At 41.2% G+C, this 72,089-nt stretch overlaps 1 protein-coding gene across 4 annotated transcripts; it reads left to right on the top strand.

Annotated features, from left to right (window-relative positions):
* Nucleotides 1-29,873: 29,873 nt before the first annotated feature.
* Nucleotides 29,874-47,812, top strand: NR4A2 (nuclear receptor subfamily 4 group A member 2). Of its 4 annotated transcripts, XM_063791212.1 has the most exons (9): nt 30,101-30,188; nt 32,436-32,523; nt 41,439-41,562; nt 42,044-42,909; nt 43,699-43,828; nt 44,218-44,381; nt 45,312-45,514; nt 45,905-46,083; nt 46,233-47,812. In XM_063791212.1, the coding sequence occupies exons 4-9, from the start codon at nt 42,046-42,048 to the stop codon at nt 46,487-46,489; spliced, it is 1,797 nt and encodes a 598-aa protein (XP_063647282.1). In that variant the 5' UTR covers nt 30,101-30,188; nt 32,436-32,523; nt 41,439-41,562; nt 42,044-42,045; the 3' UTR covers nt 46,490-47,812. The 4 variants fall into 4 exon arrangements, with proteins under 4 accessions (XP_016805323.1, XP_063647282.1, XP_003949952.1 ...); XM_016949834.3 differs by having other exon boundaries at nt 29,874-32,523; XM_003949903.6 differs by lacking the exons at nt 30,101-30,188; nt 32,436-32,523 and adding an exon at nt 36,589-39,749 and having other exon boundaries at nt 42,222-42,909.
* Nucleotides 47,813-72,089: the final 24,277 nt, after the last annotated feature.

Here is a 72,089-nt window from a genome sequence, read left to right as displayed (position 1 = left end):
GAAATACAAACTACCATCAGAGAATACTATAAACATTTCTATGTAAATAAACCAGAAAATCTAGAAGAAATGGATAAATTCCTGGACACATACATCTTCCCAACACTAAACCAGGAAGAAGTTGAATCCCTGAATAGACCAATAACAGGCTCTGAAACTGAGGCAATAAAAGTCCAGGATCAGACAGATTCACAGCCGAATTCTACCAGAGGTACAAGGAGGAGCTGGTACCATTCCTTCTGAAACTATTCCAATCAACAGAAAAAGAGGGAATCCTTCCTAACTCATTTTATGAGGCCAGCATCATCCTGATACCAAAGCATGGCAGAGACACAACAAAAAAGGAGAATTTTAGACCAATATCCCTGATGAACATTGATGCAAAGATCCTCAATAAAATACTGGCAAACCGAATCCAGCAGCACATCCACATCAAAAAGCTTATCCACCATGATCAACTTGGCTTCATCCCTGGGATGCAAGGCTGGTTCAACATACGCAAATCAATAAACGTAATCCAACACATAAACAGAACCAAAGACAAAAGCCACATGATTATCTCAAAAGATGCCAAAAAGGCCTTCAACAAAATTCAACAGCCCTTTTTGCTAAAAACTCTCAATAAACTAGGTATTGATGGGACGTACCTCAAAATAATAAGAGCTATTTGTGACAAACCCACAGCCAATATCATACTGAATGGGCAAAAATTGGGAGCATTCTCTTTGAAAACTGGCACAAGACAGAGATGACCTCTCACCACTCCTATTCAACATAGTGTTGGAAGTTCTGGCCAGGGCAATCAGGCAGGAGAAACAAATAAAGGGTATTCAATTAGGAAAAGAGGAAGTCAAACTGTCCCTGTTTCCAGACGACATTATTTTATATTTAGAAAACCCCAGCATCTCAGCCCAAAATCTCCTTAAGCTGATAAGCAACTTCAGCAAAGTCTCAGGATACAAAATCAATGTGCAAAAAACACAAGCATTCCTACACACCAAGAACAGACAAAGAGAGAGCCAAATCAGGAGTGAACTCCCATTCACAATTGCTTCAAAGAGAATAAAATACCTAGGAATCCAACTTACAAAGGATGTGAAGGACCTCTTCAAGGAGAACTACAAACCACTGCTCAACGAAATAAAAGAGGACACAAAAAAATGGAAGAAGATTCCATGCTCATGGATAGGAAGAACCACTATCGTGAAAATGGCCATACTGCCCAAGGTAATTTGTAGATTCAATGTTATCCCCATCAAGCTACCAATGACTTTCTTTGCAGAATTGGAAAAAACTACTTTAAAGTTCATACAGAACCAAAAAAGAGCCCGCATTGCCAAGACAATCCTAAGCCAAAAGAACAAAGCTGGAGGCATCACGCTACCTGACCTCAAACTATACTACAAGGCTACAGTAACCAAAACAGCATGGTACTGGTACCAAAACAGAGAGATAGACCAATGGAACAGAACAGAGCCCTCAGAAATAATACCACACATCTACAACCATCTGATCTTTGACAAACCTGACAAAAACAAGAAATGGGGAAAGGATTCCCTATTTAATAAATGGTGCTGGGAAAACTGGCTAGCCATATGTAGAAAGCTGAAACTGGATCCCTTCCTTACATCTTATACAAAAATTAATTCAAGATGGATTAAAGACTTAAATGTTAGACCTAAAACCATAAAAACCCTAGAAGAAAACCTAGGAAATATCATTGAGGACATAGGCATGGGCAAGGACTTCATGACTAAAACACCAAAAGCAATGGCAACAAAAGCCAAAATTGACAAATGGGATCTAATTAAACAGAAGAGCTTCTGCACAGCAAAAGAAACTACCATCAGAGTGAACAGGCAACCTACAGAATGGGAGAAAATTTTTACAATTTACCTATCTGACAAAGGGCTAATATCCAGAATCTATAAAGAACTTAAACAAATTTACAAGAAAAAATCAACCCCATCAAAAAGTGGGTGAAGGATATGAACAGACACTTCTCAAAAGAAGACATTTATGCAGCCAAAAGACACATGAAAAAATGCTCATCATCACTGGCCATCAGAGAAATGCAAATCAAAACCACAATGAGATACCATCTCACACCAGTTAGAATGGCGATCATTAAGAAGTCAGGAAACAACAGGTGCTGGAGAGGATGTGGAGAAATAGCAACACTTTTACACTGTTGGTGGGACTGTAAACTAGTTCAACCATTGTGGAAGACAGTGTGGTGATTCCTCAAGGATCTAGAACTAGAAATACCATTTGACCCAGCTATCCCATTATTGGGTATACACCCAAAGGATTATAAATCATGCTGCTGTAAAGACACATGCACACGTATGTTTATTGTGGCACTATTCACAATAGCAAAGACTTGGAACCAACCCTAATGTCCATCAATGATAGACTGGATTAAGAAAATGTGGCACATATACACCATAGAATACTATGCAGCCATAAAAAAAGGATGAGTTCATGTCCTTTGTAGGGATATGGATGAAGCTGGAAACCATCATTCTGAGCAAACTATCGCAAGGACAGAAAACCAAACACCACATGTTCTCACTCATTGGTGGAAATTGAACAATGAGAACACTTGGACACAGGGTGGGGGACATCACACTCCAGGGCCTGTCATGGGGTTGGGGGAGGGAGGAGGGGTAGCATTAGGAGAAACACCTAATGTAAATCACGAGTTAATGGGTGCAGCACACTAACATGGCTCATGTATACATATGTAACAAACCTGCACGTTGTGCACATGTACCCTAGAACTTAAAGTATAATAAATAAATAAATTAATTAAATAAAATATAAACATATGCAATTTTATATGTAACACAATATACATGCACACAATGCAAAGAAGACAAGAATACATTAAATTTTAATAATCATTTACACTCTCTGGTGGGATAAGAGGCTTCTTCCCCTTCTAGTTTTCTTTATTCTTTCCTTTTCTTTTATTATTTATCCATTTATTCAATTTTTTATAGAGACAAAGCCTTGCTATGCTGCCCAAGTCTCAAACTCCTGGCCTCAAGCAGTCTTCCTGCCTTGGCCTCCTAACATGTAGGGACTGCAGGTGTAAGCCACTACACTCAGCCATTCCGCTTCTAATTTTCTATATTTTTCAAACATCAGTAACAAATTTTTAGTACTTCTATGCATTAAGTGCTGGCAGCTTCTTTAAATGTAACCCAGACTACTTTATGACAGGCAGTAAAAATATGCGAAGGGGCTGCTGTATGCAGGTAGTCCATAGTAAGTATATTTGGGAATAAGTCTAGGAAGGGAATTGCGGCAATTCCTACTTTAATTCTTTTAAGCCTTACAGTTTTGATTGTGTTACAGCATCTCCAGCTTCAGGAATGAGTCCTGGTGTGTTAAATTGTTTAGGGTAATCCTATTTCCTTAGCACCTTGATTGGTTGAGAAGTAGACTGATCCAGGGCTGAGCCAATCAGTGCATGACCTCCCTGGCCAAACTCATTGGTCGGGAGTGGTCCAATCTCCTTAGGGCTGGAATTTTGTTCCTGGTTTAGGGAAAAGCATCCTCTCTCACTCTGTGCATCCTGGAGGCTACCTTGAGAAGCTAGACCAGAGGCAAATACAAAACATAGTGGAAGGGATAACAGAAAGAATCATAGAAAAGCAGAGTCCTGTTTGAACGAGACTGGACGCCAATCACAATGTCAAGACGTTTCACTTACCTGAAACAATAAATCATCCTATCATTTGAGTAACAAGAGTCAAACCAAAGTATTTTACCTGATAACATAGAGAACATATTGGGTGTTTCTTATGTACCAGTTGTATTATACATGTTATTTCCTATAATCTACACAAAACAATGCTGTTAAGTTTTACTACTCTTTTTTTTTTTTTTTTTTTTTTTGAGACGGAGTTTCGCTCTTGTTACCCAGGCTGGAGTGCAATGGCGCGATCTCGGCTCACTGCAACCTCTGCCTCCCGGGTTCAAGTGATTCTCCTGCCTCAGCCTCCGGAGTAGCTGGGATTACAGGTGCTCGCCACCACGCCAGGCTACTTTTTATATTTTTAGTAGAGACAGGGTTTCACCGTGTTAGGCCAGGCTAGTCTCCAACTCCTGACCTTAGGCGATCCACCTGCCTTGGCTTCCCAAAGTGCTTGGATTACAGGTGTGAGCCACCGCGCCCAGCCAGGTTTTACTACTCTGATTTTAAAATCAGGAACTAGTGATGGTGATTTTGGTGAACCATCCAAGGTCATAGACCTAGCAATAGTTTTGCTAATTTTTATCTTGCTAAGTAAGAACATTAAAAAAAACCTCATCATGTTTTGTCATAACAATTTCATAAAAGGAAGAATATTATAATAAAAAATTAAGATGACCTTAGTCCGAGAATAAAAGACAGCTCTCAAGAAAGGACTTTTGCCATCATCATGGATATTTTCCTCTGGACAGGAAAAAGTTCATCATGTGTAGGTGCCAGGCCAGCTGCATAAAAAGTCATATTTTGATTCAGCAGGAATTGAGCAAGTTCTGGAAATGTGTTTTTTGAAACGAACTGCAGGTAATTCTGACAGGAAGCCAGGATGGGGAACTACTATTCTGGGAGACATAAAGTGTGCTTCCACTGGAACAGGTCCCTTTGCCTGCTTTCTCCAGAAGTTTCTTTCCTGTTCTCCAATCTGCTTCTATTTGCATTTCAGGCTGTATTCCTCACCTTGGCAGATCCATGAATCCTGTCTCTTCCGGTCTGCAGTTCTGTTAACTAAACATTACTTTTCTTTCTCTTGTTGCCTCAGTGATTACATTCAAGTTTGACTATTGTTTTCTTACTCAGAACTACCCAGGGAAGAAAAGACTTCTCTCTGAGCCATTAACCATAAACTCAAAGAGGAAACAGTGGCATGACTATTTCCAAAGACCTCAACCTGAGACTTCCCTGGAAGGTGGGGAGTAATTCAACCTGATAAATAATTTACGATTGTAACCTTTGTCAATAATTTTATTTGAATATATTATATTCCTTGGGAGAATATTAGATTGCATTTTGGGAATAGATTTAATGATTCCTATGAACTGAAGATAATCATGATAATATGGTCCATGTCACTAAAGAATTGTCTGAGAGTTGATTGACACTTTCTGTGTTCTTTTTTCCTCCTCAGTTTCCAATAGCCAGAGACTTATTATGTTAATTTCCAGAGCCCAGCTGTTGTTCACTTTCCCCTTTTTCTTTTTCTCTCTAGCTCTTTCCCTCTGCCTTCTCTCCTTCCTCCTCTGCACGTTGCTTCTGCTACTGACATTTCTAGCATACATCTCTCATTCAGTTTCCCTTCTCAAGGTGAGGAGATCTAATTTTGTTGGTTTGTCTTTACCCAATATGGTGAGTTCTTACTGGGACAAATTTGGGTTCAGGTACTGGTTTCTTGGCCTGATCAACAATGATTAGGGTAGCAGGACTAGTTTCACTGCAAGCATTCAGCCTCTTTTCTCCAAAGGTTTTAGTGGGCGAAGTGTAGCTGAAAAATCTTCTGGGGCTCTATAACCCATTGAGTACAATCTAGCTTAGCAAAATGCAGAAAACTCCCCAGCCAAGGTTTAGCTAGGGGGAGAGAGAGAGAGAGAGCACGTGCGCGCAAGCACAAAAAGACATTCTAAGTAATGACTGCTCTCTCCTTTTTCTTTAATAAAGAGAAATGTCTGGATATTCTCAGTCATGTATGGCGGGAAAGCCCAGACAGACATTTATTTGCTTCTTTAGCAATTTCAGAATGAATGCCCAAAGGTATGAGAACTTGACTCCCTGCTTCCATGTTGTCTTTATGGCACGAGGTCTGCTGACCTCTGCAGTCATCTCTCACTAATCTACATGTACAGAATGCCCAGCTGTAACGAATTATTTGCCTTTGATTGCTGAATACACTTGCAGAAGCAGCTCTCTCTCTCTGCCTTTTCAACCTTTCTCAACTGTATTACCTGTCAGCTTCTGTTGAATTCAACATAAGCAAGATCTCCTCCATGAAACCCCATGAGTGTGGTTGTTAGCCCGCTGTGGCAGGCTCTATTCCTTGCCATCACAAAAACCATTCCTCTATCCACTCTTTCAAGTGGAGGCCCCATTTGTTCAGAAATCAGGCAAGGATTTTAGTTCTCAGGAAAGGTAGCTTCGGCAGCTGGTCTAGGAACTGTCATGGGACAAATTAAGAGGCAATAAGATGTAAAGGGAAGTTTGTTGGAGGAGTTTGTTGGAGGATAAGTGTTTTTATCTCCTTGATAAGAGAATATCAGCAAAAAGAGAAACTCACCTGTCCACACCACCTCCTGCTTCTAGCACACCTGACCTAGCAAAAGCACACTTGCTAGGACAGGTGTGCTAGGACACTTTTGCACTGCAGCCATCATTCGACTTTGACAGGAAGGTCAATGGAATTGCAAAGATGGCACTCTTTATGTCATTGAGCCACTGAGCCCCAATTTGTTGAAGCACTGCTAATTATTTTGTTGCTTACCACTGAAAGCATTCCTAACTGTTAACCTCCTCTGTGCGCATAAATGCAATCACTGAAGTATCCCTGTCATGTCCTCAGAATCAGTTTTGCCTGAGAGTGAAAACGTCTTCACTCTTAAACAGTACCATATTACTGACAACAGGAAAACATCTATAATTGGTGTATATTTGGACACACAGTCACTATGCCAATAAAAATAAGACAGCTACACTGGCAAAAGGATCTCATCCTATCTTTGAGTTGTAGAGTTTAGTATAAACCCATATTGACCAAGCAAATTGTCTTTGCAGTATGCCTGCATACAGAAATACTAGAAGGAAAACTTCTTTCAGCTGAGTAGAAATAAAAATAATTTCTGATCTAATGATTTTCATAGTCTCCCAATAAGAAGACCAAACCTCACATTATGAGAGCCAAAAATCATCCATCATCAGCTATATATGTTTCTTGGTCTACATTATTTCTGTCCCAGACACTGGAAGTCTGGACTTCTCCCAGAGAAGAGAACTGTCATCCTGTCACATGATTGCAATTGGCAAGTCTTACCAAGAAAGTTTGGCAGATCCTTAGAACAGGACTAACATATGTTTTATATATGTGTGGGTAGGTGTATATATAGCCATCCATCTACATACATATATGTATACTTATTTATTTATAAGCTCTAGTTAAAGTTAGAAAAATTAATTTAGATGCATATGGATAAGTCACACAAATTAGCACTAGTTTAAAAGGAATTAGTATAATCCTAAAAGAAATCATTTTGATTTTGTTAAAGTAAAAATGCCAATGCAAATTTTAAAAGCGGAACATCATGTTAATAACTTTTATCTTTAGATTATTGCTCATTTAGAGCAATGATTCACTCACTCATGCAACAAGTGTTTATTAAACACCAACTACAAAGACTTATAAGACACAAAGTCCTTGCCCTGGTGAATCCTATGGTCTAGTTGTAGACACACACACACACACACACACACACACACACACACACACACACACAGAGTCATTCATTCATTCATTCGTTCACTCAAAGATTATTATTGAGGACTTTCTTCGCCTATCATGTGTGCTGAGATTACAGACATGAAAAGACAGAAGACACTTGCACTCCCAGAGCTTATGTAATATGGGGGGAGGTGGAGAAAAACAGTAAACAAACATTAACATATACACACATAAGAGAGTGATAAATGCAATGAAGAGACTTCAAATTGAATAATATGATAAAAAATAACTGAGCTGCTACTTTTAAATGGGTGGACGAGGAAGACCCCCTGGGAAAACATTTAAGCTGAGACACAGGAGACCACTGGAAAAGGATGGAAGGTGAAGTGAGGGTCTTTTTGCTGCTCTTTTTGCTATTATTATTGTTTTAGTTGTCAGTGTGTTTGTGTGTGTGTAAGAAAGGAATTATTAGAACTGGTATATGACAATGGGAGTGATTGAGGAAAGAAGTGATGATTCAGGGAAGAATGAGCAGAGAATTGAGAAACAAAACCTTTAATAAGGTGAGGGGGGCATGAATTCCAGAGTAAAACCAGAGAGTGTACCAGTGACAGCAGCAGAGACAGTTGCTCTACAATAAATTGAGCAGGCAGAAAATAGGTATAGAGTGAGGAGGATAGATAATATTTGATTGGAAAGGTGAGGGAATTCTTGTCAAACTACTTCTATTTTCTCAATGATTTATGAAGCAATGTTATAAGCTGAGAGTATGAACAGTAAAATGGGTCAGGAGATTTAAGGAGTTAAGACATGAGGTGAAATTATCATTTTGGAAAGTGGGAATGCAAAAGTCCTACAGGTTTAATAATACTGCTCTTGACTACCCATTTGAGATTTATAGCCAGAATTTAAAGTGATGCTAGCAAGCATAAGTTTTTGTCTTCACCAGTGTTCAGTTGTGTTGTTGCATGGGGACCATTGGGTATAAGAGGGTTGCAGCTCGGCTAAGGTGAAGGAGGGTGGCAGAGGCAAGGGAGTGAAGGGTGTTATCAAACAGTGGCTTAATAATGTATTATAGAGTCTAAGGTGAGTGAATAAGGAAGGGAGTACCTGAAGAGGACAGATTGATAGTGATTCAGTCATAAACTCACCAGATTAGAGAGTCTTAATAAAGGCAAGATATTGTTTGTATAGATATTCTTGGTTTAGTGAGCTTTTAGGATAGAAGACAATAGTCAAAGAATGGGATGCTTGTCCTAGAGATACTGGAGATGGTGGACTTATTGATGATTACAAGGTCAGAAGTATGACCTTAGACAGGAGTGGATAGCTGATGGTGGGTGAAGAATTATATCATTCTATTGTAAGGTGGGAGGATCTGGAAACTGGAGTCTAAGGTATTAGATGTAATATTTGAGTGGGCATTGAAGTCAGAAAGAAGGAAGTGAGTGAGAATAACATCATAATAATAATGAAAAAAGCCCCAATGAGCCAGGTGCTAAATTTATCAAAGAATAAAGTTAACTGAATTCTCTAGATGACAGCAACAAGGAAGGGGAATAGGTGCCAAAGTCTGATGGCACAGGGCCAGGTGTGATGGCTCATGTCTGTAATCTCAGCACTTTGGGAGTCCAAGGCAGGAGGACTGCTTGAGGCCAGGAGTTCAAGACCAGCCTGGACAACATAGTGAGATCTCATCTTTACAGAAACCCAAAAAACTCTGATGGCACAACTTTAACAGAGCCTGGGGTTTGGAAGGATGCAGGAAGACAACAGGTCTGAAAATGGCACTGGAGAACAAGAAAAGCACTCACCCCACAGCTTGGTCTGGTTACGTAGGATGCAAAAGAAGAACAGATTCCACCGCATATGACTGCAACAGAATTGATTTCAACAGGGCACAGCCAGGTTTTACCTAGAGCAAGAAAGGAAAGGGAACATTCAAGATGATGTTGAGGATGCAGTCACACTTGTTGATGATGGATTGGCAGCTGTAGATGGCTGAGAGGAAGGGGTTGGGATGGCAGAAGTGAAAGAGTAGGTCAGATGAGTAGATATACATAGTAGTGCAAGAACGAATATCTAGGCTAGGGGTCAGCATATTGTTTAAATAAAGGGACAGATAGTAAATATTTTAAGCTTTGTGGGTCATATGGCCTCCGTTTCAAGTACACAACTCTGCCTTTTACTTTACAAATTTTTATTTATTTATTAAGTTTTTAAAGAGTCAGTAAGCATCTGTAGGTCTTGGACCCCAGCGGGGAGATTGGACAGATGGAGAGTCTAGCATGAGGAGAGTCTAACTGCTTGAGCTAAAGCCAACCCTCTGCGTTTTTAGAGTGAAAGCAGCTGTAGACGATATGTAAAGAAGTGGATATAGTTGTGTTCCAGTAAAACTTTATTTACAAAAATGGGCAGTGGATTCAATTTGGCTGATTTGACTCTGTAATAAACAGCTGGTAATGGAGTTTGGGCTTGTGATGATCAGTGAGGTAAAAAGCAGAAACATGGTTAAAATGGGAGTATTTGATACTCTCCTGGAGAAGGAGGATTGCCCATTTAAGAAAGAAGTTGTGAAGCTACCAAACATCTGCTGCTCCCAGATGTCGTAGCCAGGGATAAAAAAAAAAAAGATCTTGACATGGAACTGCTGTGACTTCTTGACCAGGAGCAGAAATTTTGATGAGAATATCTGCTTTTGAGAGGCCCCAGTGTAACACAAGATGCGGCTCTCATCTAGAGGCTTGGGACCATCTCTTTCCCAGGATGCTCGTATTGTTGACTCCAATCAGTTGACTACAACTAAGAGGGAAAGGGCAAGGTACAAACACTTGGAGTTTCTAAAGAAGGAAGACACAAGCACTGGTAAATATGGAAACAGGGAAGATTTTCTTACTCAGTCCATGTCTATATCCTAAAATGCAGTCGCTAAGGAGGTTAATTTGGCTTTCTCTAATATCTAAAAATGATTATACAGCTTTCAATCAAGCAGACTTTTAGATTTTGTGAGACATCAAACTGTCTCTTTGAGAGACTGGTGTTTTGCACCAGACAAACTTAGAGTCACTAGTCAGTCATTATGACAGAGGCTTGAACTCAACCTGTATTAACAGTTTTAAAAGATCCCTGGATTGAATTTACCTCAAATGCTAAGTAAACTTTGCACTTGAAGATGGCTTCTTGGATGCCCATTTTTAATGATTCTTAAATAACAGGTATTCACGCCCATTTCTGAAAGATTTTTAACTCCGACATCATTAATTATCCCCTACCAAATTGGTCCACACTTCTGGTCCAATTTGATATTTTGTTGATATTAAAACAGCTTAATAGTAAGCTGTTGATATTATAAAAACTGCTGTTTAATGATACTGTTTTGTTGATATTATTAAAACAGCTTCTTCAACTGTTTAAATTATTTCCCGATAATAAGCAAGGTTGTAATTTATAGGAAGACATGAAGTCTTTTAGACCCCTGGGGTACAATTTGGCACAGTTTTCTAGTCATCTGAAGGTATCTAATATTCTTCTTGATAGTAAATTAGGCCCTAGGATACTGGTTTATTGCTTATAACTTGTGAGATTTCTGTTACAGTGATGACAAAAGAAATGGACCCATCTTTCAAGAGAATACTTCATTTGATTTTAACTGAAGAAAAACACAAGAATGGTTTAATACAACTGAAGTACATTAGTGTGCAAATCTTTTTTCTTTGTTGGAGCTATTTCTACTTTATGGGAAGTATATATTCTATTAAACACATTTCATGGTGACTGAATAAAACTCTACATTGATTTAGCAATGATTATATGTCTGTGCTATACACTGTTGGGAAAACAAAGCTGAATAAGGCTTGATGCTTTACATATCCTTGGTTTACTTAGGTTTACATTTCCTTTGTATAGGGTGCAAGTATTCCTATATGTAAATATATGTGACCTATATTTGAGACCAATAAAAAGCAATGTTTCAATTTTACAAATGTTTGAATTACATAATTTCAATTACATAAATAATAATAGCAGTTCGTAATTATTGGACCCTTCATATTACCTAACATTAATGAATTTATTTCTCACAACAACCCAACGAAGTGGGTACCACTGTACTATCTTAGAGGTAAGTAAATCATCACTGACAGCCAGTAGGGGATAGAGTTTAGCTTCAAAACTAGGTCTGTCTGACTACAAAGCCCTTGATCTTAATCTCTATCTCATTATGCTTCAGAAACACATTTTAAGCTGGGTAGAATCAATAAGTAAAAGCCAGTTACTGTAAAATATGGATTTTTGCCATTCTTGACAGACAGAAAGATGTGACATTTTGACTGCTAACAATAGGTCTTCAAGAGTTCTTCTTAAAAATGCAAATCTATATTCCTAAAAGGAAAACATTTTAAAAAGTAAATACTTCTAGGCTCTTAACTTGTGTGCCCTTGCAAAATCTTAAAAGAATGGGATAAAGAACAGGGAAGTTTTGATAAGGTTAAGGAGTAACAGGTATGGAATAAGGGAGAGGCAAACTTGAGCAGGAGGTGGGTAGGGGGTAATACCTTCAAGAAACAGGCAGCACAAAAGAACTGAGTATCTGTGGTGGGAACTCCGAAATGGAGACAAGATGAAAAAAAGCTAAGACAAGATTTTATAGCTATATACTTTTGCATAAGGCCAATATTGCTGCCTCTAAAAAACATCCAATAGTATACCATTAGCAAGTACAATCAAATAAACTTGTATGAATTTAAAAGTGTAGTAGCTTCCCTAAGCAGGGACTGAGATGTAATATCTATTGTCAAAGAGTTTATAATCAAGGAAGCATTTTTTCTCTCCTTCACACCTATTTGTTCCACCATTCTTTATATAATGTTAGATTTTACCCATGATCACCTGTAACATGGCTCTGAATTAGCATTATACCCAGAACAGGGCTGCTAATATAATCAATTACTAATTAGTTCTGTTGCTCCTTTTCATTGCAATCACATTCTTAAGAGTATAATAGTTATCAATATATGACTCATTCATAAAACATAAATGCAATTTTAGTTAAATGCTTAGTTGCCATCATTGTAACGCTAATAATTGTAGGAATGATGAAGATATAATAATAAACCTAAATGGTTTTAGGGTTAGAGATGAGCTTAAAAATGGTATCTTCAAGATCTGCGTTTATCCTACATCAATAATTTTGCATGAAATTTGTTCAATTTACATATCAAAAATAGATTTTTCTGTCAGCAAAGTAAGATCCGTCTTGTATCTGAAAATCAAGCACAGCTTGTACATCATCATTAACCATAAAGACTCTGAAATCAGAACTTAGCTGCCAATTTTGTTGATGATGCATAAGACGAAATCGAGTACAGCTGGCTCTTCTGTCCTGTGCTAGCTCTGCAGTACTGACATTAGTGAAAAATCTGTTTGTTTTTTGTTTCAGGAAATTAAATAGCTATGACTAAAATGAAGCACAGAGAACAGATATATCTGGGTAATAACCAGGTGCCATTTTATTTTTATTTTTTTCTTGCAGGTTCATTTGATTATTGCAACACTAGTTGAGTTTGACCAATTGTAGTGATCTCAAATAATACATTTTTCAAAACGACCTCCTAGAGGAGTCCTTTTTTAATAAATGGGGACCAAACAATCCAAGTCATTTATTTTTTTTAATTAATTTTTTGAGACAGAGTTTTGCTCTATTGCTCATATTGGAGTGCAGTGGTGCTCACTGCACCACTGTGGCTCACTGCAGCCTTGAACTCCTGGGCTCAAGCATTTCTCCCACCTCAACCTCCTGAGTAGCTGGGACTACAGGCAAAAACCACCACACTTGGCTAATTTTTAAATTTTTTTTGTAGAGACAGGGTTTCTGTAGGTTGCCCAAACTAGTCTTGAACTCCTGACCTCAAGCCATCTTCCCACCTTGGCCTCCCAAAGTGTTGGGATTATAGGCGTGAATCACCTTGCATGGCCCCCCTTTATAATTTAAAGTCCATCATAAGTAACTACAATTTTCTCAGTGATTCCTTCTAGTAGAGTATCTATAAGCAAATTTTACATTAAAAAATAGATTTAACTTCTGACATGTCAACTGGCTTTTCAGAATGGTACTTTATATGATTTAAGGCCGAACTTTAAAGTCTTCCTTGTAGAGAAACAAGCCAATTTCTAGATATTGCCTTCAGATGAGGAAATGAGAAAATTTTCAATAAGGCAACATTAAGTTAATGGCATAAAACTAAATTCTAAATCCTTAAATCTACTGGAAGTTTGGTGAATCAAGAAGATCCTTACCTCTTTTCCCACCAAGCATGAACTATGCTATACCAGCTCAGAGTGAGGATTGCACAATATTAACCACCACCACTTCAAGAAATTCTGTTAAAGCAATCTTGAAATTTTTTGTGAAGACACAAAAAGAGGAGAGCAAGAGGAGATAACAGCAACAGAGTTTTGAAAACTGAAAAGGAGATGAATGAAACCTGACTGCCCTTGCAGACCTCAGAGAGTGGAAACCAAGTTGGTAATGGCGAAAGCTGAGAAGCATCTCCATTAATACAAAAGAATCCTCAAAAGTTTCAAGAAATCCTAAGACAAGATAATTCTGGAACTGAAAATGAAGCAAGGATGACCACTGCTAAAACAGGAAGGAGTAGGTGAAAGCTGACTCAGATGTAGTCATCTCCTTATTGTCTTTCCCAGCTCCATGCCAGTAGGAGATTAACTCTCCTAGTTTGGTCATAAGTCTGGTTTTATTTTCTGGAGAAGTGTACAGTACTGCTTCTGGACTGAGGAAGGATACAAATGTCTGAAGACCTGAATATTCTATTGAAAACATTCTGTTATTCCCCTTTCCACACTCGGAACCTAGGACACTCCGTCTCTAGCGCGGGATCTCTACCCTTGAGGGAGGAGATAGGTAGATTTTTCTTTGGTTAAACTGAACAGCCTGTGGAAAGACATCAACATACTGTTAACAAGGATACCCAACAGTCGTCCCAGTTCATCTTGCAGTAAAGCTCAAGGTTACTGAGCCTCATAGGCATGCAGAACTCCCAATCAGATTTTTAGTTTTCATTCTGAAGAGCAGAAAATCAAGAATTACAAGAAATCTCATGAAAACTTCTAACATGGAAAGGGAGACCAAAGTAAACAATCAAATGCAACTTGAGGAAATGGCTACCATGCAAAGAAAATTTTAAAAATGTGTACATACATATTTTAATATACACATATATGTACATACATACCATTCATATCCTTAGAGAACTAAGAAAAGATATTACAGCTTTTTTTTTTTTTTTTTAAATTGATCATTCTTGGGTGTTTCTCACAGAGGGGGATTTGGCAGGGTCATAGGACAATAGTGGAGGGAAGGTCAGCAGATAAACAAGTGAACAAAGGTCTCTGGTTTTCCTAGGCAGAGGACCCTGAGGCCTTCCGCAGTGTTTGTGTCCCTGGGTACTTGAGATTAGGGAGTGGTGATGACTCTTAACGAGCATGCTGCCTTCAAGCATCTGTTTAACAAAGCACATCTTGCACTGCCCTTAATCCATTTAACCCTGAGTGGACACAGCACATGTTTCAGAGAGCACAGGGTTGCGGGGTAAGGTCACAGATCAACAGGATCCCAAGGCAGAAGAATTTTTCTTAGTACAGAACAAAATGAAAAGTCTCCCATGTCTACTTCTTTCCACACAGACACGGCAACCATCCGATTTCTCAATCTTTTCCCCACCTTTCCCCGCTTTCTATTCCACAAAACCACCATTGTCATCATGGCCTGTTCTCCATGAGCTGTTGGGCACACCTCCCAGACGGGGTGGTGGCCGGGCAGAGGGGCTCCTCACTTCCCAGTAGGGGTGGCTGGGCAGAGGCGCCCCTCACCTCCTGGACAGGGCGGCTGGCCAGGCTGGGGGCTGACCCCCCCACCTCCCTCCCGGACGGGGTGGCTGGCCAGGCAGAGGGGCTCCTCACTTCCCAGTAGGGGCGGCCGGGCACAGGCGCCCCTCACCTCCCGGAAGAGGCGGCTGGCCGGGCGGGGGGCTGACCCCCCCACCTCCCTCCCGGATGGGGCGGCTGGCCGGGCGGGGGGCTGACCCCCCCACCTCCCTCCCGGACGGGGCGGCTGGCCGGGCAGAGGGGCTCCTCACTTCCCAGTAGGGGCGGCTGGGCAGAGGCGCCCCTCACCTCCCGGACGGGGCGGCTGGCTGGGCGGGGGGCTGACCCCCCACCTCCCTCCCGGACGGGGCGGCTGGCCTGGCGGGGGCTGACCCCCCACCTCCCTCCCGGACGGGGCGGCTGCCGGGCGGAGATGCTCCTCACTTCCCAGACGGGGTGGCTGCCGGGCAGAGGGGCTCCTCACTTCTCAGACGGGGCGGTTGCCGGGCAGAGGGTCTCCTCCCTTCTCAGATGGGGCGGCTGGGCAGAGACGCTCCTCACCTCCCAGACGGGGTCACGGCCGGGCAGAGGCGCTCCTCACATCCCAGATGGGGCGGCGGGGCAAAGGCGCTCCCCACATCTCAGACGATGGGCGGCCGGGCAGAGACGCTCCTCACTTCCTAGATGGGATGGCGGCTGGGAAGAGGCGCTCCTCACTTCCTAGATGGGATGGCGGCCGGGCAGAGACGCTCCTCACTTTCCAGACTGGGCAGCCAGGCAGAGGGGCTCCTCACATCCCAGACGATGGGCGGCCAGGCAGAGACGCTCCTCACTTCGTAGACGGGGTGGCGGCCGGGCAGAGGCTGCACTCTGGGCACTTTGGGAGGCCAAGGCAGGCTGCTGGGAGGTGGAGGTTGTAGCGAGCCGAGATCACGCCACTGCACTCCAGCCTGGGCACCATTGAGCACTGAGTGAACCAGACACCGTCTGCAATCCCGGCACCTCCGGAGGCCGAGGCTGGCGGATCACTCGCAGTTAGGAGCTGGAGACCAGCCCGGCCAACACAGCGAAACCCCGTCTCCACCAAAAAAATACGAAAACCAGTCAGGCGTGGCGGCGCGTGCCTGCAATTGCAGGCACTCGGCAGGCTGAGGCAGGAGAATCATGCAGGGAGGTTGCAGTGAGCCGAGATGGCAGCTGTGCAGTCCAGCTTCGGCTCGGCATCAGAGGGAGACCGTGGAAGGAGAGGGAGAGGGAGACCATGGGGAGAGGGAGACCGTGGGGAGAGGGAGAGGGAGAGGGAGAGCACTCGATATTACAGCTTTGATAAGAGAAAAAAGTACAAAAATGGAACACAGAACGAGAACTCTCAAAAAATAAAAATATATACAATAGTACAAATAAAACTATGATACATCAATGTTAATTGCAGCATTATTTACAATAGCCAAAACACAGAAGCAACCCAAGTGTCTATCAACAAATGAATAAATAAAAAACGTGATACAGTTGTCCCTTGGTATCCATGGGGGAATTGGTTACCAGGGATCTCTCAAGGATTCCAAAGTCCATGGATTCCCAAGTTCTTCATATAAAATGGTGTAAGTCAAATGCAGTGGTACACACCTGGAGCTACAGCTACTTGGACTGTAGGCCGAGGCTGGAGGATCTCTTGAGCCTAAGAGATAAGGCTATAGTAAACTTTTTTTTTTTTTTTGAGACTGAGTCTCATTCTGTCTCCCAGGCTGGAGTGCAGTGGTACGATCTCGGCTCACTGCAACCTCCACTTCCCTGGTTCAAGCAATTCCCCTGCCTCAGCCTCCCGAGTAGCTGCAATTACAGGCACATACCACCACACCCAGCTATTTCTTCTTTATTTTTTTATTTTTAGTAGAGACGGGGTTTCACCATGTTGGCCAGACTGGTCTCGAACTTCTGACCTCAGGCAATCCACCCGCCTCCCAAACTGCTGGGATTACAGGCTTGAGCCACTGCGCCTGGCCTATAGTAAACTATTAATATGATTGTTCCACTGTGCTCCAGCCTGGGCAACAGAGAGAGACCTCGTTTCTAAATAAATAAACAAATAAAAATTAAAATAAAAAATAAAATGGCATAGTATTTGCATATAAACTACACAATCTTCCAATAAACTTTAAACAATTTCTAGATTACTTATAATACCTAATACAATATAAATGCTGTGTAATTTGTTACTATACTGTATTGTTTAGGGAACAGAGACAAGAAAAAAAGTCTTTACATGTTCAGTACAGATGTCATTGTTCTTTGAATATTTTTTATGTGGGGTTGGTTGAATCTACATGTGGAACCCACAGATATGGAAGCCCAACTGTACACACAGTGGAATATTATTCAGCCTTTAAAAAGGCAGAAAATTCTGACACATGCTACAACATCGATGCATCTTAAAGACATTATGCTAAATGAAATGAGCCAGTCACAGGAGGGCAAAAAGTGTATGATTTCACTTACACGAGTTACATAGAGTAGTAATCAAATTCATAGAGGCAGAAAATGTTGGTTGCCAGGGGCTGAGGAAGAGGGGAATTTGAAGTTTTTGTTCAACTGGTACAGAGTTTCAGTTTGGGAAGATTAAGAAGTTCTGGAGATGCATGGTAGTGATGGTTGCACAACAATGTGAGTGTACTTAATAAGCCACTGAATCAAAAATGATAAAAATGGTAAATTTTATGTGTATTTTGCCACATTAAAAATAAATAAAATTTTGAATATATAAGAATGTAAGTTGGAAAATAAAATTGAGAAAATTTCTCAGCAAAAACAAAATGAGATGAAAAAGAATAGGGAAGAAATAGAAAAACTGGAGGCCCAGTCCAGGAGGTCCATCATTTAAAAAAAAAAAAAAAAGGAATTTCAGAAGGGGAAAAAATATATATATACAGACACTGGGGACAAAGAGAAGATCACGAAATTTTCCAGAGAGAAAACAAATTGAGTCAGAAATCACAATGAGGGCCAGGCAGGGTGGCTCACGTCTGTAATGCCAGCATGCTGGGAGGCTGAGGTGGACGGATCACTTGAGGTCAGGCGTTCAAGACCAGCCTGGGCAACATGGAGAAACCTTGTCTCTTACAAAAAATGCAAAAAATTGCCGAGCCTGGTGATGCAGGCATGTAGTCCCAGCTACCCAGGAGGCTGACATAGGAGCATTGCTTGATCCCAGGAGGTCAAGACTGCAGTGAGCCATGATCTTGCCACTGCACTCCAGCCTCAGTGACAATCTGAAAAAAAAAAAAAAAAAAGAAGGAGATCACAGATCACGATGTCATTGGATTTAACAGTAAGATGGGAGCAATGCCTATAAATTTCCCACCTAGAACTCTTATTATTGGCCAAATTATTAATCAGATGGCAGTTGGGAAGAGGGAGTGGTGGGTTGGGAGAATAAAGAGATTTTCCGAATGCAAGATCTCAAAAAATGTACTTCCCAGACACTCTTGCTTACTTTGAGGTTATTGGAAGATATGTTCTGAGAGTGAGAATGCATGTAAGGGGGTGTAGGGAGACAGAGAGCCGGAAAGAACATTAAGAAAAAGAGGGTTACATGGGTTGGAGGAAACAAGATATCCCGCACAAGAGAAAGGGGAAGGGAATCCTTAGAGGAAGGTTAGGATTACAGGGCGCCTGTTCTTCAACAGGCATACAGGAGAAAATCTAGATTGGATCTTATCAGAAATTTTGGGGCTAAGTACAGTGCAGGGCTATTTTTCTACAGCTCCCTTTCCTCCACACAGAACAGATGTGTATAGAGAAAATTAGTGGAATTTATTTTATCACGTTAAATGATGATGACACATGAGGCAATAAGAGTATATTTCTGTCTTAAGTGGTTACAATGAAGCATTTCAGCCAGCAACTTGGGAATAACCTTCTGATTTTTGTAGACTACAATACAGAAGAAAACACAAATTTGCACAAACAAATTAAATTATCCTATATGTACTTTCATGTGTGCACATGGGCACATGTGTAAGCTTGTGTGTGTGTGTGTGTTTGTCTGTGTATGTGTGTGTATAAAATCTCTGAAAGGATATATATGAAGTGGTAACATATTTGTTCCCGGGGAAAGGAAAAGTGTGGTTGGGCAAAGGGAGTATGAGGAAGACTGATTTCTCCAAATTTTATCCTTTTCTCTCTTTGCATTTTCAAAATCACAGTTAAAAAGGAATAAATTACATTCCTTAAAAATGACAATACATACCTTTAATAAAAATATTTTACTTCTAAGAAGGTATTCCAAAGAAATACCTACCCATAAGCAAAATGATATAGGTGCAAGGATACCTCTGTCCTAGCAAAAGATTGGAAACAACTTAAGTGTCCATCTACTTGGTACTGAAATAAATTATGTACATTCTTGCAATGGAATAGTATGTAACCAGAAAAAAATTTAAAAGCTTTTTATGTGCTTATACTATCCCCAAGAGAAGTTGTTTAAAGGAAATAGACAAGATGCATACTCAAACATATATGTGTTTCTATATACATAGACTATCTCTGTGAGAAAATACAAACATTTTATAACATTGGTTTAGACTGGAAAGAGCTGGATGGCAGGGGAACAAAGATACCATAGAAATTACACTCTGTATAAAATTTTGTATCATTTGAATTTTGAGCATTTGAATATGTTGCCTTTGAAAATCAAATTCAGTTACAATTTTGAAAATGTGGGGCATTTTTAAATAGCCTAGATTATTTTCATCTCAATTCTTTCTTTTTTCTCTATTGCAAAGCCAGTATGAGGATCTTTCATCTAATAATAACACTCTGGTCGTAGTTCTGCAATGCTTAAGAAATAAAATCTGTTACTCCTGCTGGGATCAGAACAGTTGTCAGCATATGTGGGCATCAGTGGGTGAAGAGCTCTTGAATGTAAGGCATGTAAACTAAATACCAAAGTTGAATGTATTAAAAGTCATTGTTGATATAGGAGAAATCTTATATCAATGATATTTATGAAGACATCTGTCATGTAGTTCTCTATGATACAGATGAGGACAAGACTCTATATACCAGCCTTATGCTATCCATTCGATCAACATAGACTAGAGATACGAAAAGAGAGGGATTCCAATTAGATTTCAAAGCTATATCTGGGTCCCTTTACAATGGCATGGATACAGGGGGATGTTGTTAGGTTCTTCATTTCTCTTCTATGTATTTATAACTCTGCCCATTATGTGTATTAGAAATTCAGGCATAAACTTAACTTCATAGAAGATTTTTGAAAATGCCGTAAATAACTACTTTTCAGAAAATTAAGTGGGCTGTGTGTGCCATAAAGACCGTGATGTAACTATGATGATATGGTGTAGAGACGAAGAGTCCTGCCTATGAATTCTACAACTAATGTGTCAAGACAAATCCATTTGCATCCAAAATTTGCATTCATTAACCTCACCATGCTCTCTCTCAGATGCCATATTACCATCTCTCCTCACCCAGATTCATCTAGGACCAGAAATATCTGACAGAATTATAGAATTATTAAAGATGCATATCCCACAACCCTTATTGATCACTATATGAACATTTACTTTCCCAAACAAAATTGACAGCTTTTCAAGGACATCACTGCTTTTACTGTGGTACCATCTGTCTCAATACTGAAAACTTGGGTAATCTTTAAATGGGTAAATCTTTAAATGGAATCCTCTTAGCATGACAAATGACTTTAATGGCACTTCTTAATTGAACAAAATAACACATCTTTAATGGTTCTACAAAAGGCCTAATTCACTAGCTTTGAATACCTAAATCTTCAAATGAGAGGAGCAGCTTTCAATGGAAATCCTGAGGCCAATAAACAGGCAGAAAGGTTTTTACAGGTGGTATTAGCAGAATACTGGGAAGGGAAATGAGCCAGGGCTCTTTGTTTTTGTTTCGTTTTGTTTTGTTTTTGAGACAAGGTCTTGCTCTGTTGCTCAGGCTGGAGTGCAGTGGTGAGATCATGGCTGACTGCAGCCTCGACCTCCCCGGCTCAAGCAATCCTCCTATATCAGCATGTAGCTGGGACTACAGGCACACGCCATCACACCCAGCTAATTTTTCTATTTTTTGTAGCGATGGGGGTTTCTCCATGTTGCCCAGGCTGATCTAGAATTCCTTGCTCAAGCGATCTGCCCTCTTAAGCCCCTCAAACTGCTGGGATTTATAGGTGTGAGCCACTGCAACTGTCCTCAGGGCTCTTTAGAAAGACAACCATAAAGAAGGTGTTCAGCAGGAACAGGCCAGAGCAAGGAGGGAGAGACTGATGATAAGAGGCAACATAGGCATTGTTGCCAAAGTCCAGGTAAGAAACAATGAAAGTTAAAGGAAGAGGAAAGAAACGGCCACTTTTTTTCCCTTTGGTAGAAGTGGCAGTTGTGGGTGGTGCCTAAAGGTAGAATTGACAGGAAGCTCTGATACCCTTGAGAACAAACTTTATTTTTTCTTGTTTTGTTTTCCCTGCCTGCTCCTGAGTTTTCTGAGCATCCACAGCTCAATTATAGTCCGCATTTTCCTCCATGCTCCTCTGCAGGCTGCTGCACACTTCCCTGCTACTTGCCAGAATTCTCCCCAGTAGGACACTGGGGTCACAACATTGTGCAGAAGATTACACTTCCCTATGTTGGTAAAAACTGTCCACTAAGTCAACAGTCCCCCACGTTTTTGGCACCAGGGACTGGTTTCATGGACAATTTTTCCACGGACCTGCGGTCGGGGGTATGATTTAAGCACATTGCATTTATCATGCACTTCATTTCTATTATTATTACATTGTAATATATAATGAAATAATTATACAATTCACCATAATGCAGAATCAGTGGGAGCCCTGAGCTTGTTTTTCTGCAACTAGAGTCTCATCTGGGGATGATGGGAGACAGTGACAGATCATCAGGAATTAGATTCTCATGAGGAGTGCAGAACCTAGCTTCTATGAGAGTCTAATGCTGCTGCTGATCTGACAGGAGGTGAAGCTCAGGCCTTACTGCCAGCAATGGAGAGTGGCTGTAAATGCAAATGAAGCTTTGCTGGCTCTCCCTGCTGCTCACTTCCTGCTGTGCAGCCTGGTTCCTAATAGGCCATGGACTGTTAGGCCTTGGTCTGTGGCCTGGGGGTTGGGGACCCTTGCACTAAATAAAACTTTCCCAGTAGTTAAAGAACAGCAAAAAACTGAACATTTTCACAGAGATGCCCTTAAAAGTATACTCTGATTGCTAGTCAGGCTTCCTTGTCTCAAGGTCCACTATTGTGTATGTACTTTCCTCTTCAAAAGCATCTTTCCTCTTTTCTCTATGGTATGTATCTTTAAAACTTTATGGTGGTTTATCTCATGGAGGGTCCAGCCCCCTTTCTCAATCAGCACAACCCACAGGACATTATGTTTAGCAATACCTTTCCCAAAGTCTTAGGTAGGCACAGAAAAATAAATAAATAAATAATAAATAAAAATAAATAAATAAAATAAAATAATAAAAATAAATAAATAAAAAACAAATAAAATAAATAAAATAATGCCACAGAAAAACTCTCTCATAGCACAGTCTCTGTAGAGTTTTCATTCCAATTCTTGCCCATTGGTAGCAGTGAAGATTTGCCACCTAATTCTTCTTGATCATCTATGGGATTCTACTTACATATATATCTCAAGGGCAAATAATTATCACCAAAGACAATTCATATTAAAGAAGAAAAATATCTCCCCAAATATAACATAGTCTGTACTGAGTCAATCCTAAATGGAGATAACTGGATACATTTTCATGCAGATTATTGTCCATTTCCACAATATTCATTCTCCTGCTTCTAAGCATGCCCAGATTCCTTCAGGTCTGTAAGAAATAGGATCCATCTGTAACCTTTTCATGTGACAGCAACTCCCTTCCTACACAAAGATGTTGAAATTGTGGGATTACTAAAGATCGTGGATATGAACGTGTGTGTATGTACGTGTGTGTGTTTGTATAAAATGGGTGGAGAGTCATTTTTCAGTTATACTTAGCTTGGCTCTTTAAGGTATCTGAATTTATTTACTATTTGAACTAATGTTTGGGTTCTTGGCGATAATAAAATATTATGTAATCACAAATAGTGTGTAGATCTGAGGAGCACTCTGACATATATGAATAAAATGCTTAAAGAGAATAGAAAGAAGGTCTTTAACTTAGAAAAAGAAGATAGACAAATTTAAAGAATAAAGATTCTTAAACTTTGTGATACATTACTATACTTATGCAAGTATAAAATACAGAATGCTATCATGTGATGAGTTCTGATGAAATTAAAAAATTTATTCTCGTAGAATCTATAATTTTGCTATTCCTGCGAAACATATTTTACCTCACAGGATTAGGTGAATTCTAAGTTCCCAGCTATAAAAATGTATGAATCTCTTTGCTTCCACAGCCATTCATTAAATGTATTTGATTATTTATTTCCACTAGGCATAATTATTTATAGCTTAATGGCCAGGAACCTAAAAAATTCCAAGATGAATTGGAGAGCATTCCTGCCCCTGTGGCGCTCAGTCTAGTAGTAGAAGAGCTAGATAAATAAACAGAAAAACATTGGAAATAGAAGGATGTACAGAGTGTGACACAAGTAAATGATCCATTTTAGAGTATGTGCGTGGGAGGTATGAAGTGCAGGATTGTGTCATTGTTAGGTAAAACAAAAAATTTCACAGAAGAGGGGGCCAGACACAGTGGTTCATGCCTGTAATCCCAGCACTTTGCGAGGCCAAAGTGCGTGAATCACTTGAGCCTAGGAGCTCGAGACCAGCCTGAGCAACATGGTGAGACGCTCCCCCATCACTACAAAATATACGAAAATTAGCTGGGTGTGGTGGCGTGTGCTTGTAGTTCCAGTTACTCAGGAGGCTGAGGTGGGAGGATGGCTTCAGCTTGGGAGGCAGAAGTTGTGGTGAGCCTAGATTGCACTACCGCACTCCAACTTGGGTGACAGAACCAGACCCTGCCGCAAAACAACAACAACAACAACAAACAAACAAAAAACAAAAGACATTTCAGAGGCTGGGGCACTTGAGCTGGGCCTAGAAGGGTAGACAGTACTGGGAAGTACATTCCAGCCTAAGAAAAGAGCTCGTGCAGAGGTACTAATGCATGAAGCAGCACGGACAACTATTAGTTAACTAGGAGTAAAAGCTGGAGGTGGGGGTGCAGCAATAAAAAGGTGGAAGATATACAGGGAACAAAGGCTATTATGTTGAATGCCTCCTGCTTTGACTGCTGAATTTTCTGTAGTGGTGGTAAGAGGGTTTAATATGTCTGTGGTAAGAAGAGTTCCATCCTCCCTGGAAGTTTAAACAAAAGCAGGTACTCCAATTTGATTCTGACATGCCACACGTGTGATAATATTACAACTCCCTTTCCTTGGCCCAGTAGCAGTAAGTTAATAAATTGGTATCATATGTGTATGCACTGATATTGGTCAACAGCTAAGTTCTGTACTTACTATGCCCCACTAAGGCTTTGAACAGGTATTGGAGACAAGTGTATCAATTAGGATTCTATTTCAAATGACAGAAAATTCAATCCAAGCTAACTTCACCTAAAAGAGAACAAATTTACTCATATGATTTGAAAGTCCAGTGATCAGTCTAGCTCCAAAAACAGCTCAAAGGTCTTCAGCACCCAGTTTCTCCATCTTCATCTCCTGGATCCATTTTCTCTGTGTTGGCTCTGTTCTCCAGCAGGCTCGTGCCCTGTGGTGGCAATTTACATTTGTTCAAGTACAGAGAACAAAGAAATACAGAGATCCCTCCTGGTGGCTCCTGTACAAGTCTTGACCAGTCACTTTGGCTCCCTAGGGTGAAGACCGGTCAATGGAAAGAAGAACTAGTGCAATCTCTAGTACAGATGAGTGAGGTCTAGGTAGTATTTGTGTGATGATTTGTCTCCCGTGACACACCTGGATGCTAAAACCACAACCTCTTGGGATTCCTTTGCCAAGTCTACCCCGGCCTCTTCTTACTTGGGCTACTTCCCCAGTATCAGCTTCTAGTTCCTTGTTTCTCCCTCAGGAAACCTAATCGTTCTGTCTCTCTCCCCTTGTATGTGTCCATGGGAATCCTTTTAACAGTTTCAGAAAAATATTTTCCCCTTTGAAGCTTCTTCCAGATACTTTGGATTCTTTTTCTTAAGAATTTAGAATTTTATAAAACAAAGCCAGAAATACTCATAGATCACTTTTGTTTGCATTTCCTTTTACCTCTTCTTGGGACAATGGACACCCAGTAGGAGACCTGCTTACAGGGGTGGAGAGGGAGGAGAGAAGCAATAGCAGAAAATACAGGGAAAAGAAAAATACAGACATGATGTAGATTTCAAAATATTATTCCAAGGAATCACATATATAATAAGGTTTCAAATTAGTAATGTAGGTGTCTTCTTCTTTCTCTCTCTCCTTCTCTCGTTTAAGATCTGAGGAGGCGGAGACCATTGGCAAACAAGCTAGTGAATGAGTAGGCCTCACAAATGTGTGATGTAAATTAAGCCTTGACAGGTATTATATGCCACCCTTCTTATTGGCATGGAATTTATGTTTCAGCCTCAGCTATGTATTTGCCCTGTTCTGACTTACGTGAAGTTATGTAATATTTTGTGTTTATAATTTTTAATATTATGCCCACAGGAAATTGATTTTTTAAAGTGTACTAGGTTTTATCCTGCTTTTCTGAGGACTGAACCCTTTATTAGCACTTCTAAGTAGCACATTTTAAAAAAGAATTCCTAGCAAAAGAAATTCAAGGAATAATCGAATTTTCCGTGTATACGGTCCAGTAATGCCTGTCAAAGGGATATATGGATTCAGGCTCCAACCAGGAAAACAGAAACTGCTCTGAGTATTTAACATAGGGAGAATTTAATTCAATAAATTTGTAAAACAGGTGAGAACAGAGCTAAGAAACCAAAAAAGGGACAGTTATTTTTCAAAAGGATGAAGGCACTGTGACTCCAAAATGGAAGAATAAAGGAAAGAGGCTGTGATACCGGGGCACAGGGTCAGAGGTCATGGATCACTTGGCCGGAGCTGGAGTGTGGCGGTGTGGTGGGGAACACTCTAGCTTTTCCTACCCTCCAGCTCTCCACTGTCCTCCTCCAGCTTCCCATTCAAACCCAGCTGGCAACCAGCTCACAAGGAAGCTTGGAAATGCAGCTTGCAGGGATTAGTGTCCCTGTGATATGGACCAGAGGAGGGGAAAGAAGAACCAGGAATGAAACCGAGGGCAAACAAGTCTAGGACCCTAAACCCACACAGAGGATTTTAAAAAATTCATAGTTAACAAATCCTAGTTGGAGGTTGATAATTTATACTAGAACAACAAAGTTGTTTGCAGTGGCTCCCATCAATGGGAGGATACCAAAGTCTGGGCAGCTTGAGGCATTACCCATTAAAATCAGGACAGCCTCATCAGAAGGGCCGGTTATGTGCGTATATGTCCACATTTTTAACTAATGTTGGGAGCCCTGTAATTTTCCTGAATTTAGTCACCCTTATTTTTAAGACACTGTCTGCCTGAATTTCTTGGCCTTTTAAATGAAGAAGGCTCCTACCTCTAAATCTGAGTTGTCTCTTTTCTTTCATTTGGAATACTGAGAATCCCTCATCACTTTTCTTGTTAACCTTCTATTTATCCATTTGAAGGTTGCTGAGATTTGCTTATACTATAACTTCAGTGATATTTTCCAAGATGAATTTTCATTTCAATCACCAAAACTCTACTGCACAGGATATGGTAAATATTTGTGCTCATTCCTTTGAAGCCTCAACCTGGCTGGCACCACTCTCTAAATATAGATCAGGATTAACTGAGTAATAAGGCAAGAGTTCACTGTAGTTTCTCTAATAAATTCTTCAATACTGTTGCTGTAGAGGAGTCTTTCAAAGGATTTAACCTCAGGTAGACAGAAACTTCAGAAGATTGGGAAATGTTCACATTCTAAAACATTCACTATGTTTGAAAAATTGTAACAAGCTTTATGTTATCAATGAGATCCAGATAAAATATTTTCCGTATTTTCAGTCCCCTATTTCACGAATTTCGTTATGATTTTTTTGTTTTTGTTAGTTTTGAGGAAACTGGTTGTTTTACTGTATTTCTACTGGTTCTAAAGCTAATCTTGTTTCCTCCCTCCCCTCTAAAATTGGGCATGTTTCAAATTTCGCCAATATATGCTAGTTCTCATCCTATTAAATTTTTAAGGACAGGGATAATGGAAAATGGAACTCATCACGTAAAAAAGGGATAAGAAGTAAGCAAAAGGGCTTTAATTTAAAATTATGAGAGAAGCTCAGTGTTTCAGGAAAATAGCAGTGAAAGAAAAATACCTCTTTATAAGGAGCAGAAGAAAGAACCTTAAGGCTAAGTTAAATTAGACATATCAAACATTTTATGGGAAAGAGAGACAGATGTGCTTTTGGAACTGGAAAAATATTGGTTAACTTTTAGTTGTGATCACACTTTGGCGGTGTCTATATGAAGCAAATGTTTTGGCTCTAAACTTGTTTTGCCACTTTTATGTTTTCTGATTCACCAACCTGAAGAAAGAAGAATAAAGCATATTCTGACTGTCTGATAAGATAAATCAGAAAACTTTCCCTTGTCTCAATAACACCACTTAGTGATAAACAATTCAGTGTCTTTCAACGGAAACATTCCTTTTAAAAACCACACAAACCAGAAATGGGAGCAAAATTGGAGAAAGTGATCTCATTGCATTTTGCTACCCATAATCCATTTGCTCACATGAGAAAACGTGGTGTTGGAAAGGGCCTGTGACATCATTAGACTGTAAATATGTCTGCTGTCCTGTAAATGAGGCAGACTGTGACAACTAGTTTTTCCTCTTAAAATAGTTTTAATGGTATATTTTAATTCATTATTTTCCTGAAGTGGCCCTAATATATTTTAAGATGTACAAAATTTTAAAATGTCAGAAGACCAAATTAATCTACATTTGTTACCTGTCTCCCATGAGACACTGGGTGCTTATGTTTATTTGATAAAACTTTATCCCTGGACACAACAATATCCTTTAACATCCTAGAATGTAAGGGTAGAAAAGGAACTATCAGTCCTTAATGTTAATGAAGAAAGTGCGGCAGAGAAAGGCCGTGGTTTCTGCAAGGTGGCACAGAAAAGTACAGTGAAGACATAATTAAAACTCAAATTTCTTTATCTTCTAAACCCCAGCTCAGAGAGCCTTCTACTATACCACTTTGCCTCACTAGTGAACTAAGAACCATTTCCCCCAACACTAGTAACTCACTCTAACCATGCCAAGTCACTGCAACACCTTGCTTGCATCTGCAAATTTATATCTATGTCTACATCAGAACCTCAGAAAATATGTTCATAGCTGAGACATTTTGCTCAAGACGAAATACAGTTTTATAGTCTATTAATTGTTGGTCCAAGAAAACAGATTACCTCCAGTTGTATGTGGGTACCTTAATGAGTAGGACAAGTGTCAGGGTGTGTGACAGAATTGCCTGAGTATGGAAGGTAGCAGTGAGAGTCTCCACAAAAATATTAATACTTTCCTATAGAGAAAGCCCCTTTTAAAGTGGGAGCCTTTATTAAAGTCCAGAGTTAAAAAGTAAGCTCTTTAACGTTGAGATTATAGACTTTTAGAAAGTTCATTTATGCCATGTTTCAGGCCTATGCTAAATTCTACGGCAAAAAGACCTGTAAATGCACCGGAGCTGACAGCCTGGGTCCTGGAACCCTTCCCCACGCTGCTACTACGGGGCACACTTTCTATAATACAACCCCCCGAATGAAAACACTAATGCAAGCCTGGCCCCACAAAAACCTAGATAATGCTTACGTTGAAGACGACAGGTTTTTCGCTTTTGTTTTCGGTTGAGGACTTACTACCACAAAAACACATCCGACCTGTACTAGAATAGGTGTGTGAGGGAGCGGGAAAAGCTCGGGTCATTTTAACTGGACTAGAAAGGAACACAGCGATCCCCTCACTAAACTTGTCGCCAAGTTCCCTCCTCGTCATCCCAGGGTGCGGGAAAAACCCCCTCCCGCCCCGGGGCCCCGGCAGCACTAGGGGACGCCAGCACGCCGGGCTCCTTCCCACCCGCGAACCGCGCTCCCCGCAGGGCGGGCCGGGGCGGGGAAAAAGGAGCTCGACGCGAAGGACCGCGGGCGGCCTGGGAAGGGAGGAGGGAGACTTGGGAGGCTGCCGGGCGGTTTTATTGTTTCCTTTCGCCCTCCTCCTCCCGCGCCTCGGCCCCAGCGTCACTGGAAAGCCGCCCGAGCCGCCCGGCGGCAGGTTATTTATAGCGCGGGCTGCGCGCGCGTCACGGGGCCCGGCCCGGCTGACGGGGCCGCTGACGCGCTTGGCCGCGGGGCCGAGTCCGCGGGGCTGCGCGCCGGACGCCGGCGACAATGGGCTTCTGTGTGCAGCTGCCGCCGCCGCCGGGGGCCGGGGGCCGGGGGCCGGGGGAGGGGGGCGGGCGACTCCCCGGCTCCCTTCTTGGTCGGCCGCGACCCCCCGAAAGGTAACAGGCCTCTTTCGCCCCCGGCCAGGACCTGGGCCCTGTGGGCTTTTTTTTTTTTTTTTCTATTTTATCAGTAAGTTCCCCTTGTCCCAGCCTCCGCTTTCACTTCCCGCGTTCCCTTTACCCCAAAAACCGCCCCAACATGTCCAGAGAGGGGCATCTACCCAGCCGCCCAGCCAGGGGCGACCACTTTGTGAGCCCCGGGGAGCGGGACCCGTACCAGGCGCGCCCAGCGGGGGATGCGGTGACCAAGGGGCCGGGAGCGCCGGGCAGGTAACGTATCCTGGACCTAGAGTCGGGGGACTTTGTTTGGGGCGGGAGGAGCGGAACAGGGGTGGGTGTGAACGCCGGACGGCCCTTCCGGGACTCTTGTCCCCCCTCCTTCGCCCCACTCGCCTGCGCGCTGGAAGCCAATCTGGGTGTGTAGCGCGAAGAGCGAAAGAGAAACTTCTCCTGCGTGACTGACTAGACGAGGCTCCTCCCGAGAAGCCGAGATAATAGAGGCCCCCTCTCCCGCCGCCCGCCTTTTTCTCCTCCCCCGGCCGCTCCCTCCTGTCGCCCCACCCCTCGAAGGCTGCGGACCAGCCCCCCACACTTCCCCCTACACCTCTGGCGGGTTCGCGCCGTGGACGCCCCCGCCCTGCGGGAGGAGGGGCTGGCGCGGATTTTAGGGACTTCCTGGGATGCGGAGATCGGCTCTGAACCATCCCCTTTCTGCTGCCCGGAGCTGGGGAAGCTCGCTGTGGAGCGTCTTGCACGTGGCAGGCAGGCAGAGAACTTGCTGCACCTTCTAGGAAATTGCAATCGATTTGTAATGCACTTTCGCTAATTGGGAGTTCAAAATTAAACTTTAATAAAGCATTCGTGTCGTCTCGTCTAATTGTGAAAGCTTCCATCCGTCCTGGTAGATAGACTGTAAGTCTCAAGTTAATGGCGCTAAGCTAGATTTTCCCCCCAAGTACAATTCCGTCAGCCGTCGTCGGCGCAGCTGGATTTCCGTAAGGTACAGATGTTGCTAATGACAGCTTAAGCACGGATGGGCAGATAGCATACGGAATGCAACATGTTGCCATATGGTTCCTTTAGCCTTTCACCTCCAGGGATATCAATCACATATATTCTGGGAGGAACTTAATGACTCTCTGAACAGCAAAATGAATTACCTGGTACAATTTATATCCCTTGACCTGATACGTTATAACAACAGGAAGATAGCATCTCGCAATTTCTGTGGTATAAATTGAGCTACAGAGCTACATTTAAAATTCTACATCTATTTGTAGTTTAAGGGGCCCTGTCATATTCTGGCTGTAAAATCTGTTTCTGTATTGCCCATCTCCTTCCCCCTCCTACCTCTGGAGGAAGCAAAATTTATAAAGTTTAGCAAAACTGGTGTCGGAAATTGCCAGTCAACTGATTAATAGATGAAGTATGGAGAAATGGAAAATATGACTTCCAGAGCTAGTTACTTCAACAAGAATTAGCCATCTTTAGGAACACCGTACTTTTAAGCGTACAAAATTAAAGAACTCCAGAAATTGTATTTTCTGCTAGTTGTTTCAGTATAGCTCCTAAATCTATTCATTAACTATTTGAAATTCTCCATTTATTTTCAAACTTCAACCATTCCTACACTTTGAAAATTACAGAAGACAGTTCTCAGAAATATGAAATACAGGAAATGTAAGTAGCACCTCCTCAGCGAACCAGTTTCTGTACCCACAACCCCATGCACTCACTATTTATGTAGCTTAATTTGAATCATGTACATGGTGGTACTGGTAGTTTGCTTTTTCCTCCCAACATGTCAGTGACAGCATACTTAAGTTGTTGCTTCTCTCCTAGTGGAGTGATTCTGCAATATTTCACAGGTCTCATTTTTAAATATCCTGGTGACTAATAAAATGTTTTAATTGATTGCCTTTAATTTCAGATTATAAACGTGGTTGTCTTACTGTATCCTTTATTTTCTATTCACTAATACAGATAGATCACACGGGAAGACAATACTTTAAGGGCAAAAAGTAAAATAACTTACTAGAATTTCTAAACTTTATGTTTACTTTTACCTACTAAGGGATATCTGAAAGGTAGAGACATACTTTTAAAACTTTTTGCTTCTGGCACTATGTAAACATTAATTCATGTAAACTAATGACTAGCAGAATGCCTAAGATAGACATGAACAGTCTGAAAAAGTATTTACTTTCAGTCATGTCAAGTTTTGGAAAGTGTTAACATTTTGAAAGTTTGTCTATATATCATGTCCTTTCATAATTATTGTGAAATTATAAGACGATGCTTCTCCTTTTTTTTTTTTCCTTTGTAGTGGCTGATTTGTTACCTAGTGCTTTAGTTCGATAATTTTGATAATTATTATCAAATAAGATCCTTTGTGTGTGTATATAGGAGAAAATCTTATACAGAACACATTAAGATATACATAAGTTATGGCAATCTTGTCTTCTGGGGCTGTTTTTTTAAATCTTTTAATGGCTGAGGTTTTATTTCCCTTTGTAGCACCAGCACTCGATGTGTCTTAAATGTGATCAGTAGTGATGGTGAGCTTGTCAATAATGACTCCATCTCCATGACTTGTGAATAGGCGGTGAGTGTGTCCTTTAATCAGTCACACAGAACTTGCTTTATAAAGCTGTTATTGTCATGAACAGATATTGCAGTCTTTTGTCAGGCCCAGTGATTATTAAAGTGTTCCTTCTTCAAAAGCCAGGCCGAAAGTCCTGCTGTGCTTCATTTCACAATTGAAGTCCATTAGTAAATAAAATCCCAAGCCGCACGATTTGCTGTTCCCTCAAGTTATAGGCTTACATATATTTCATTAATAATCTTGGGCCCTTTTGTAGACATAAGTAGGTATATTTTTGGTATATATATGGCAACAAAAATAAAATATGTATCTTGCAGCATGACTTTTATTTTAAATGAAGATTTGATGGATTTCCATTGTTACTCTAAATGAGCTGGCTGGCTGCCAAGGGAAACCCTATAGTCAGAAAGTACTAGAATTGTTACTGTCTACAGGGAATCACTTTCTATTTTTTGAGTTCTCAACTTCACCTCCTCCTTTCAATAGTGCCCCTCCATATTGCTAATCTGAGAATTAGTCTGAATATGAAAACTTTTGAAAATATGTTTGTGTTGTCCAAGAAAAATTTCACCAGTGTTTCTGGTTGCCTGCTGGTTTTCAGCCTTTATCTTGAGTAGGCATGTTTATTCTAACTGAATGAAGAATGACTATTGAATTAGGTATATTCCCCATGCCAAATAATTTTAACTGTGATGTAATCCTAGCCGCTTTCTTATTTTTACTCCCGAATAAATTTAAAATATTTAAGATTGGCCAGGTGTCTGTTTTTCTCAGGGTAACATGGGACAGCTATGGATAGGCATTAGGCCTCTCATAGAACTCTTCATTCAAGTGAGTGTGGCTGAGAGGAACAACCAGGAAAGAGTATAGTGCCCCATTGCACTTGCCCTGTTGGCTTTTCAAATGCAAAATCCACGTTGTTGCATTTGGAAACTTGTTTCTCTGTTTTATGGTATTTCATTTAAGAATTTTTTTTAACTGCCAGTCTGTAAATATTTAACCAGCCAAGCAGGAAACAGCCTTTTATTCTCAACTGTATACAGCTTTTGTTTTTATCTGGGTTAGCATGGGTGCCATGTAAATACCATATAAAATTTGACTTTGGTTGTCCTTACTTTGAAGATTGACAGGGGTTTCTTTAATTAATCTTGTTTCCTTTCATGTTCTGTATTGAGATATTGAAATACAGTATTTTATACATTTATAGGATTGTGTTTGCATTTATTTAATTTATGTTTCTTTTTTTGAAGCATGTAGCCTTGAATGTTTGTTCTACCTTTTTTTTTTTTTTCACATCATTACTCTGGTGCTGCTTGATGTAACTTGATTAGCTCCCTCCCCAGTCATGATTGGTAATTAAAATAGGCATTAAAATTAGTCACTTAGCAATTTTGCTGTTCAATTGGCAATTAAATTACTTAATTGCAATTAAAGTCCTAATTTTAATTGGCAAAATGATAGATGTAGATTTAAGATAATATGTATAAATACTTTAATAAGTGTCTATATAAGGATTACTTAATTACTCAACTTCAAGTTTATGCTGTTAACTTTAGAACTTTTAAGTGAGCAATGAAATTTATATTACATCTATTCAAAGGATATGGTAATTAGATTTATTACTTATCACTATAAGGGTCCTTGCTTTAAGTTACTTTTGTAGTGTTAAAATTGTAGGCTTGATAATTGCAGAATTCTGATGAGAAAAAGGGCATATATGTCTCTGTTGCAATATTATCAATACCTTCATTTTTTAAAATAAATTGAGACATTCCATTCACCAATTAGTCTGAAGAAAAAATCAAAAGTGGTTATTTTATCATTAAAGATAGAACAAAAACTAGCCAGCTTGTGATTTACATATAAAAACTTGCAAAATGTATGTATTTTATCTAAATTTAAATAAATGCTATCTAATACTGGTAGTGTTATAATGCTATTAACTACTTTTAGAATTTGCAGATATTTGATGTTTTCTTAGCATGTAGCAACTTATTTTCATAATCTTTAAACTGTCTTTTAGGACTTTGTACATTTTAGTGATGCCTATGTTTACTAAAATTAGCAATGAAATCTAAAACCAAAGTTATTCTTCTTTGCCTAATAAAAAATAGTTCTTAAATAAGAAAATATTAAGTGGTTAATTTAAAAGCAAGTATTTAGGAGATGGTTACTGGGTGTCAAGTATTAACAAAAAATGAAGGATTTTTATTATGCAAAATACTTTCTGAGTGGCATGAGGTTTTACCATATGTTCAGTTTTATAATTTCAATTTACAAGAAGATGCTTCTAGAAAAAAGAATGCTGTTTTTTTCCTGCACATCTTTACACATTTCTAGTACTGAGTTCTGTATCAAAGAAAGAAATAATTTTAAAAGTATTTGTGTTAAGTGGTTTTTGGTAAAAATCGGCTGAGAAATACTGAATAAAAGCTACAACTATCCAAAATGTGAATATTAACAAAGCAATTGACTTGTTCTTTAACCATCCTATGAGAAAGGAACAAACAATTTGGTCAATTACTATCCTGTCAATGCAAATGAAATGGCAAAAGCAAAACAATAAAAACACTTTCAGAAGTAAAAACTAATTTTGTATTTTCAGAAACAGATTTTTTTCAAAGTGAAAATTTATTTCTTGTATCAGTAATGTGACTTACTGCCCAATGGCAACAAATGCTGTGAATGAGTTTGTCCAAATGTAATTTAAAATATATATCTTGTAATGCTAAAAATAGGTTCTACAAAGTAATTTTATTATGAAAAATCTTAAAGTTGCCTCAACTCTTAAAGCATAACAGGTATGTCTGTTTCACTATATCTGCATTGTAAGGTCTATTCTGAATTCATTTGGGAAGAATGGTGAAATAAATCCCTAAAGGCCTCTTTCCCATGCATTAAAATAGAAAATCCTATGGGATTACATTCATGTTTGCTTTCTAAATTATGCCAAAAGCTCAATTTTATTAAGTATAATCTGCCTAGCCATGCATAAAATAAACTACTTTGGTTTAGATGTGAGTATATGTATTATTTATGTTGATTTTTAATGAAAATATGTTTACATGTACCAATATGTTCTGCTTAATATTGGTTAATGTCATAAAAGATAATATAGTAACATTACTTTCCTAAATGTTTTTCTGTGGTCATCCAATAGTGTTTCTTAATAGTAATGCTTTTTAATTTATTTTAGTTGGTTTCAAAAGAGGATAGGAGCAATTTTTACTCCCACTCATTTTAAAAACTGTTAAGAAAATAGACCTTCATTGTGGGGTAACTTTACACATTTATACATGACAATAGTTTAAAGTTATATCGGCTGCGGGGGCCTGAAAAAGCCATTATTGTCATTTTAATTGAGTTATAAAATACTTTATTTGAACTATTTATGTTCAAGAATCTTGAAGGGTTGCAGTCATATAAATGCAGAATTTCAGTTTCTTTTAGCCTAAAGCATCGTTTTAACATTTTCTGAAAGGTTGTTCAATTCTACATTTTGATTCCATATGTGTAATTAAATCTCTATGCACAAAAGCATTCTCTTATGTACTAGCAAATATACCCACAGGAATCTCCTTCTAAACTATAATTTATTTAACATGTAATCATAGGATTTTAAAACATGCTTTCATTTTTCCAAACTGTATGCCAATTTGAACTTCTTGGTGATAAAATGAGAGATTTTATTACCAGTTTGATTTTTTCCTTCTGTGACCTGACAGTGAGTTAAGCATGAGCAGGAGGAAATAAAGAAAATCTTTTGTGAACCTAATCCCATGTGTTAAAACTGTTTCCCTTTTGGAGAAAATAGAAGAGAATCAAAGATTTTTAGTTATTTATGAATTCCAGCACAATATGAATATTTGGGCCTGCAGCATTCTCTTTGGTTTAGCTTAGGTAGTAAATAGCTTGTGTGTGTGTGTGTGTGTGTGTGTGTGTGTGTGTGTGTGTGTGTGATTCTCTTGAACGTTGTGGAGTCAGGCCCCCTACTGACTGGATCAGTCAATTACACACACATTGGCGGTGCTACTGAGACATCGTCCCATCAGAATCTGGTGAGGAAAACTAGTCTGGGGTTTTGAGCGTGGCCTTTTTTTTTTTTTTTTTTTAAACACTTATGATCTATATGCTGAATCCTTTCCAACCCATCTCATCCGGGTCCTACAGAAACCCCAGCCTAAGAAGTAGCTTATTCAAAATTGGTTTAAACGAGTTTAACAGTCTTACATCCGGCGTGTCTTCCTAAGAAACAGTAAAAGCTTCCCAGAAACCGGAATAGACTTTGAAGAGGAGAGAACTCTTACACAGATGATGGAATAAATGAGAAAGGTCTCCCCTTTCTCTCATTTTAATTTATATTTAATTTTATATTTAATTATATTCCCAGTTAATAATAATTGTTATAATAAGCTGCTGTGAAAACGACCCTTCATTCTTGGTTGCATTAAGACTTGGACAAAGGCTGTTATCAGGAAGCCGCACTCGACAGGTTGTTATTAAAGAATAAGGCATCATATTACAATGTTTGGCTTCCTTGGAGCTCACTTTAAGAACTCCAGGACACTTTTCAGCTCTCTGGGGAGGCATTTTCAAATTGTCCCAGGCTCAACCCAACCTAAACTGAATGTGTTTTTAATGGCAATGAGGGAGGGGGAAGCGTGCAGAGTGAATGTATCTACTTAGACGGGAGTATGTGTATGGAGGCTGGTGGTTACAACCTTCAAGTTCTCCCGGCCCCCGTTTTCCTAGGACTATATTAAAAAATAATAACTGCCACCCCGGCGTGCCTGTGCTTGAGTTTCCGACTGCCTGAAAATAGCGGCCGGGAGCCTGGCCCACCGCGGGGATCAAGGAAAGCTTCCCGTGGCCGCGCCCTGCTCCCTCGCGGAAGGGGAAGGGAACCCGGGAGGGCGCCTCTGAGCTGGAGTTGCTGCTATTTTGGGCCCAGCCTGGCCGGTGCGTCAATGCCTGCGCCCCTGCGTCACCGCCACCCCCACCCCCTTCCTTCTCCCCAGCTCTCCAAACTCTCACTTTTTCCCTTTCGTTCGCATGGAATCGCTTCTGCCCACGGGGCGCTGACGCTACCGAGCTCATGCTAATATGCTATTCTTCGCCCTCCCCTCCTCATCCCCCTACTCACACACCCTCACCCGCCACCACAACCCGCCCCCCCCCACCCACTTCCTGGTTTTATTTTTTTTCTCGCGCCCGCTAGGGCATCGCCGAGCAGCGGCGGCGGCGGCAGCAGCAGCGGCAGCCGCAACATCTGGGGGAAACTTAAGGTGGTCACGTAGGTTTCCCCGAGGCTGCGGCGCAAAAGAGCCCGCGGCTTCCTGGGGCAGCCGCAGGGCATCTGATGGCAACGCCTCCCCAGCCGCCGGCGAGCTGGGGGCAGCAGGGAGTAGGCAGAGGCGGGGCTGCAGATTAGGGTTGAGCAGCCCGGGATCCCGAATAGTTCCACGGAGCCATCGGCCGGTACTGAGAACACGAGTAGGGGGGCAAGTTGCAAAAGGGTCCCGGCTGCCTGGAAACGAGCCACACCGAGAAAGGAGGGGCGGCTGGGACGCTCTGCGCTAGTAGAAAAGCGGGGGCGGCTCTCCCTCCCAAGGCCCAGCCGCTGGAAGCCCCGCGGGAGAAGCCCTAGGAAGCCCTCCCAGCTCCGGCCGGGAGACGGGGAGGGGGCTTGCCCTCCGGAGCTGCGGCGTTTCCTTTGCTAGAAAGCTCCCTGCGCTCTCGGCGTGGCTAGGGGAAATGACTTGCAAAGCAGAAGCGGCGGCGACTTGGACGGCCGCGGGGGTGGGACACGCTCCCACAGCCAGCTCGGGCCCCTCTCCTGGCTGGGCTGTAGGCTCACACCTTACGCTTTGCGGAGACGCTGCCCCCAATCCCCACCCGCTTCGCTTTTCTTGTCCAGTCTTTCTGGGCTCTAAGATTGAGGCTGTAATAGACCTTGTGTTTCAAACGAAGGTCGATTTATTTCCTTAAAACTCGTGGAAGGGGTACGAGTTGGTGGGCACCGAGGAGTATCGAAAGTATTAGAGTTTGCAGAAGGTGGGAATCAGAGTACCTTTCTGCAGAAGGCGCACCTGTTGCCTGCTGCTCGGCTGCATTGTCTGCGAAAGGAAAAGGGGCGACGCTTCACTCTGACTTTTGGGGTTTCTAAAGAGCTGGGTCATGGTCACTGTCTACCCTCTCCCCTTTCTCTCCCCCCCCGCCCCAAGCACCACGTCCTCCATCGAACGTGGGCACTGCATGGAAATGAGGAAACATAGAAAAATAAGCCCTACCCCCACTCCCATTCCCTTTCAGATGGGAGTGTGGGGGGTGGGGGTGGGGTAGAGAGAGTGAGAGAGAGAGATAATTAGAATGAATATATGCCAGAAGAGGAGGCCTGGGACAGGAAAAGGGAGTAAAAGGGGATGAACCGGGTAGGGAAATCCCACCCGAACTGCGTGAGCCCTCTGAGCGTCTCGTGTCATGGGACATCTGTACGCTCTTCCGCTAAGGGGGTGACGAAGGTGGGTGGGAGAGGTTAGGACGCTGCAAGGCACATCCCATTCCGTGCGGCTCCAGGTGCGTGCTACCTGGCCCACGCCGGCCTTGCCTTCCGCCGGTGCTTTTGTTGCACCCTCCCCACATGTGAGCGGCCGAGCCGCTGCGAGGGCGCAGGGGCTTCGGGGAAAGTGAAGTGTCGCGGCGCTGCGGGCTGCGCAGACCTGGGAGAGGTCACACCTCTTTCGGAAAAAAAAAAAAAGAAAAGAAAAAAAGAAAACACCAAAAACCACCCAAGCTGGCTACCAAGGTGAACGCAGAGCGGTTCCCACCTTAAAATCGGCCCTGCTCGTGACGTCAGGTCGGAAATATACCAAAGCGAGCGCGGGCCAGGAGTCCAGGGAGCGCGGCAGCGCGGCGATTGGGCGGCGGGCCGCTGACGCGCGCTGACGCGCGGAGACTTTAGGTGCATGTTGGCAGCGGCAGCGCGAGCCACATAAACAAAGGCACATTGGCGGCCAGGGCCAGTCCGCCCGGCGGCTCGCGCACGGCTCCGCGGTCCCTTTTGCCTGTCCAGCCGGCCGCCTGTCCCTGCTCCCTCCCTCCGTGAGGTGTCCGGGTTCCCTTCGCCCAGCTCGCCCACCCCTACCCGACCCCGGCGCCCGGGCTCCCAGAGGGAACTGCACTTCGGCAGAGTTGAATGAATGAAGAGAGACGCGGAGAACTCCTAAGTGAGTAGATGCAGCCCATGCAGTTCGCCTTCTTTTATGCTTTTTCCTTCTTTTGCACGTCTCTTCTTTCCACTTGTGTGGGACAGGTTCTCTGGAAGTGGGAGCCAGAGGCTTCTAGTGAGAGTGGGACCGAAGGATGGGGAGTGCGTGCGCGCAGTTACCGGGGGGCATTTGTTCGAACTCCGGCTTTGGCACTAGTGGGGAGTTGGCTCTCGACAGAGGCTTCCAGGCTCCTCATTGGTGGACGTGGAAGGGAGACTCCACAGTTTGGGAGCTGAGGACTAGCCCGCGGAAATGTGCGCAAAGTTTGCTGTTAGTGAGGAATTGATTGTGGCCTGTGAACACGGAGACTCCAAGTCCTATGTATACGAGGGAAGCTGCCCACAAACTGACAGGGAGAGAAAGTTCTTCAGTTTATGCGTTGCTTGGGAACTGTGTCTCCGCGGCTGGCCAGCGCGCGATGTTTCCCGGGTATTGTTGAGTAAGGGTGGTGTTGGTAGCGTGTCCTGTTACTAAGTTGCCTGAAATTTCTGGTTTTGACATATGCTGTCCTTGGGTTTGCGAATGTATCAGAGCGAGAATATGAATATGTAAAGAGTACAGCTATGAAACTGTGGAGCTACCAGGGGGTTAATATCCAACACAGGAATATCTCTAAGGGCTGTTGGGTTCGAGTCTCCTTTCTGCTTTTTCTGGGTAATCTCCCCCCCACCCCCACCACCACTATGAAGCAAGATTGTGGGGGAGGGGAAAGAATAAAAAGAGGGGATACTGGTTTTCTTTTTCCATTAGTAATAAGATTGTCTGTGCTCTAGAATGTCTTCCAAGTGGGAACATCTGAAAATTACTAGGACACAAGAATGCCTTGTTCCAGAAAGGCAGATCGTGGAAGGCATTATGGGGAAGGTGTTCATCTTGCTGTGCTGGGAAACACTTCTAATATTGGTGCCAATACCATATAAGCAGTATGTCCCCCCTCTGCAATTGACCTAAGAGGCTCCTGGAAAAGTAGATCCCCTCTTCCCACCTTGTGACCATTAAGCCTTGTGACCATTAAAGATGCTGAAAGACAAGTTTTCTGGAAAAGTGAACATCAATTTATCTGTAGCTCCAATCCCAGTGCTCTGTCAAAAGCACTTTAGAAGTGCGGATGCTTCCACTCAAATTGCCTTCTCAGTCAAGGCCTTTCTAACATTTTGTAAGGGGGAAGATTGTTTTCTCATTTTATATTCTTGACTTCTACTTTCTTCCCCTCTACCAAAAGAAAAGGCAATTTCACCACAAGAAAAAAAAAATGCAAGAGAAGGTTCCAATGCTGTATTTTCATACTCTAGTCTTCATACTCAGGTCCTGAATTAACCTAAGATGGAAATGACCTCTCCACCTACACTATAGCAAAGGGGCCAGTTCATTACATCATAAATGTTAAATGAGTTCATGGACTAGCTTTCCTCTTGCAGGATCTTCTCTCTGCAAGGATTTACACAGTGCAATGGGTGGTATTTTCTGTTGTTTCAAGTCATTTCTTTTATACATTCATTTTAAGTGCTATGTTTGGTAAAGGCTTCCCACTCATTTCCAATGAGACAAACAGGGAAGGCATGGAAGGGCCTGCCTGGTGAGTCTACATATGCCCAGCTGAATCTCTGTCGGGAAGAAACCCTGAAGCTTCCTGTGTCTGTATTTCAGGGAGGAGATTGGACAGGCTGGACTCCCCATTGCTTTTCTAAAAATCTTGGAAACTTTGTCCTTCATTGAATTACGACACTGTCCACCTTTAATTTCCTCGAAAACGCCTGTAACTCGGCTGAAGGTTAGTGCAACTTCATTTCTTTCCTTTACTCTCCAGAGTTCCCCAAACATCAAGAAACAGGACAAGGCAAACCCTGTAACTTAAGGTTTGCCCGACCCATTGCCTTCGGGAACAACTTTCTCATTGTGAAATTCAACTTCATTTCTAGATGGTCATTTCTAGAAAGAGACTGCTGAATCTGAGCTTCAGAGAAGAGGCTCATCTGAGTGGGATGAGTTGGGGGGGATATGGGGGAGATGTTTGGAAATACCCAGGAGTGTAGACCCTCAGTAGCTTTTTAGCTCTGGGTCTTTATTTGGTTAGTCTTTCCACGCCCTAAACTGTTGTTCTGCAGCATTCTCTCTCTCCTGCCTTTCCTCTAGCGCCCCTACACGCTCTCTGACTGCCGCGGGCTGCCGGTGTAGCTCCAGGTGTACCCGAGCCCGGGAGAAAGTGTTCAGTTGACCAGGCTGAGTGTGTTATCACCCTGTTTCATTTCCAGCCATGCCTTGTGTTCAGGCGCAGTATGGGTCCTCGCCTCAAGGAGCCAGCCCCGCTTCTCAGAGCTACAGTTACCACTCTTCGGGAGAATACAGCTCCGATTTCTTAACTCCAGAGTTTGTCAAGTTTAGCATGGACCTCACCAACACTGAAATCACTGCCACCACTTCTCTCCCCAGCTTCAGTACCTTTATGGACAACTACAGCACAGGCTACGACGTCAAGCCACCTTGCTTGTACCAAATGCCCCTGTCCGGACAGCAGTCCTCCATTAAGGTAGAAGACATTCAGATGCACAACTACCAGCAACACAGCCACCTGCCCCCCCAGTCTGAGGAGATGATGCCGCACTCCGGGTCGGTTTACTACAAGCCCTCCTCGCCCCCGACGCCCACCACCCCGGGCTTCCAGGTGCAGCACAGCCCCATGTGGGACGACCCGGGGTCTCTCCACAACTTCCACCAGAACTACGTGGCCACTACGCACATGATTGAGCAGAGGAAAACGCCAGTCTCCCGCCTCTCCCTCTTCTCCTTTAAGCAATCGCCCCCTGGCACCCCGGTGTCTAGTTGCCAGATGCGCTTCGACGGGCCCCTGCACGTCCCCATGAACCCGGAGCCCGCCGGCAGCCACCACGTGGTGGACGGGCAGACCTTCGCTGTGCCCAACCCCATTCGCAAGCCCGCGTCCATGGGCTTCCCGGGCCTGCAGATCGGCCACGCGTCGCAGCTGCTCGACACACAGGTGCCCTCACCGCCGTCGCGGGGCTCCCCCTCCAACGAGGGGCTGTGCGCTGTGTGTGGGGACAACGCGGCCTGCCAACACTACGGCGTGCGCACCTGTGAGGGCTGCAAAGGCTTCTTTAAGGTGAGCAATGGCGGGAGCGGAGTAGGCAGGTAGGGAGCCCCTAGTGCCCGGGACCTCGGAGTGTGCGCTCTGCCTTGGTGCCAGCAGCCCAGCCCCAGCTCTCCCGGGACTGCCCAGCTCTCCGGGGTCCGCCGAAGCTGCCCTGCAGGAGACCATGGGCTGCGGCGGGGACTTCCGGGTGTCTGAGAAAGGGAAGCAGAAAGACTGAGAGGCCAGGGTCGCATCCCCCTCGCATTCAGCCGACCCGGCTGGCCCCCGCCCGAAGTTGCTGGAGCCGGAGTTGGAAGAGGGTCATTTGCATGTGCTAGGAGCTGTCTTCCCTGTTCAGAATGAAATTGGTTAGGACAGAGAACCGTGTCTGAGCTAACCAAGTGGAACAGAATTCCCTATGGTCAAATTAAGTGATCTCTTTATTTCGCCATCCTGATTGAATAATCTTATCATTTTAAATAGAGAAGGTCTCCAAGGAATGTAAATAATATGAATGCCCACGGATTTGTATTTACTGAGCGTCTCCTTCTCCTTCTCTTGGCATATAAAACACAGCAAGGAGCGGCAAGGTTAGCTCAAATGTTAACGCTATCAATTTTCTTCTGTTAAATGCCCTGGGGGAGGAAAAAAGAAAAGAAAGAAAGAAAAGGAAGAGAAAAAAATAAAATGGAATTGTGTGTATGTGTGTGTTTGTGGGGAGGAATCGTAGACCCCAGTCACATAACAGAAATTTTCTCCGAGTTGCCTGATTTTCAAAAGAAGAAAACAAATGTTGGTCTATATTGTCTCCTTTTGCAGCGCACAGTGCAAAAAAATGCAAAATACGTGTGTTTAGCAAATAAAAACTGCCCAGTGGACAAGCGTCGCCGGAATCGCTGTCAGTACTGCCGATTTCAGAAGTGCCTGGCTGTTGGGATGGTCAAAGAAGGTAGGCTGAGGGGAGCTGCCGACCCTCCAGTTTGCGCCTTTAGGAAACCACTGCTCATACTCCAGCATCACGTTCCACTTCCCGGTGCTGGGGATCTCCGACTCCCCCTCAGTATGGCCTCCAGGACCCTGCAGCTGCCTGCTTGCCCGGCCTTCCCTAGAGAAAGCCGCCAGGCCCTTCTCTCCTTTAACTATACGACCCATTTGGAGGAAGACATAAAATAACCCCGCATTTTTTAATGCTTCTAGTCAGTGAAGGCTTTACAAGCACTGGGGCCCTCAGCCGCTCAGCCTGGTGCCCCGCGGCTGCGGCCTTCCCCGGGGAGGGACCGAGGCAGCAGCTGGGCCTGGGCTCGGAAAAGCGGCGCTAACAGGGCTCTTCCTTTGCAGTGGTTCGCACAGACAGTTTAAAAGGCCGGAGAGGTCGTTTGCCCTCGAAACCGAAGAGCCCACAGGAGCCCTCTCCCCCTTCGCCCCCGGTGAGTCTGATCAGTGCCCTCGTCAGGGCCCATGTCGACTCCAACCCGGCTATGACCAGCCTGGACTATTCCAGGGTAAGAAGCTGGCGGGGGTGATATCATGTGGACAAACCGACAGATGGGCAGGACCCCTCCCCACATCCACCATTAACTCTCAGATTCAACGGGGGTAAAGAAGGCAAGCAAGGCTGTATATGCCTCGCAGCTCTGGCCAGGGCCTCAAGATTCAGACCTTCAGACAGTCCATGTAGCTGGGGGCATAGACATGAGGACAGGATGGAGGAAGGAGGAGAGGGACAAGCCACAGGGTTTGAAGCTGTGTGAATTCCCACTACCCCACTACCCCATCGCCCCTCCTCTTCCATATACACCAGTGCCTCTACCATGAAATCCAGGGGCTGTACAAACTCTCCCCCTTCCCAATCTACTTTATTCCCAGTCCTCCATAGAGATAGATGCTTTAATCCTCATCCTTCCTGGCACTGTGCTGGGGAAGGATGTGGGGGCCTGTCTGGGGGTCAGGGAAGGGAAGGAGAGGGTGTAAAGAATGCCAGTGGGGTGGGGGTTCAAGTGGTTAGATCGTTTTTACTCCAGCTGTGAAAAATATGCGGGCTTTAATTGGAGGAAGTATGTTGAGCAAACCTGGTAGCGACTGCAATTTTATTAAGATTTGCAAAAGGGCGTCTCAGCTCGAGGCCCACTCTGGGACTAGCATGAATACTAACATGTCAATTGTTTTGTGGAGATAAGAGTGAACGTTTCCCAGGGCTGGATGGCACTGTATTTAGTCTGTATGGAAATGGAAATTTACATATTTAAAGCAGCGACCTCGTAGCACCATCCCTAATTGAATTAATTGCCCCGGAACATCTAATTTCCTTACTGGTCAGAGAGAGGTTTAATTGTTATAAAAACCTGGCTCCCCTACTAGAAACGGGGTTAGCAATTTCACGGGTTATATATTTTAGAGAACCTCATTAAGTGCTTTTTAAAATGAAATTCCAGTTCCAGGCGAACCCTGACTATCAAATGAGTGGAGATGACACCCAGCATATCCAGCAATTCTATGATCTCCTGACTGGCTCCATGGAGATCATCCGGGGCTGGGCAGAGAAGATCCCTGGCTTCGCAGACCTGCCCAAAGCCGACCAAGACCTGCTTTTTGAATCAGCTTTCTTAGAACTGTTTGTCCTTCGATTAGCATACAGGTAATAAGGGAGGGAGGAGACAATCCAGGGAGGCTGTGAGAGAAATCAAGAAAGGAAAAGAAAGGGAGGAAGGGAAACCAGAGGGTGGGGTAGAGAAAAAGACAGAATAGGAAATGGAAGTCGGAGAAAGGAAGAAAAAGAAAGAAAACAAAAAAAGACAAGAGAAGAAGCGAGCCCAGAAGCCTTGGATGAATGGAATGGAGGTGGGATAGGGGGCGTTCTTGATTGTTATGAAATTAAACCCTTTCAAGGTCCACTGGTCTACATTTTATTAACTCTTCAGTAATTAGGTGACTCTTGAATCCCTCATTTATTGCTCTTCAAGTAATTAGTTGTTTAGCTTTTCTCTCTCTCTTTTTCTCCCCTCTCTCTCTTTGGTATTAATTGCAGGTCCAACCCAGTGGAGGGTAAACTCATCTTTTGCAATGGGGTGGTCTTGCACAGGTTGCAATGCGTTCGTGGCTTTGGGGAATGGATTGATTCCATTGTTGAATTCTCCTCCAACTTGCAGAATATGAACATCGACATTTCTGCCTTCTCCTGCATTGCTGCCCTGGCTATGGTCACAGGTCAGTACTGCAGGCGCAGGGCGCTTCCCCCCCAGAACTGCCTAGCAGGATTTGTCCTGAGTTTCCCTTGTCACAGATTCTCCTTGGTTTTGCCAACTAGCTAACTGTCTTGTACATTCTTCTTTTGTTTCTGATTATGTTTTCTGCAGAGAGACACGGGCTCAAGGAACCCAAGAGAGTGGAAGAACTGCAAAACAAGATTGTAAATTGTCTCAAAGACCACGTGACTTTCAACAATGGGGGGTTGAACCGCCCCAATTATTTGTCCAAACTGTTGGGGAAGCTCCCAGAACTTCGTACCCTTTGCACACAGGGGCTACAGCGCATTTTCTACCTGAAATTGGAAGACTTGGTGCCACCGCCAGCAATAATTGACAAACTTTTCCTGGACACTTTACCTTTCTAAGACCTCCTCCCAAGCACTTCAAAGGAACTGGAATGATAATGGAAACTGTCAAGAGGGGGCAAGTCACATGGGCAGAGATAGCCGTGTGAGCAGTCTCAGCTCAAGCTGCCCCCCATTTCTGTAACCCTCCTAGCCCCCTTGATCCCTAAAGAAAACAAACAAACAAACAAAAACTGTTGCTATTTCCTAACCTGCAGGCAGAACCTGAAAGGGCATTTTGGCTCCGGGCCATCCTGGATTTAGAACATGGACTACACACAATACAGTGGTATAAACTTTTTATTCTCAGTTTAAAAATCAGTTTGTTGTTCAGAAGAAAGATTGCTATAATGTATAATGGGAAATGTTTGGCCATGCTTGGTTGTTGCAGTTCAGACAAATGTAACACACACACACATACACACACACACACACACACACACACACACACAGAGACACATCTTAAGGGGACCCACAAGTATTGCCCTTTAACAAGACTTCAAAGTTTTCTGCTGTAAAGAAAGCTGTAATATATAGTAAAACTAAATGTTGCGTGGGTGGCATGAGTTGAAGAAGGCAAAGGCTTGTAAATTTACCCAATGCAGTTTGGCTTTTTAAATTATTTTGTGCCTATTTATGAATAAATATTACAAATTCTAAAAGATAAGTGTGTTTGCAAAAAAAAAGAAAATAAATACATAAAAAAGGGACAAGCATGTTGATTCTAGGTTGAAAATGTTATAGGCACTTGCTACTTCAGTAATGTCTATATTATATAAATAGTATTTCAGACACTATGTAGTCTGTTAGATTTTATAAAGATTGGTAGTTATCTGAGCTTAAACATTTTCTCAATTGTAAAATAGGTGGGCACAAGTATTACACATCAGAAAATCCTGACAAAAGGGACACATAGTGTTTGTAACACCGTCCAACATTCCTTGTTTGTAAGTGTTGTATGTACCGTTGATGTTGATAAAAAGAAAGTTTATATCTTGATTATTTTGTTGTCTAAAGCTAAACAAAACTTGCATGCAGCAGCTTTTGACTGTTTCCAGAGTGCTTATAATATACATAACTCCCTGGAAATAACTGAGCACTTTGAATTTTTTTATGTCTAAAATTGTCAGTTAATTTATTATTTTGTTTGAGTAAGAATTTTAATATTGCCATATTCTGTAGTATTTTTCTTTGTATATTTCTAGTATGGCACATGATATGAGTCACTGCCTTTTTTTCTATGGTGTATGACAGTTAGAGACGCTGATTTTTTTTCTGATAAATTCTTTCTTTGAGAAAGACAATTTTAATGTTTACAACAATAAACCATGTAAATGAACAGAATTTTGTCTTCTTTTTGGGTCAGAAAAAATAATGACTAAACAGCAACATAACATACACAGTTGGAGATTAATTTGGGATAGGTCACTTATTCAATATCTGAATTTTAAACAGCCTAAATCTATTCTGGCAAAAGAAATCAGGTGAACCAGAATAATTATCCAGATAATTCAGTAAAATATTTTTTCTTAACCAGAATTTTCCAGTCTGGTGACCAATATTTATTAGGATCAATTTAGAATATCTCAATTCTTCTGTTAACTTTGCAAGTAAGTGTAGCTTTCAGGAGAGAAGTTCTGGAGACCCAAAAGCTTTTGAACTTGAACAAGGTCAGAGTCTAGTCAAGTACTTGTCTTGCACAGTGATTAGGAAGTATCTTTTTAAGACTCAAGAAGTCAACATGGATTTGAGGAGTGTTGTATGTAATCTCCGATTTTCCAATTTCTCAATTTACAACTGTTGGGTCATGGAGAAAGGGCAAAGCAGTTCAGGCCCTTTGGGCCTTGGGTCACTTTGGCACAGAGCAGAACTCAGTAGAGGTAGTTCTTACAACTCTTTATTTTCCTCATTCAGTGGATGGTGATGAGGTGCAATTTGTAGTTTTAGGATAGAATTTCTCCCGTGTAAGTTTCTCAGGTACATGATAAAATATCTATGTGTTGGGTCTTGGGCCTAGTATAAGCAAGTTGTAGCCGGGCCTCTAGGATTCCACTCAGCACCAACTTTCAAAAAAGAAAGGAAACTGATGCTGTAGAAGCTGCTTCCGCTCAGAACCCTTGTCCTTGGGCAAATGAAGTCCAACGAGTTTCACCTTAGGGCAGCTGTGAATTCATAGAGAGCATAAGATGGGGACGGTCTCCTTCGCTGACCCTAGTGAATTACAGATGGCCTTTGGGTCACTGAAATTTACGAAGAGTGTTATTGTTTTTAAAATGCAGAGTTAGAACTGTAAATTGCCACGAGAGCGCTCAGGTTTTCTTTTGTTTGTTTCCCCTCTTTTTAAAAGACACGTTTTGCGGGTCAGCAAAAAGAGAACGCAGGTGTCGGTGGTAATATAAGGTTATTTTTACGAGATGCGTTTTTCTCCGGGTAACTGAGGGACAAATAGGGTGGCCACATAAGAGATTAAATAATAACGAAATGTTCAATTTCTTGACTTTCTTGAAAGGATGAGACTAGCCATATCATTTTGTTTTCACATCTTATGCCCAAGTAAAGCCACAAAGCAGTAAGTAAAGCGAAAGAGAAAAGCTCTTTAGAAATGCTGGGAATCTGCAGAGCCTTCAGCACTCATCTCCCTCCCAGGTGTCTGCAGCCCTGAGACAATGACATTCCGCCACACAATCCCCGAGAGTTGAACCCAGAAACGAACTCTGTGACTGGTTCTCCCTTAAGGAAGCGGCTGCGCAACACCCAAGGCCAAGGGGGTGTCGGGTAGTTCGCCTCCCGGGAATTTGGGGTCAAAGGAGGCAGAGATGACCCTCCACCATGTCCGCGTGCCGACTGCACCGGCTCGCCGAACATTCAGTTGTGATTCCTAAGTTGCAAATTGGCTAGTGCCTTTTCTGTTTCACAGAGTCGCTGTCAAACTCCCGGCCGCGCACCGAGTTGCTCGGGTGAAGAGCGTCGCATGCATTGCCCCTGCATCTTTGCAGATGCAGCTGAGGACTTTTCTTGTCCGAATGTTTCTAGGAGTAAAGTGAGGAAAAACAGCAGACACGCTGCATTGCCAAAAGCCAGACGTTGCATTACCTTCTTCAGAAAAAGATTAAACTTTGTAATGAGGGCTTCATACCGCTCTCGTATTCCCACGTCCTCTTAAGCATTTCAGTTATTGTGTATCGTTCCAGCAATGGAAAATATATGATCATTGTTCCGAAGACATGACCATACAGTTCTCAGCTCTGAGGGAAGGTCTAATTTTAAGTCTTTGCTATCTAGCCCCATTTTGAGTTTATGGAAAGATGCCCTTAATTCAAAGCTCGAGTGAGCAGTGAGCAGCGCTGTCGCCTGCTCCTTCCTGAGGTCTGCCTTCTGCGGTCCAGGCGACCGCCACAATTTCTTTCGGTGCCCTGCTGGCCTTCCGCTGTGGATGGGTGGATGTGTGTGTGTGTGTGTGTGTGTGTGTGTGTGTGTGTGAGAGAGAGAGAGAGAGAGTATTTGGGGTACTGATTCTCACAAGAGAGATATGTAAGGCCCAGGGAGCCGATGGCGCCCTGCAGTGACAGCGGCACCCAACGACCTTATCTTGTGTATTTCTTTCTGGCGCTGGACTCCATTCCTAGATAGTTTAGGTGGCTCCTCCCCTAAAAAACACCGGTCATAAGTCTTACGGGCCACTGGTTCTCCGCATGCAAGGAGCACAACAAGGAGATATAGATATTCTTGCAAACTTAAGAACGTCATTTGAAGGTTCAATTTCACTTTGTTTGGAGAATCTCTTGGCTTTCTCGGTGTCAGTGCGTCACCGAGAATATCAAATTATCTAATTGTATTTTAAACCTAGGCGTCGGCATTGCAGAAATGTTTCCAAGATACAAACAGATCTGTGAGGGAAAAGTTTAATTTCATTGCAATATTTTGATCACAGAGTTTTCCAGTACAGGATACAATTCCATCTCGCCAGGTCCTATACAGGGGAGTGACACCAGAGCACTTCTAGGCATAGCGCGTGTTGCGCGTCTTCGAGCCACCAGTTCCCCGCCTCGCGTCGCACGCTCGTCCGTTTCCTTTTGTATCCGCCGCGCGGCAGCGCCGAGGTGCCGAGAGTAAAGGCTGGGGGGCTCCCCGCCTGGGCCTCGCCTCTCTCTGTGGAAGACGCGCTTGTCTCAAGCCCCGATGCTCTCAAATCCAGGTCAAAAATGGAGACCGTTTCCCTCAAGGTGGAAGGGGAAAGGAGAGTATCTATTCTTGGAGATTTTAAAACTTTTTCTCAGTATTATTTTCACTATTGAATAGAGGTCTGGAAGTGAGTTTCTCATATATTCTTCTCCAAAGGAGGTTGTAAGGTCCCCTCTCCATTTGTCCCCGCTGTCAGAATAGGAATGCTTGCATAGTGGCCGCACCCCGGAATTTCTCAGGATTCCAAGCTTCCCAGGCAACTATGGGCTGGGACTGACTCAATTTTGGAGTCTCATGGAGGAGGAAGAGGGTTTGGGGTCTCAGCCGACGCCCAGTTAACTCTTCTTCCCCATAGGGCTGAGCCACAACTTAAAAAAAAAAAGCGCACCCAATTCCAAGTCTTCGGGAAAGGTTCTGCTTAGATCGGTGCATCCGACAGAACTCGAACCCGAGCAATCACGTTTCGCACCCCTGCATTTATTGTGTTCAGTCGATACTGGCTGACTTTGCTGGTAAAGCAAGATATGAATTCCAAACAGGTCATCACTTTTTAGTAATTCGTTTTTAATAATAAAATGAATATATGGAAATCCCCATTTTACTTTTAAATTTTGCTAGAAACCAAAATATTGCACATAACTATTTAGGATGGCAAGACTGTGATTTAAAGTCATTTTCCTTTAGTATGTTCCCCGAGACCATTAGGAGCGACAGCTGGGGCCGCAAGAAAGATCTTTCCTCCGACTTTGACTTTGCCTTTCCTTAGGAAAAGTCCAGCTTCCGTCGGAGGGCGCCTGGTGGGGCGGTCCTGACGCGGGAAAGCAGGGCCCCACCCCACGCTGGGGGCGCTCGAAGAGAGCGGCAATTTTGGTCCCTAGCCGCGAAGTGCGCTCTGGGCCCTGCAGACAGTGGCGGGAGAATTCCAGAAAGCAGGGTTCTTGCCGCGTTCTCCCCACCCCCACCCCCACGCCTTCTTATTAGTCACCCCCCAACCCCTCCTCCCAGCATAGTCTTATTTCGAGGCTTCGGAATTACTGGAGAGGACTTGTGTCCGCGATCCGCCCTGCGGCGAAAATGGAGACACAAGCCCTCCTGCTCTGCCCACTGCGTTTTGGAGACGTAGTTTGACTTTGCGGCGTGCAGTCGTAGACTTTGCGGAGAGAGCCTTGGAGCAATTAGGACGCATTCACTTGGGTGAACTTTGTTTCCTCGGTGTCCCTCCCTTTCCTCCCCAGCTGCTCCCTGCGTCTTCCTCAGCTGTTCTACACCCCCCCGCCCCCCACCCTCAGGGCGAAGGCCGCAACAGGCTGCCGTCGCCTCTAGGTCGGGTCTGTTCCGCTAGGGCACGAGCACAGGAGGCGGAGCGCGTCTCCTGCTTCTCCCTGCACCCAACGATTTCCGGTCAGTCTCTGGTCTCTTCGAACGCTGAGCTGGACTGGGGCGACCTCCCACGCGACACTGGGGAAAACTCTTTTTCTAGTGGTGAGGGCGCACAAAAGGGCGGGGCAGAGGCGCGTCCGCACCTCGTGGAGGTCTAGGAGAGGGGCCCAGACGCCCATGCCACAACCATGCTCCACACGTGTGCTCACGACCCAAAGCTCTGAAGATAGATTGTGCGTTCCCGCCCTGCTTTCAGGTCTCCTCGCAACGCATGTAATGAGCCCTAGGCCTGCGAGCGCTGGAGCGAGCGTCTAGTCAAGTGGCCAGATCAGGGCTGCGCCTGTAGAGGCCTTGGGGCCGCCTGTACGCTTATCTTCCCGCGGCTGGGAGCGCTCCTTCTTCTCTACAAGATGCTGACTGCGGGCCGCTCGCTGCCCTCTTCTCGGCTTAGCTGAACCCTGTCGCGCCGAGTTTAACTAGACACAGCGCCGAGCCGGCACCTGGATCCTAGGAGAGCTCAACTTCAACGCTTTTCTCCTCATTTCTTCTTCCCACACTTAATCTTTCTCATTCCCATTTTTTCTTATTTCTATCTCAACCTGTGTTTAGATAAACTAGGATTTCCAGGACATGTGTCACCCGTTCTAGCAGATACAATGCCCAAGTTTCTGCTAGAGACGTCCCTGGTACAGTAGAGAGCGGCTGCTGCGAGTGTGAGAAGTCTTTCATCGGGTACTAGAGGGACTTCCAGAGGGATTGAGTCTACCACAATTTCTTGGCTCTGGAAGCTTGGACAAGAGGATTATTTTGACAAACTCAAATTAAATTGGGATTTCGAGAAGGGTAAGGACAGAGAGAGGACTCCTCATCAATAAGCTGCAAATAGGCCAGTGTTTTTCAAACTGAGGGTCCTGACCCATTAGTGGTTTTCAAAGATATTATATTGGGTTGCCATCAGAATTTTCTTCTAAAGAAATGAAAGAATAATAGAATAGAAATTATGAGGGCTTTGCAGGATAGCAAAAATATAAGACGTCTAAGCATTGTTTGCTGCAATTTTTCTTGGGTGACACTATGAAATATATTTATGGGGGGGTCTCAGTTAAAAAGGTTGATAGTGTCACTACTGAGGACCAATTGTACATGAAGTGAGAGAGAGGGCTGCCTTTATTGAGAGATACTGATAAGGGAATCTCAGCACTGTGGTTTTCTTTTCTTTTTCTTTTTCTTTCTTTCTTTTCTTTCTTTCTTTCTTTTTTTTTTTGAGATTGAGATGGAGTCCTCGCTCTGTCGCCCAGGCTGGAGTGCAGTGGTGTGTTCTCAGCTCACTGCAGCCTCTGTCTCCCTGACAGGTGCAGGCACCCCACCCAGTTTTTTTTCTTTTTCTTTTTTGTGTGTTTCTAGTAGAGATGGGGTTTCACAGTGTTGGCCAGGCTGGTCTCAAACCCCTGACCTCAGGTGATCCACCTGCCTTGGCCTCCCAAAGTGCTGGGATTACAGGTGTGAGCCACCATGCCTGGCCTACTACTGTGGTTTTCTGGCCAGTCCTCTTTCTTCACTCTGGTTTGTTCGTTTTTGGTCACCACTCCAATGGACTTCTGTATCTCTTTATCCTCTGGCCTGTCATCTGCTTGAAGCCAGGTGGGTGTCATAAGGAAGGGCCAGGGGGACAAGCACATAAGCACATGTAGCCACCCCCTTTTCATCTTCCTCAGCAACCTGGTACCTGGGAAGAGAGTGAACAGCAAAAAAGGCATAGAGGAAAGCTAGAGAAAAGGGATGGTAGTGAATGTCCCATTGTCCATGTCACAGGCCTTCTCATTTATATGCTATTGCCAAACAAGAAGGAGGAAGCAAAAGCTTTTGGGGGAAATGGGTAGAGATAGGGATGGATAAAGATAATGAACCATACTGTGAATGATCAGGTGAGCAGGGACTGATAAGTTGGAAGAGGAGGAGGCAATTTAGAGGATTTATTTAATCAGAGTCCTAGAGTTGAAGGCAGAGATGAGAAGGAGAGGACTAAAATGGCCAGGGTGCCAACAATAATGTGAATGAGTTTAAAGTAAGAAGAGATCTATGGAAGTGAATAAAAAGGGCACATGGAGGATGCTGGGTGTTGGGCAGGCAGGTAGGTATAAGGTGAAAGTTGGATATAGAGGCCATAGCAGGACTATGTTAGGAGAGTGTGGCTCTAAGTATGGGAAGCTCTGGGCTAATGAGGACCACACAGATGTTTCAAGGTATGTCATAAAGGAGTCAAAAGGAACAAAATCATTGGCATGGAAACTTGCATTTCCTATCATTCCATTCTAGTCAGAGAACTTGTTTCCTAAGAGGTGCTGCAATCTTTAGGCAGGGGTGATGTGGACTCCTTCAAAGATTTGGGTCATTGTGAAGGGCAGAAGCAGGTGGCAGACGGAGGACACATTCCATGGTTTCTGACATTCCTCCATTACAATAACTCTGTCTACTACATGTTGCAAATCCAGATATCATATCATATAATCATCTCAACTCCAAATATGACGTTGGCACTGTTATTTCCATTTTACAAATGAAGAGATGAGGTTCAGAGGTATCGTTTAGTATCTTGGCCTATAAGTACATGGAAGAGTTGGAATTCGAACTGAGAGCCAGGATATGAACTTACAAGTGCCTTGCTTTAGCACTGCCTGTCCCAGAAGGATTGTACCTTTCTGCTTCTCCAGAAACTAACTAAAGATTTTCTCACCTGCTGAGAGTTGAGGATGTTGCTTCAGGCATGTTCAGACTTCTGGAGGGGAGCATTGACCTGAAACCACAGTGGGGTAAGTGATAATAACATAATCTTCTTCTTGCTGAAATTTTAAAGAAGGGATTATTTTCATTGCTTTTCGTAGTTTATGGGCGAAGGAGTTCTGAGTTGCTTGCTTTGCTGCCCAAGAAAAGAGTGGGAATGATTGCTGCATGTGTTTATGCCATTGAGAAAGTCATATTAAAAGTAGTAAAAAAGAAAACTGTTTTTTATCCTCAAGCTGTTTGAATTGCCTTATATTAATCATTTGAGTTTTCAGCAAGCTTCTAGGTTTCCTATCAGGAAAACCAAATTGCATATTAGTTAGTTCACAGTCCTGAGCAGGCCACTTTGTAAAAATGAAAAGCTGGCTATGCATGAACCTTTTATTCTTTCTTCTACTTCTTCTATATTTGTGGTAGACAGTGTTTAGCTGTTATTAACATTTTCTTAAGAGCTACTCTCACAATCTAACAAATGGTATAAATAGATTTTGCTTAGACAGTCAAGCAGAGAGTAATATTTATTCAGAAGACTGTCTGCATCTAACTTGGTGTGGTCAAAGTGTGGCAAAAATAGTCTTATTATATTATAAAATTTATTAGAATATACACACTTGACAAACAAAATATAGTGGATTTAGATCAGCTGTTTGCTTATACAATAGATTTTGTTCGTCTTTTGACATTTAATTTAAGCTTCACTTATCTGAGGGCTGGAAGTAGGATAAGTATGTTCTGCATGTGTTATGCTTCTTGTTTTATAAGACTTACTTGTCTGCAGTTATCCGGAAATAATTCATAATCAGTGATTTAGGGACAAGGAAGCCTTGTGACATGTTCTCAAAGTGTCTTTCTGAAATGAAGTTCTGAAAAGATGAATTATGGAGACCCTAACAGGGGTTTCTATTTTTGAGGAATGAAGATAGCTACATTTGCTTTCTTGGTCTTTTGACTAATTATCCTCCCTGCATACTGAATTGATACAGTTAAAAACAAGCTTCTAACAAATCCATAATGAATCTATTCGGTGCCAGGAGTCTGTGTTCTGTGTAATTGTCCTGCTCTCAGAAATGCTGGGCAGAATTCTCTACATGGGCCACATGTGTGAAAATGACATAGAAAACATTTGACACATCAGTGACTTATTTTTAATATATCTGAGAAAAATAAAGTCCGCTGCTGTAAAATCTGCACTTGTAGATGTGTGAGCCCTAAATAACCTTTAAAATTGGTCGTGGTGTGGTGGGAGATGTTGGTATTCATGAGTGTTTTGACATGTTTGACATTTTATGTATGGTGCACTGCTCTGTCTGTCTTGCATTTTTTCCCCAATAGTGCATATTTTCTTACTAAAATTCAGCTTTTGGTGTTTATATTTGGGGTTTCCAAGTCTGCTTATTGGATGAATGATTTGCTTGTTACTTATGCAAATAATGTTTTAATGAATTAGGTTACTATTGATTTTTACACTAGAAGCATAAAAGAGGAATTCATAAAAAAGATAATTTTGATTTTAAAAGAAGCAATATATGATAAAATATATTCCATAAATGCCACATATCTCCAACTTGCAGTGGCCCTCAGTTAGTAAATAAGGAAAAGCAATTCTATGGAATGATTATGCTCTCTGGAGCCAAGGAATTTATGCACCTGAATCTTGGGTAGTGAATATAGATTTTAAAAGTCTGTCTGAGCAGCATTTAAATTTGTCCTCCATTTATATTTGGAAGGGATAAAAGGGTCCCTAGTAAAGAATTGTCAATTGAACTGAAAATCTGGGTGGACGGTAAATATAATGTAAAAAACACATACCTAAGTATATGTAGAATCAGATGTCAATAGTGTTCACTGAATAGGATATATGTTTGATACTGTGGTCATCTCCTTTCGTATCATCTTCTATATTAATTCTCTAGATAGAATTCAATAAGTGAGTGTAAAACTAATCCTTGGTGAAGCATTTTTCAAATTTATGACTACGATGCTACTTTTTTTTGAGTATTAGAAAAGGCAAAAATTTTGATTGAAAAGCTTTTACTATCACGTTTTTACCTTTGTGATAAAACCGAATGCTATACATTCTATTCTAATTTCTATTCTAACTTGACTAATGATAGATTTGGCTGAAAGTTTCATAATTCAGAATTAAGATGTTGCTAATTACCTTTTCCCTCTTTAAAGCCCATGTTACTAATAATGTGGCTTCCCTTTAAATGTTATTCTCTTTAAGACTGTAAGTGACTCTAAGGCTTTGACATTTTTTTGTCCCAGATATTTCTCCTGTTTTTAATCTCCACTTGTTGTCACATGCCAGGACAGCACTGTACCTTCAGGTGGGAGGACAGAGGGGCAACTTTCTTTGTCCAGGGCGTCAGGGCTCTTTTCCTCTGGAGTGGAAGTTTTATGTGCACTTTCCTTTGTACCCTCTCCCTGGAGACTAACACATCACCTCCATGACACATGTAGCAGTTGTGGCCTGGGGTTTGACCAGGATAGCATAAGTTTACTTTCAGTAAGCAGAAGTATTTAATTGCTTCTTACAATTCAAATGGTATCAAGAGACCAACTTGCATGCACTATCTAAGAGTACCTTCTCATGTTCTGTTCTTGACTAACAAAGCCTCAATGTCTCTCACATCCCTTTGAGGATCTTCTTGAGTAAAATTTCATTCATAAAACACAAAACAACATAAAACTTTAACATTGAAAGTGCAGTGCTGCTCTTTTAAAAATATTATTTTGATTTGTAGAGCAATGCGAATGATTATAGTCTGACACTAACAAGATTGTGAATCTCATTTTCAATGTTATGAGTTAGGAAAAATGCAAGGCTTTTCTTGAATGTGCAGTGTTTTGTATGCTCAACATTGCTTTCATCAAAATATGTACTGTTGATTCATTCATTACATTCCTTGTCTGTACTTAACTGAAAAGCAAGAAAAAGAAAATCAAGTGCTTGTCTTTCCTTGAGTTAATTTCCCTTAACATGTATTCAAAATAAGCATTCCAATGTAGCATCATGTAAAATAGTTATAGAATTTGATGATTATAGGAAAGTTTGGTGTGGGTGAGAAATGCATCGTTCATTAGATTGCAAGTAGCAATGTATGAGAGAAAGGCAGGTACTATAAACAAGAAGCTGTAAATAAGCACTTTTCCTCCTTTCTGTTACTTGAATACAAATACTTGCATTACGTGGACATATTCATAAATTTTGATGATAACTTAGTGAAACAGGACCATAAATATGGAAACTAGGCATATTATTAAATGTATATGATTTTACAATGAATGCTTATTATTTTTAAAAGTCTGTGTTCCTATGGCTTTTACTTAGAGAAATCAATCTTCTGGTACTATGAATAGCCTAATCATTTTTTTTCCTCTAGCTAATAACAGTAACTTCCAAAATTGAAGACTGAACCACAGCAGTCAAACTTAACAACCTTTTGATCAAAACCGGTGACTAAAAGGAATATGAAACCTGTGATACAGTTTCAGAAAACCTTATTTCAAATCTTATTCATATTAACATGGCCACTGTCACATGTACTGAAAATTGGTTGAGAGACCATAAATAAAATGAACTGTTATTCTGCAATAAGCTGACTTGTGTGGAGTGATTCAGTGGGGGTGCTGTTATAAGGTTTTTATTTAACCTTATTATTAATAACCCTTATAATGGGCAAAGATCATATTAATTACACTCATAAATGAAACTGAATCGAGATCTTGGTGGTGCTGGAGAAATACAGTGGCACAAAGAGAGGTCAGGCATACATGGAAAAAATAAAGCATTTCTCAAATGAGAAAGACGAAAGCAAATATATCTAATACACATCTCAGTACAAATTTGAAATACAAAGTATGAGTTCAAGAGAAATATTTGTAAAATGATAATGCTTGAAATGAAGGCTAGAGAAAAAAATTACCTGGAAATATTTTGTATAAACTTATAGCAAAAAAAATCTTATATGCTTTTGAAGCTGCATGCCCAGAGACTTCTCACCAAGAGAAAAAGAGAGGTGATCATCTTTTTTCTGTGTAAAGCATTGATGAGGCAGTACCAGAATCTTGCATGCATTTCTGAATGTCCCAGCACCAGAAGGATGTTGACAAATTGGACAGATTTCAGAGAAGCACAACAAAAATGATTAAGGGGCTGGTGCAATTGACTTATGAGGATAGATTAAAAGAACCAATTATGTATTGCTTACCCAAACAAGACGGGCAGCAGAGTGGGGAGGAGAGACAAGAAAACCAGGTATGATCACTTGAAGAGTGTAAATACCAAGGTAGGAGATGAATTGTTTAGATTGGTCCAAAGTGGCAATAACTTTGAGGTACAGGGAAAGAAATAAGTAAAGAATAATTTGGTAGATTATGAAAACATAATTTGCAGTGATGTTACTTATAAAAAATAATGGAAGCAATTTTGAGGAATTGGTAAACTGCATTGGCTTATTATTATTCTGTTTTTCAAAATGCAAAAAGAAACTGCTTATTCACTACTGGGAAAACTTTTAGATGAGAAGGAGGAAAAGAAAGGAAAACCCAATAGTTTACTTCGATTTAGAATGTGAGGAGCTTCCTATGTAGTTTAAATTAAATATGACACATTCCAATAAAGGTCAGAGTGAATGTTAAATGAAGCTGTCCTAAAAATAGGACCATTCCTGCTTTCCCAGCTCTTCTTAGCATTACATATACTCTCAACCATATATTCTATAGTAGGGTAATCTTAGCTTGGTCAGTGTAATAAGAGGATTCTAATGTTTTCTTTTAATAAAATATTCCTCTCATGAAGCAATTGTCCTCATAATGATGTTGATGGGACAATCTTCACTATCAAATTGATAAAAGAAGTGAGAAGTGTTCTTATTTGTCCTTGATTACTATTTTTCCTGTCTTGTCCTTCTGAAACATGGCTCAACTAGGAAGGAAAAAGAATGAATGAAATGAAGTGGCCACTTTAAGTTATATAAGCATAGAAGTGAGGGAAAGGATATTACAAACCATCCTATCTTAGAAGCCAAGCAAAGGAAAAGATTTCTTCTAGTGTCAAGGAGGAACATAAATGCCTTAAAAAACATTAATGGTAGAAAAAGAAAAAATGTAAGTGAACTGAAGGCCCATAAGGATCTCCTGCTTTCTCTGTCTTAGTAGGAGAGTGATTTTCCTGTGCTAGAAGATGCAGTATGTGAGGTAGAGAGATGCAGAAGGAGAATCTCATTAACATGAGCTCTCTCCACTTCTCCATGCAATTGGAAACTGCCTGCTGTCAGGCTGCTGAGAAGCCAACATATGCAGGCTTCCAGGGTGTGCATGCTGCAGAAGGCTGAGTGTAATTATTTCTGGATAGGATCCTGCGTATGATTCCATGATAGTACTGACTTATAGTCTGTCTTTATTTGAACTGATACTTCCTGTACTTATAATTTAAGCTTCTAACAGTGAGGTATCATTTTGGAGGTGCACATAGATATTTTCTCTTAAGTTAGGTAGTGAACGTTGAATTCTGTTGCATTTACTGTACTGATTGGAAGAAAAAAAGAAAAAAAATCCCAACGTTTGTTTTTATTTTTTTTAAAGGATTATTGTTGTTGTGTTAGCCAGTACATATGTGACGGTTTATGGTCAGTTATATCTAACTGGTTCTATTTGTACTATCTTTAAATTTCTATTAGGTGTATTTTATACCAAAACTTTCCACATAATTTTAGTTTCAAGATGACAAAATGTTACATGGTACCTTTTTACTCTGCTGTAAGAGATCCCAAGTGTTTTTATTTATTATTATTATCTATTAAAAAATAATCAGTTTTAAAAACCGCATTGTCTTAATAAAAGTCAATGAATGATGTTTACTAGACAGTTTTATTAAGTGGAGAAGATGCTGTAAGATTTCAGTATGTATTTTCTTCATTTTGTAAATGGTTATAATTTCTGTTTTTATTTTAGCAAACTCTTCAGCCCAGAGATTTACTTTAATCATTTCTGTCTTAAAAAGTGATAGAGAAGAGATTACACAGGTAGACTATGCTGTAAGCAAACGTTTATATTTGTTAAACTGCTTTACTTGTGTTACTGTCTTAGTGATTCGATAGAAAAATGACCTTACTTTTGCACAAAAAATTAAAGAAAGCTGCAATCATTGACTTTTTCTTGTAAGACTAATTATAAACTTTTCTAACATGAAACATTTCTGCTGTAACTATTTGTGAATTTAATACTTCCAATGTGGAGAGAGGAGGGGGGTTGATTTTTGTTTCCAGTTTTATAATTGAGAACATTATTATTATTATTATTATCATTGCACAATATTTATAATGTCTATTTTGTGAATTTTATTCATTTTGAAGCAGTTAACATTTGTTATCTTCTTAGAAAGATAAGCACTTGTTTGTTTCTTGAATTGTAAAATGATAAAGCTTGAAGTGGTCTCACCAGGTTGACTAAGGCTATCTTTTTTCTCTTGCCCAATATTGTCTTGCTTCCCTTGGATGCCACAGACAATGTTCCATTTTAACTCCAACTAAACAAAGGGTAACCTGTCAAGGGATAGGAATTTGAAAAAATTTTTATGAACACTTTAATATTTAGATGCTAACTACTTTGAATATCCCATTAAAAGGAAGGAAAGATTTATCTTTTGATAAATTTCTGGGGCTCAGTGGAAATTCTTAGGCACTCCAGTGTTTTACCCTGTAGTGCATTAACACATTTATATTCCAGATAAACGTCTCAGAAACGACTGTTTTTAGGCCCACTTTAGGAAGGGCATACTTTGCATATAAAATATTATGATACAGTGACAGAATATTATAGCATTTAGTGAATGATTTAGTGAATACTCTCCCAAGTGTTTTTAGGATGCCAAGTGTAGCTAAATTACATTATGTACATTTGGCTTACTTATACAAAATGTATTTATTTATAGAAAAAGTAGTTTTTTGAGATGATTCTTTAACATATGTGAATAACTTCCATTGATTTTTTTCCAAGGAATAAGAAATATTTAAGTTGATATGAATGTGAGAGTTTTTGACAATGGTGAGCTTTGTTGCTTAACACTTTCTTGGTGGATTTATAAATAATGACTTATGTTCTAAGGATGCACACAATGCAGAAAAAATGCTTGAGGCAGTCAACATATATTATTATATATACAGATACTAAATTGCTCTGACACTAATTAGGGCATAAATAATGGTATACCTAACCAAAGACAAGCAAAACATTTGTTTCATAATTAAACTAAAACTTTATTTGCAGGTTCAGGGTTCATCTGCTTAAAACAGGCCAGGTCAGAGAGATAAAACATAAGCAAGTAGACAGAGCCACAGTGCCCAGCTTTGCATCATTCTGAGGACTTTGAACTCCCATTGAGGGTCCAGGGTCTTGAGGCATGTGGAAATAAGAATTGGCATGTTCAGTAGGGCAAACTCTTGTCTTTGAGCTTTTTATTTTCCATAAGTGTATACCAGACTCTGTTTACATATCTTCCTCCCTTTTGTCTTGATCAGTTTGGAGTTTTCAAGGGAAGGGTCAGCCTAGTTTGTGTTTATATTAGGAGCACTTTGGGAATTTAATTAGTCACCTTGCTGAAAATTACATATTTTATTTTAATTACAAAGAATGAAAGAAGTAGCCTCCAGTGGAATGGTAGCTTTAGAATCTTTTTGGAGTACTAGGGGAACAGTTCCGAAGATTTGGATGTGAATGTGAAAGTTGACCAAATGCAAAATAGTAGTTACTGTATAACTCAATAATGCAATGCATCGTATCACCTATAAGATAGGTTGGGATTTTTGGCACTTTGTATGAGCATTGAAGTAAAACTAGGCATCATTGGTGATATGGTTTGGCTCCGTGTCCCAACCCAAATATTATGTTGAACCCAGTGTTGGAGGAGGGCCCTGGTGGGAGGTGATTGAATCATGGGGGTGGACTTCTCCCTTGCTGTTCTTATGATAGAATTCTCATGAGATCTGGTTGTTTGAAAGTGTGTTGTAGCACTTCCCTCTTCTCTCCCCCTTCCCCACTCCTCCCTGGGAAGAAGGTGCTTGCTTTAACTTCTCCCTTCTGCTATGATTTTAAGTTTCCTGGGGCCTCCCCAACCATGCTTCCTGTACAGTCTGCGAAACTGTGAGTCATTTAAACCTATTTTCTTCATAAATTACCCAGTCTTAGATAGTGTGACAGTGGACTAATACAACTGGTAAATGACCAAACATCTATGTTTATTGGGCATTGCCACTTACTAGCTGTTACCATGGGCAATTTTCCTATCCTATCTATGCTTCAGTTTCTTCATCAGTAAATGAAATAAAAATATGATCTTCTCTTAGGGTAATTGCGAGGTTTAAATGTATAAAATCCTTAGAACAATGCCTGATTAGTGATTAATTCCTGGTAAGCTATTATTACTTTGATTACTGCAATCTTATTGAGCTCTGAGAATACAATTACTTTGTATTTCAATTCTGCTTTTCCCCCTTATTGATTCTCCCGTTGTACTTCTTGGTTTGTACTGCTATTCTAGGTAAAGATCCTCTTTTGGATTCATTTATTTGATCAATTTTGATGGCAAATTCTCTATGTGTGAGAGGGTAGGGATACTGGGAAGACAAATAAAATCCATGGTCACTTATCTGAGCCATCTTACAACCTTGTAAGGGAGACATACATGAAAACAAACACTTTCAACACAATATGTAAAGAACTCTAATGGGGGCCTATGAGCCATATGTTGGATGTAGTAAAGGTAGGAGTTTGCTTCTTAGATAAGAAGGAAATGAAAAATTGAAGGCATAAAGATATGAGATCTGGGATTTTTCTGGGAAATACTGGTGTATATAAAACTCAAGAGGTGTTAATGGAAAATGAAGTTGGACTGATATAAAGAATCTAGATTCTGCAAGCCATTTGTTGCAGATTAAATGTGTTCCCCAAAAGTCTATGTGTCGGAAACTGAATTCAATGAAGCAGTGTTGAGAGAAGGGACATTTAAGGATTGATTAGACCATGAGAATTCTGCCTTCATGAAGGGATTAATGCTGTTATCTGAGGAGTAAATTATTTAACTTGGAAGTGAGTTCCTGATAAAAAGGATGAGTTTGGCTCCATTTTCTCTCTCTGCCTCTCTTGACAGGTTACCATGTAATGCCTTCCATTACAGGATGACTCTTGCCAGTGCCATTCCCTTGGACTTCCTAACCTCCAGAACCATGAGCCAAAATAAACTTCTATTCTTCATAAATAACCCAGATTCTGGTATAGCAGCAGAAAATAAACTAAGACACCATATAAAGGAGTTTATTTTATATTTTGACAGATAGGCAATAGGAAGCAATTTATGAACCTTGAATTGGGAAATAAAACTGATTATATTTTTATAAAAATCACTCTGGCTACACAGGTTTGAGCATTAGGATGGTGGCAATAGATGCTGTGGAGACAGACTAATTATTAGAAACTCTAAATACCTTATCTTGGTTTTTTTCATCTATGTGCTACACCAGGTAATGTAAGAACTTCAAGAACCTAAGAACTTTTCCTTACTCCTGTTACAATACATACAATATGTACTTTTCTCCTAATATAGAAATTAATTTTTAATTAAAGCAGTATATTTATATGATTTAAATAAATTAAATCATTAGTAAACGCTTATAAGTACAGGAGTCTCTTGACATTACCTCTCCCCATTTCCTAGTCTCTCTTCCTAGAAGGAATCACTTTCAGTGGTTTTTCTAAACATATTGATTACATTTTTATTTCTTGATTTCTCAATTTTGGACATTATTTATTTACTTCTCATTATGAAAGTTGAGAAATGGGCTGTCTTCCAAGCTATTTCTACTGTCCCCTCCTTCTTTTCATTTCAATTTCCTCCATCCTTTCAAGGTAGCTCACCTTCCCCTCCCCTCCCCTTCCTCCCCTCCCCTCCCCTCCTCTCCTCTCCTCTCTTCTCCTCTCTTCTCTCCTCTTCTCTCCTCTCCTCTCCTCTCCTCTCCTCTCCTCTTCTCTTCTCTTCTCTTCTCTTCTCTTCCCTTCCCTTCTCTTCTCCTCTTCCCTTCTCCCTCTCCCTCTCCTCTCCTTTTTTTCTTTTCTTTTCAGCATGATTTTGCTTTGCCACCCAGGCTAGAGTACAGTACTTGCATCATAGCTCACTGCAGGCTTGAACTTCTGGGCTCAAGTAATCCTTCTGCCCCAGCTTCCCAAGCAGCTGGGACTACAGTCGTGTGCCACTGTGCCAGGTACAGCTGCACCATTTTGATTTCTCACCTATAGTGTACAAGGTTTCAATTTCTCCACATCCTTGCCAATATTTCTCTTGTTTATATTTGATAATAGCTATCCTAATAGGTGTGAGGCTGTTGGATTTCATTGTGGTTTTCATTTACATTTCTCTGATGATTAGTACCTTGCATATCTTTTCTGTAGGCCATTTGTATGTCTTTGGAATGTCTATTCAAGTCTTCAGCTCATTTTTAATTGGGTTGTCAGTCTTTTTTTTTTCTTTTGCTATTGCATTGTAAGAGTTCCTTATATATTTTGGAAATTAACCCTGTATCAGGTATATGAGGTATATGTTTGCAAATATTTTCCCTTGTTCTGTGGGTTGCCTTTTCACTCTGTTGGTTTTTTGCTTTGCTGTATAGAAGCTTTTTAGTTTGATTTAGTCCCATTTGTCTATCTTCACTTTTGTTGCCTGTGGTTTTGGGGTCATATCCATGAAAAAATTGCCAAGATCAGTATCATGAAGCTTTTCCTCTAAATTTTTTCCTAGAAGTTTTATACTTTCAGGTCTTATGTTGAAATATTTAATCCATTTATAGTGACTTTTGTGTACAGTGTAAGATAAGGGTCCAATTTTTGCATGTGGAGATCTAGTTTTCCTAACACCATTTGTTGAAGAGACTGTCCTTTTACTACTGAGTATTCTTGGTACCCTTGTGGAAGATGAGTTGTATATATGTATGTGTAGATTTATTTCTGGGATCCCTATTCTGTTCCATTGGTCTGTATGTCTGTCTTTATGCCAGTACTATGCTACTTTTGTTTATTTTTTATTTTTGAGATGGAGTCTTACTCTGCTGCCCAGGTTGGAGTTCAGTGATGCAATCTCGGCCCACTGCAACCTCAGCCTCCCGGGTTCAAGCGATTCTCATGCCTCAGCTTCCTGAGTAGCTGGGACTGCAGGCATGCATCACCACACCCAGCTAATTTTTGTATTTTTAGTAGAGATGGGGTTTCCCCATGTTGGCCAGGATGGTCTCAAACTTCTGACCTCCTCAGGTGATTTGCTCGCTTCGGCCTCCCAAAGTGCTGGGATTACAGTTGTGATCCACTGTGCCTGGCCAAGCCACCATCTCTGGCCATATACTACTTTAATTACTATAGCTTCACAATATATTTTGAAATCAGGAATTGTGATGTCTCCAGCTTTCTCTTCTCTTCTCTTCTCCTCTTTCTCTCCTTTCTCAAAAAAAATTTTTTTTGGCTATTCAAGGCCTTTTGTGGTTCCATGTGAATTTTAGAATGTGTTTTATTTTTATTGTTTATTTATTTATTTTTTGAGATGGAGTCTGGCTCTGTCGCCCCGGCTGGAGTGAAATGGCGCAATCTCGGCTCACTGCAACCTCCACCTCCCGAGTTCAAGCAATTTCTCCTGCCTCAGCCTCCCAAGTAGCTGGGATTACAGGCGCCTGCCACCATGCCTGGCCTAGAATTATGTTTTATATTTCTGTAAGCAATGGTATTGGGATTTTAATAGGGATTGCATTGAATCTATAGATAGCTTTGATACTCATCCCTTATTTTAATCCTGTGGCTTCTGAATATTTTCTACCACTGTAATCTATATTTTAAAAATTATGACCATCCTAAGAATTGGTTTTATAATCATGCAACAAGCAGCATTTTATTTCTGAGTGTTTTATAATGTATTAATTGAAAACCTATTTGTCACTTACTATTTTCTAACATGTTTTGCCTTTCTTGAAGAATGCATCAAGTACAGAGTATAAAGAAAATCTATCAAGATTGGTTCAACAGCCTTTGGCTATGAAAGTCTCAAGGAATGACTAATAATCAGTTTTGATTAGTGAGAAGAGAGAAGCAGGAATAAATCAGCTCCACACATGTGACTCAACCTAGGATCAAGAGTTCCAGTTTTTCCCATGTGAATGACTTAGTTTTTTTTTTAATGCTATTGTGGAAGAATAAATAGTGTATGAAGACTTTAAATTTTTAAATCCTTGAAAACTTTATAAAATGAGAAAAGTTTGCTCATATAATGAGGAATTATATTGAAACTAAAAATATGTACTGCTGTAAAGAATGCAAACTTGTTCAATAATGGTTCATGTAAAAAAAAACAAAAAACAAAAAAACAAACAACCTGTGCATAACTGACCTGTGTTGAGAAGACAAGGGTTTTAAAGGATTTTGATATTCTTTTCTGTCATTACAAATTGGTAGCTGATAACATTTGGTTCTTTGAAAATATCCTTACGTTGCCTCATTTCTTTCTTTCTTTCTTTTACTTTAAGTTCTGGGATACATGTGCAGAGCGTGCAGGGTGCAGGTTTGTTACATAGGTATACATGTGCTGTGGTGGTTTGCTGCACCTATCAACCTGTCATCTAGGTTTTAAGCCCTGCATGAATTAGGTATTTGCCCTAATTCTCTCCCTCCCCTTGTCCCCCACCCCCCGACAGGCCCTAGTATGTGATGTTCCCCTCCCTGTGTCAATGTGTTGTCATTGTTTAACTTCCACTTATGAGTGAGAACATGTGGTGTTTGCTTTTCTTTTCCTGTGTTAATTTGCTGAGAATGATGGCTTCCAGCTTCATCCATGTGCCTGCAAAGGACATGAACTCATCCTTTTTTTATGGTTGCATAGTATTCCATGGTGTATTTGTGCCACATTTTCTTTACCCAGTCTATCATTGATGGACATTTGGGTTGGTTCCAAGTCTTTGCTATTGTAAATAGTGCTGCAATAAACGTATGTGTGCATGTGTCTTTATAGTAGAATGATTTATAATCCTTTGGGTATATACCCAGTAATGGGATTGCAGGGTTAAATGGTATTTCTGGCTCTGGAAACTTGAAGAATTGCCACACTGTCTTCCAAAATGTTGAACTAATTTATACTCCCACCAACAGTGTAAAAGCGTTCCTATTTCTCCACAGCCTCGCCAGCATTTATTGTTTCCTGACTTTAATAATTGCCATTCTAACTGGTATGAGATAGTATCTCATTGTCACTTTGATTTGCATTTCTCTAATGACCAGTGATGATGAGCTTTTTTTCATATGTTTGTTGGCCACAGAAATGTCTTTTTTTGAGAAGTTTCTGTTCATATCCTTCATCTACTTTTTGATGTGGTTGTTTGTTTTTTTTCTTGTAAATTTGTTTAAGTTCCTTGTAGATTCTAAGTATTTGATCTTTGTCAGATGGGTAGATTGCAAAAATTTTCTCCCTGGTTTCTTTATGAAGAGGTCCATTTGGGCTTCTCTGTATCACCTGTTAGTTTCAGATTCTTAAGTTCAGACTCAGATTCGTTATGTATTTTGCTGCTGGCAAATCTTTTGCAAAAGATAACCTGGAGCCACAAAGTGTTACTGTGTTCCAATTTTATTTTATTTTATTTTATTTTATTTTATTTTATTTTTGAGACAGAGTCTTGCTCTGTCTCCCAGGCTGGAGTGCCTTGGTGTGACCTGCAACTTCCGCCTCCCGAGTTCAAGCAATTCTCGTGCCTCAGACTCCCGAGTAGCTGGGACTACAGGCGTGTGCCACCACTCCCGGCCAATTTTTTGTATTTTTAGTAGAGACATGGTTTCATCGTGTTAGCCAGGATGGTCTCGATCTCCTGACCTTGTGATCCACCTGCCTCGGCCTCCCAAAGTGCTGGGATTACAGGCGTGAGCCACTGTGCCCGGTATGTGTTCTGTTTTAAAGGCAGCTTTTGTGTGTCTGGGTCACATTTCAGAGCATCAGATTGCATGGTCCACTTGAAGGCTATGAATTTTTCTGTAGGCAGATGTTTGTAGAATGTGACTTTATTATTATTATTATTATTTTTGCATGTCATAATTGTTCATTTGAAGTTTCTGTAAAGGTAAACCAAAAAATCAGGGGTAGGGGATTTTGAAAGAGAAACGTCAGTGTTATTCCAAAAGCTATTTTATTTATACATCAAAAAGTGTCCATTTCATGCTATTTTTTTTCAAGCAGTGTAACGTAAATGCTCAATCTTTCTTAGAGAAAAGAAAAACACAAATGCTATATGAAAATATTCATATATTTAAACTATGATCTTTTATGTAAGAGGAAGAGCAAATGAATGTTAGTACATATGAAAATATAGCTCATATTAAAAATAAGCATTTGTTTTTCAAAGAATTAGACAATGCAATAGATTGAACAAAAGTGAAGATTTCATCCTTTAAAACAAGGATAGGTAAATTGCTATTGCATGAAGGTGTGTAAAGCACTCAACTATGGCTAGAAAAAAGCAAATATGTCCATGAAAATCATGCCATTTATATTTCATTGAAATTTTATGGTAAAAAACAAATGTAATGCCTATTGTTTAAAAATCATGTATTTGTAGCTGCCCATGTATCTATTTCAAGGTTATACATAATTTACTAAAGAAAGAATCAATCTCTAATCAAAATAAATTGTAATTCAAGGACGAGATAATATCATGTTTAGAACAATCAAAAATCAGAGAAAGGAGCCATCACTGAAGCCCTTGTAGAGTAAGCTGCATTCTTTCTTCTTGATCCCTACCAGACAAAAAAATTATTACCTCAAATTCCTTTTTAAAATAATAGGCTAGCTAGAGACTTAAAGTTTTTCTTTTTGATCCAATTCAAGGAATTCCTGGTTAGCCAATTTATAAAACACATCCCACTTGGAGTCTGAGAGACATTGTGAGGTAGAAAATGGCACAAAATGGGTATGGAGACAGAAGCAGGAGTCAAATCACACAAGATCCTGTAAATATTGTTAACGTTATCTGGAGGGCCATGGGTGGTCACTGACGATGAAAACCGAGTCATTTTCATTCTTATTTGAAGATGTTGATTTACATAAATATGATTTTTTCTGTGGTGAAATATGCCTAAAGGGGAAATTCATATATAAAATAAGGTATTAGTGAATTAATTAAACAAATAACGTATAGATTTCTTCTGTATACCAGATACCGGGAGACACAAACATGAAAGACATAGACTCTTAGTCTAATGAAGCATTCAGAAAAAATCAACAGAGACACTATATCATGAGCAGTGCCTGCAAGGAAGTATGCACAGGGGAGAGGCATATTTATTTCACACTGTTGTAAAATGAAAAAATCTGGATATATAATTTTTTTCCAGACAAATGAAGCTTATAGAAGTTATTTAAAAATACTTCTAATCTTTGCATGTGTGTGTACGAAATCTTCACAAGGTGTACAACCCTTTTCCAACTTGCAAACAACATTGCATACATGGCCTTGTTACTTTCATTGTCTTGAGTTGGCCTAAAACATATGTCAGAACTTAATATAATTTGATGTGTAGAATAACTATATTGAAAAATCACTCCACAAATTACTGAGACAAATATGAATTTATTATTTTGTACAATCAACTCTGCTACTCAAGACTTTAGTGTTATTTCATTTTACAATGTATTGAGCACCTAGTATGTGCCAGGCAATATGCGAGAGCAGGAATTAAAATGAAAAAGATAGACATAGTGCTTGCTCATCTAGTGGGAAATATAGACAACTAAACAGGGAATCCACACTGTTGTGTTTTTTTTTAGTTGTTGAATTTTTTTTTTCACCAGTAGCTGTCACTTCTCAGTAGTGAGTCTTTAAAAAATTTGATTTTAGTTGATAGTAGTTACAGATGAGAATCATTGTTTTTCCTTGTTCAGGAGATACTTGCTTTGTTTACTATTCCTAGAAAGATAATATCATAAGTATGAAATTAGTTTACATGTATAATGTCTTATTATTCAGTTGGCTTGTTTAAACCTTTTGAGAACAGGCCAGTTATTAATCAATGAATAATTATTTGCAACTATCATTGATGGAGTGCTTACGATGAATCCTTTGTGTGCATTTACTCATTTAATCATCAGAACAATTCTGTAAAGAGGGTATGTTTATATTCTTCATTTTAGAGGTGAGGAAACTAAAGCACTGTGAGAGTAAGTAATTTGCCCCAAATCACCCAGCCAACAAGTGTTGAAGCCAGGATTTGACACTGACACTTGGTAGTTAGGGACCAGAGCTATTGCTCCCTTTTTTAGTTTGTTTGTTTTTCAAAATTAATTAATTAAAAAAGCAGGATCTTGCTCTGTCACTCAGGCTAGAGTGCAGTGGCATGATCTCGTTTCCCTATATCCTTGAACTCCCAGGGTCAAGCCATCCTCCCACCTCAGCCTCCTGAATAGCTGAGACTACAGATGTGTGCCACTATGCCTGTCTTATTTTTAAACATTTTATTTTTTATTTTTTGAAGAGATAAGGTCTTCCTTTGTTGTCCAGACTGGCCTCGAACTCCCAGCTCAAGTGATCCTCCCACCTCAGCCTCTGAAAGTGCTGGGATTACAGGTGTGAGCCTCTGAAAGTACTGTGATTACTTATAGTAGAAGTGCTGCCTAATTTTGATCAAATATTTACTATGATATTACAGTGGTATTTATCAGAGCTGGTTTTGGGATTCAATGCACAGTATGTGTCTTAGTCTGTTAGAACATAATACCTTAGGCTGGGTAACTCATAAACGATAGGGATTTATTGCTTACAGTTCTGGAGGCAGGAAATTCCAGGATCAAGGTCAATATTTGGTGAGGGCTTGCTCTCTTGCTTCATAGATAACACTATCTTGCTGTGTCCTCACACAGCAGAAGGGACAAACAAGCTTTCTCAAGTCTCTTGTATAAGGGCACAAATCCCATTCATGACCTAATCACCTCCTAAAGGCCCCACTTCTTAATACAATTGCATTGGGGATTAAGTTTTAATATGTGAATTTTAGGGGTATGCAAACGTTCAGACAATATAAGTAGGGTTTAATATGATGTTAAGAAGTGAGAGGCATAACATAAAATAAAACATGGACTAAAGAAAAGCATGTGTTTATAGGAGCATGTGAGAACTTTGCATCATAAGTGAAGAAGAGATTAATTGTTACTGCTCAGAAATGTTTGAAGTTAACCCTGGACAGCCATGTTGGAAGGAAGCCTAAGTTAGTC

This window comes from Pan troglodytes, chromosome 13 (genome assembly GCF_028858775.2).
Source record: "Pan troglodytes isolate AG18354 chromosome 13, NHGRI_mPanTro3-v2.0_pri, whole genome shotgun sequence".
NCBI classification, from domain to species: domain Eukaryota; kingdom Metazoa; phylum Chordata; class Mammalia; order Primates; family Hominidae; genus Pan; species Pan troglodytes.
This window is presented reverse-complemented; position numbering and strand designations above follow the sequence as displayed.

What these genes read in the sequence shown, in the direction of transcription:
- NR4A2 (XM_016949834.3), top strand. Translation starts at nt 42,046, where the DNA reads ATGCCTTGTGTTCAGGCGCAGTATGGGTCCTCGCCTCAAGGAGCCAGC. An exon ending in GCTGCAAAGGCTTCTTTAAG is followed by an intron (nt 42,910 to 43,698) that starts GTGAGCAATGGC and finishes CTCCTTTTGCAG; the next exon opens with CGCACAGTGCAAAAAAATGC. An exon ending in CCAGCCTGGACTATTCCAGG is followed by an intron (nt 44,382 to 45,311) that starts GTAAGAAGCTGG and finishes ATGAAATTCCAG; the next exon opens with TTCCAGGCGAACCCTGACTA.